The sequence below is a fragment of the Vicugna pacos genome, chromosome 24 (genome assembly GCF_048564905.1).
Source record: "Vicugna pacos chromosome 24, VicPac4, whole genome shotgun sequence".
Lineage (NCBI taxonomy): Eukaryota > Metazoa > Chordata > Mammalia > Artiodactyla > Camelidae > Vicugna > Vicugna pacos.
In genome coordinates, this window is record NC_133010.1 from 19040907 (window position 1) to 19104801 (window position 63895).

A 63895-nucleotide genomic window follows, 5' to 3' on the forward strand; every position below is an offset into this window, starting at 1 on the left:
TATATTTTAACCAACTTGCAATGGTACTAAAACCATGTAAGTCTTTAAGTCAGTAAATAATGGAATATAACTTTTTAAATTAGAAGATATTCTCTTAAAGTTTAAGATCAATGAAAGAATCAATCAACAAAAATCAGCTTATTTTAATCAGTATCACAAGCAAAGCCAATAACGAGCAACCCACAGAGCCCCCAGACAGGCCTACACTCTGACTAGCCATGTAACCATCCTGCAAACTAATTTTGGGATAAAAAATTAGAAAGCTCTGTCTATACTGCTAAAACATCCAGACAGAAACATTTTAGAGGCTAATAAGCAGTACCAATTTCCTCACTGGCTTTCCTTTCTTCAGCAAAGTTGTACACATACACATTTTCTTTCATGGGAGTTTTATAAAGATACGTTCATTTTGAAGAGGAAAATAATATGGCCTGAAATGCTTTATTTTTTTCCCAACCGAAAAATGGTTACCCATCATGAGGTATGAATCAAAACAGTATAATTGGTACTGATAACAAAGTTCCAAAAGACAAAATGGGGTGAAATCACAAACTTAATGTTTTTCACTAAAGCATGTTGTGTTTGGCCTATTTGTTGGATCGTTTTCAGTGGATAATGTTCTTGATCAATATTAGGGCCATAAAAATGAATCTAGGAGCTTTAAGAATATTTAACAGAGGGCTTATTAACTGTAGGTGAGAGGTCTGTAGCTTAGAAGGATCACCTTTGGTCCAGATGAGAAAAGATGACGATGTTATCCACGGCAGGGAAGATGATTATATTAATTACTCACCAAAGACTGAACAAAAGGTCTTTTATTTAAAGTTAAATTATATTTATTTTGCACACAGGTAGATGGTTATTTTCTGTTAATCTAATTTACAATTCAGTGAGCTCTGCATCTTAACTTAGAAGTAGCAATTCCTATGCAAATTATTTGCCAAAAGTTTTTCATTACATCCATTTGTTTGATGACAAATTCCATGTTATAATTCAAAATAAAGTTGATATACTACTTTATTTGCCTTTGTTGCTTTTTCCTGTTTGTTTTTAGTCTAAAGTTATTTCTATGTGATTTTTAATAGCATGGAATTTTAGAGTGTATAATTCAGCTCTGTTAATAAAATATATTGATGTTTGGAATCCTGAATAGGATTTTTAAGCTTTATGGACCTGTGACTTCATTTTTTCTACTGTGGAGAACTTTTGTAATGATCCCAAAAGGTTTTTTATTCAAACAAAAATTCCTGGGAGTAGTCATGAAACGTACTGAAAATAGAAACTCATTTATATGTCGTCATGATTTGATATTCGTAGACATTGTGGAAGGATTCCCCTCATCTATTTGATTTGTATTATCTATGATGCTCCTGGCTCTTCAGTCCTTTGCAGTGGTTTTATCTTTTAAAACAACTGATGTTTTTGCACAACTTCTTATTTAGGAAACAAGTATTTGCGATGGTAATCTCCGGAATCCGGTAATCTCAGAACTCCATGGCCATTCTGGGGTCCTCCCCTGCTCCAGCCAAACACTGCTGGTTCAGTTGCAACACTTTGAGTACGTCTGCATGAAGCTGACTACTTTATCATCAGCGAGAGCACCAGGAGCCTGAGAGCAAGCAGATACATGAGGGCCAGGAGGTCTTCATGAAAGATCTAGGACCAAAAGTCCAGAGGAAATCTATAGTTTCAGCACCCAGCCAGTCAGGTGGACATTTCAGGGCTGAGGAGGTGGGGAGGCAAGATAGTAACTGAATCGGTGGCTTTGTAGAGTAGGAATGGGAATGTCACCTGCATCATGGTCCTACCTCCACTGGGTATTATAGTTACTGCAGATGGATATTTAGTCTTTTCATTGTAATTGGCTTCCGCTGTGGGGAGAAGAGATCTATTAACCTCCGTTTCCTTAACTTCCAAGTGGAAATGACTGATGCTTTTGAGTGTTCTTAACTGAAATCTGAGGGGAAATTGTTGTGGGACACAAGTGGCCGCCTGTGACATGGTGATGCGCTGGCTGGTAAAAGAATTTACCAGAATAAATTATGGGACTAGAAAGGAGTTTATTAGGGTACACTGTCATAAACAACAGCGGGCCACGCATGTGAGGGGTGCCTGCATGAGCACAAAGGGCGGGTTGTTGGGGTCTTTTATAAGGTTGGGTCACAAGGTTCCTAATCGGCTTGTGCACAAGTCTCTGGTTGTAGGTGAGGTAAGAGGTTTAGGGTCCGTGAAAGGCCAGGGGTTTGACTCTGATAAGGTAGGTTGAAACAAGCCCGCCTGAGCATTACCTAGGGCTATTAGTTTGTTAGGGCAAACCCGCCCAGTACAGAATGTCAGACATCTGCGAGCCCAGGAATGGGGGTCGTTGATCTTTGAAAGACTTCAGTTGGCCCAACAGAAATGTTACCAGAAATGCATATAATAAAAATGTGTAAGACCAAAAAAAGATTATAGTAAGTGTAAGTCTCAAAAACAGACACTTTTTCCTTGTGTTACTTCATTTCACCTAGAACTTAATGGACTCTGGTCCCACCTCTGGGTCAAACTTCCGGGGGTGGGGTGGGGGGCTCTTCTCCCGCCCGCGGGTTCCCTGCCACGCTTGGCTCCGCCAGCAGATGGTGCGGTTCTAGCACTTTTCCAAAAGTGGGCTGAGCGGACAGAAAACAGAGATTGGGTGGCTCAGAAGCTTGGCCCACAGCCACCCTCCGCCCCTCGCGCTCTCGGATCACAACACTGTCAGGCCACTGCGTGGCACCGCCTCCTGCTTTGCTAGAAGTGCCCTGGCGCGGATTCCTTTCGGGTGACTGGGTTTGGGAGGAGAACTTGCTCGGGTGCTAATTGGGGCCGAAATAAACACTGAGGAACAGGGTCTTAATTGGGATAACAGTCCCCAAGCACTGTCATTTGCGAAACCTCCTCGCCGACGGTCTCCAACCGAGGAAAGACAAAAAGGGGAAAAAGGAGTTAAAGCATCAAAACCACACACCGTTGGGACAACTCCAGAAATACCCTCCCCAGGCCGGATTCCAAAGGTTCAGCGGCCCCCGTCTGGGAGTCCCTGGCCCCATGCCGCGCCCCTAGTCGCCGCAGGGCGAGGAAGTGCGGAGCTGGGACTCAGGGAGGTCTCTGTGGCATCACTTGGCCGAGGCCCGTCTAGCCCCGCCCCTCGTCCCGCCCTCCCCGGACGGCCCCGCCCCAGAACCGGTCCGGGGCGTCCCGGCAGCGGCTCCACCCAGGAGGGGGAGGAACCTACGCGGCCTCCTTCCTTCCTGAGCTGCGCGCGCAGCCGGCCGGAGCCGGCTTCTGTTCCCTCCCTTCGGCGGCGCGGGAGCCTGAGACAGCCCGGGACGCCAAGCCCAGTCCCGTGAGCCGAGCCCCGCAGACGTCCGCAGCCCGGCGCCACGGCAGCATGAGCGCGCGCGTCCCCGCCCTCGGCCTCCTCCTGCTGCTGCTCTTCCCGGCGCAGGTGAGCGGCCGCCGGCGACCCGGGCGGGCTGTGGGGGACGTGGTGGGGCCGCGAGTCGGGGAGCGGGGCGGGCTGTGCAGGGGCTCACGTGCCCCCCGGCCGCCGAGGGGACCAGCCGCGGGTCCCGGGGAAGTTGGTCTAGCGATGGAGCCCCGGGAGGGCCCCCCACCCCTCCGGTGCCTTTCTCCAGCCACACACTTTTCCCTGTGGCCTGGAAGAGGGTGGCAGCTGGGGGCTGGTGGTTTGACCTGTTTTGAGCCTATTTCACCTGTGGTCACCTAATTTCTCGGCTTAGGATGTGGAAGCAGGAGGAGGAAGTTGAGTGTAGAGAGATCTTACTTATTTCACCTGCCTTCGTTGTTTTTTTTTTTAATTCTGCCACATGCACACGATTCTTTATAAATTTGTTTAGAAGATCTGACCACTTTATTTCTCCTTCTCCTCCCCTGAAGATGAATGTGTGTGGGGCGGGGGAGGTAAATAAAAGAAACAATCCATCAGGCACCAAATTGGAACAGACCTGAGAACTTTACATAAGGCAGCTTAGTCTTCTAAAGAGTGCAGGTTGCTTCTTCCCCCTTTACATCTGTGGAAACTGAGGCCCATAGGTGCAGCAGTTAATTGAATTTCTCCTTGTCAGAGAACTGGAGAGTATGGGGCCTGGAACTCAGAGTCCTGACTCCAGGTCGGCTTTCCCTTGGTTTAGTCGCCTTGGGCATGAGTGCCTCACTCTTATTTCTGTGTCTACAGTTTTCTCTTTTAAAACTGGGGGTCAGGGGGAACATCTGAGGATATAGTGCTGCAGATGCAGATGCAGATGAAAGTGTGAACTTCTGGGAATCCCGTGCCCTCGTGCCTACTCATAGGCGTCTCAGTGACGAGGGGATAGTGAGTCACACAGGAAGGCAGATTAAGGGTTTCCTGCACTAGAAAAACCTCTCCTTAGACTTCTGCAGGGGACAGATGATGCTGACCCAGGAAGGGCCTCCTGTATGTGCATATGGAGGAGCCCCAGCAGCGTGGGCTTGTGGAGGCGCACACATCTGCTGCTTGGTTGGGAGGGGAGGCAGAGAAAAGCAGGTTTCAGGAGGTGGTTTGGAGTGGGGTCAGCCGGTAGACCACCTGCTAGCTCTGTGGCTTTGGGCACATTGCTCTTTCAAGCCTGATTTATTCTGAAGATAAACAATACCTCTTACAATTATTGGCGTTATTAAGTAACATGATGTGCAGAGAGACCTCATCACCATAGTGAAAACTCAAGAAATAGTAGCATGATTTGCTTTGAAAATACAGCTGTTCAGTTTCTCTAGAGTTTTAGGTCAGGATCTAATAGGCAGGCCTCACATTGTTAAGTAGCTTTAACTTATCTCTGAAATCCTTTTACTTGAAGGTAGTAGCCAAGGCTGGTGGCCAATGAGTGCCTCTCCTCCTGGGACTTCTGTGATAGGTCTTAGGTTACAAGTTTCTTGCAAAACACCTGGAAGCCTCAAGAAGTTCTGTAAATCTGAACTGGAAGCACGTCTGTTGTTATGAAGTTTAACTCCCTCATGTCTACAAAGGCTTTCAGTACACCTCAACAGATGGGGGGCGGGGGTCCTGCTTTTAGAATTCTCACCAGTGGTGGCCGCTCAGCTGGGTTCAGTCTGAGCACTGATATAGTTCTCTCACAGAATTACTGACTAACTTCTTCATGAGGCCTGAAATACATTTGGGGGAGATTTTGCTTTCCTTAATTTTTCATTTTTACAGATGATAAAATAACATCACTAGACTGCGTGGTTTTTAAATCTCGTGGTTATCCAAATAATGTGTGTGGTTTTGAGAAGTAGTACACATCTCTCTTGACTAATTTTTATAAGCTTTTTCTTGAGGAACTTGGATCATAATGAAGCCTGGGTAGGAATTAACGCCATTAAAACGGCTTTTGCTGAGGAGATCGAGATTGGGATAATCTGTCAGCCTGAGAGCACTGAGGTATAACCCTCTGAAATTGGAGTGAATGTGGGTAATCTTTCCCAGTCTCTCCCATTTCTTGATTGATGCCGTGATCAGTTAGTTATCTTACTAACACAGTAATCAAGGGAAACGGTTTTTTTTATTATTAGCAAGTGGCAGAAAGAAAACGACTTGCTGAATAGGTCTTTGTGTTCCTCCAGTGTTTGTCACATTACCCAGAACAAAGAGTCCCTCTGGCCAGGAAGACAGTAAGATCTCTCTTTTCCGGGGTAACCCTTCCTCTCCCTCCACTCTTCCTAAAAGGGATGCTTTTCATGGTGTTTGACGGATGCCACATTACCTGTGCGGAAGTCTGGAGTGGGCCATCTCTGATCCGATCTCCGGCACCTTGTCTGTGTTTCATCCACAGCACTGTGAAGGGCACCTGCTCTCCAGCCACATAAACAACTTGCTATCAAAACCCTGCCCATCTTCCAAGGTCCAATTCAAATGATTCACTGTCCATGACATTGTTATCTTGTTCCCTCAACTAGAATGTCTTCCTTCTCAAGTTCCAAATCTCTGAGCTGCAGCAGCAGCAGCATTTACTGCCTGGCAAAAGACTTTGAGTTAAAAGACCTGGTGTGGGTCTCAACACTTCCTCGTACCTGGGGTGATCTTGGGCGAGCCAGGCTCCTCCTCTATAAAATAGGGTTAACAACACTGCCTACCTCTCAGGGTGCTTGCGGAAAGGCAAAGAAATATTGTTTGACTTGAACTACTAGGTTGCAGGCTCCTTGAGGGCAAGAACTATATTTTACCATCTCCAACATAGCCTGAACTCTTCACTTTTACTCTTCTGAGTCACCAGATCATTGGGCCTTCGTGGATTTGGGTGAGGGGGAAAGATCGGGAAGGGATTCGGAGGCTAGTGGAGATCAGAGCTGGATTTGCGCTTGGTGTCTGGGTGACTGCAAAGATCAACTGTGGCTCCAAAAGTTTTCCTTTGCTTGGACTATGCTTGTTATTTTCGGTCTTTAGAATATTTGCTTTAGCAAGACAACCTTAAAAAAAAAAAAAGCTCTCTCTGATGCAAGTGTGCTTTTGGGGGATTTGAGAGGGAATCTTTAGAATTGGGTTCAGAAGAGCTCAAATTACTGCCATTCACTAATTTCATAAATAGGAAGAGAGTGCAGTGTAGGATACAAAAGTAGATCAGAAGACTCACCTATCCAGAAAGTGGTCTGTCTATAAACTGTAAAGTGCCATGTAAATGTTAGGAATCACTATCCCTGTCTTATCCATAGTTGCTGAGAGGGAAAGTGGATACATGAAAAAATTACAGTGCAAAGAAAAATGTGCTCTATTAAAAGGACAGAATGTTACTGGGGAGTCCATTTTTGAACTTAGCTTTGGATGGTGAATGAATGCTTCCCGGGCGGACAAGAGGAAAGCTGGAGATAATAGGGGGGAAAGTTACCCAATTGTTACTGAAAACCATTGCAGCATACACTTAAAAACGGTGAATTTTATGGTATGTAAACTATCTCAATAATGTTATTTTAAAATGGCCTTCTAAATTACAAGAAGCTAAAGGAAAAAGAATTACGTAATTTTTGCTCCGAGTAGCAAACTCCATTGTGGCAATACATCTGGTCTTGTTTTAACCTCCCAGGACCCCTTTAAATAGATGTGACGCTGTTCTTACTGTTTTACAGATGTAAATGTTAAGGCTCAAATCTGTCCCAAGCTCACATAGTTAGTAAATGGCAGAGAGGGGGCTTGGGCCACCGTCTTCTGACTTCTGTGGTCTATTGAAATCCAAAATAATGCTACCAGATTATTCATATTAGCAAGCTCAGCTGAGTGGGTGTGCAGCAGGTGTGCACCTAGCCAATAAGGCATCTCATGCAAGGCATGTTCCTGGCTCCCCTGTGGCTTCTCCAAAAGCCAGGGACGGGTCAGGGTGGGTTTAGCCTGCTGGCCTGACCCTTGGTTCGGTTGTCACATTGTGTGAACATTCCAGAGGGGAAAACCGGACAGTGAACACCCCCATCTGCTTTCATGGTTTTGTTTTAGCCTTGTGGCGATTGGATTGTTTTTCAAACTTGTGGATGCTGGAGCTCAGATATGTAATGTCTAAGACTGACTAGTACTCCCTTGGGCAAGTCACTTAAACTGCAAGTCGGTGGGGTTATCTGTGAAGTGAAGACTGGCTGAGCCCAGAACCCATCTAACTCTAAAAATGTAACTTAAATACCCATCTAAAGGCGTGCCTAGTGCTCACACAAATTATCCTTTGTTATGCGGATATGATCACCCCAGGTTGGCTATAAAACAGAGTTCCAGAAATATCCATCATTAAAAGTCAGGCCAGACCAGCCTCCACCCCAAATGTCCTGCCCTATTTGTTTGATCTGCCTACCTGACTCCCAGTGACACAGAAGGCAGCTTAATCACCGGACTGGATTCTCCAGACCACTCCCTCCACCCCCTCCTGGGTTATCCCTGGAGCTTGAGCCAGGCCTGGGGCGGGCCTCCAGTTTTTGTTGGGAGCTTTTCCCATCCAGGACAGCAGAGGTGAGGGGACTGGCCCTGAACTTCACCTGCCGGGGACGACCACATGCAGGCCTGGAGCTGAGGATAGTCATTGGTCCAGAGGAAGTGAGTCAGGACTTGACAGCTGCCTAGAGATGTACTTACAGAGACATAAATGGTGGTCATTGTTCCTATAAGTGAACAAGTCTGTGTAGAAAGAGGGACCCTTGTGCAGGATGACTGATAGTGGGTGGGAAAGCCCATCTCTGGCGCATTGTCACAATCTGAGGGTGCATCCGTGTACAGACTGAGCTGGAGTTTGGACAGTGCGGCAGCTGTAGGGGCGGGAGGATAGGAGGGAGAATGCTTATCTTGGCATTCAAAATCTTGGTTCTCATGACTGGCTTTGTCACGTATGAGCCACTTGGCCTCGGAGAATCCTTTCTGAGCTGTAGTTTCCTTACCTGTAGAATTCTGAGATTCTCTCCATGGGGTGTCTGAGAAATAAACGAGGCAATGAGGGAGAAATCACTTTATGCCTGGCACTGGGTTGATGTTCGTTAAGCATTTGAATATGAGTTAACACTTCAGGATTTGCTAGAGTATAGAATTCTGTCGCTGACGTTCTGAGTCTCTCTGTATGGTTAAGATGTGCTTTCCCTGAGCTCCCTTCGCGCCGGAGTCTGTTTAGCAATTGCTATAGTTGCTGACACACAGCAGAAGGGGCTTTTTAAGCTCTCCAGTCATACGCTCAACAGTTAAACTCTGGCGCATGTTGTGAAATATCCATATGGCTTGATCTTTAAAAGTAGAGAAGGTCTAGCCTTGTAACTACTAAACTCTGGGTTGAAGCCAGAACAATCTCTTACATAATCCAGTCAAGTTCCTTCAACTAGTCATGTGTTTTGAAGGTTTCTGAGTCAGTGAAGACTGGATAAGATTCTATAGGGAATTTCAAAGGAAGTGTAACACCTGGGCTCTGTTCTGTAGGGTTTTATGATCTTACAGGGGAGATGTGAGACAAAAGCAAGAAAATACTCTTGCAGCCTCGCTCCACATACACAGCTTTATGTTTCTCATAAATTCTGCTTCATCCTAGGGCAGGAGCCAGCAAATTATGGCCTGGCCTCCATAGTTGTTTTGAATGCAGTGTTCTTGGGTCACGTCCAGGCCCATCATTTACCTGTTGTGTGTGGTTGTTTCTGAGCTACAACAGACAAGGTTGGGTATTTACTGCAGAGACCTTAAGGCCTTCAAGCCTGCAGTATTTACTCTTTGGCCCTCTAAGGAAAGGTTTATCCATCCCCATCCGGATGGATCCACATGGGAGCATGTGGAGTGTAAGTGACAGATCGCTCTCCAGAGCTCTGGACGCAGGAGACCTGCTGACTTGGGCACTTAGGATGGATGCTCATGCCGCTAGCCAGGTGCTGCCTGGGGCTGACCTGCCTCTGCCCCAGGACAGCTCTCCTGACGGGGAAGCTCCAGGACCAGGACCAAGTGAAAGGAGTCAGAGTTAAATCTAGTGGAGGCAGTGAGTCTTGGGAGAGGCTTGTAAGAAGGGAGGCTGTTCCAAGATGGGTAGGACTGAAACCTGTGGAGAAAACAAGGCACTGCAGACAAGGGCTGGGGCCCAGCTTTGGGGGACCCGGTAAACACAGTGAAGGACAGTTCAGGTAGAGCCAACAGCCAGTCGCAGAGGGTAGTAGAGATGTGTTTGTGAAAAAGCTGTTTCTGAGTCACTGCACTTGTATGTGTTTGCCCAGGGAGGAAATTGAAAGCCTAAAGACCTAGATCTAAATGAGCACTGGTTAAATCTGAGGAATGGGGTGAGGGTGGAGAGGTGAAGGGGGAGCTCCCGGTGTTGTTTCATATGCACCTGTGATGTTTGAGTATTTGTAATGGGTGGGTATTGATTCTGTAGTTAAAGGGAATAAAATCTACGGTCATTTATTTTTAGCATTTTAGGAGTCGGTTAGATTTTTAAATGCTTGAATAAGATAGTTCTTGTGATGGTGAATAGCTCTAAGACTGGTCAGTGCCCACGAGGTGATCTGTGAGGAATGATCGTTCTTTAGACTCGCCCACCCACCCCGCCATACACACACGTCGGTGGAACTTTGACGGCACCAGTTATTAGACACTAGGTGTGTCGAGTGACACTCAGACCCATAATGTTTGAACTGACAGTCACCCTCCTGTTTAATCTCAGTATATCTAAGAACATGCTCTCTACGGTTAAATTGACCATTTTAAGTTTTAAGTTCAAGCTCTAGGACACGAAGTTCATCACATGTTGTATGACCACCACCACCATCCATCTCAGTCTCAGAGCTGAGCTCACGTTCGGTCAGGGGCACTTTAGCCTCTGGCAGACCTCAGACCCTGATGGGTTTATTTCACTATCAGGCCTCATATTTCCTTCCCCAAGTGAGCATCACTGGTGTGAAATCAACATGTGTCCTTGTGTCATAGTAAAGGCAGCTTTCAGCCAGACACCTTGCTTTTGGAAGTCAGGTGCTTCCCTTGGAAAGGAAGCGCGTGGCCTGTACGTGAACCCGTGATTGTCCGAAGCACGCTTGGTCTTGTGTCCGCTTGCGCTGCCCTCGCATTCCAGGGATCTGCCAGGGACCTTCAGGTACGCCTGTTGTCTTTGTTGATAAAGTTCTGACTGACCGCTATGCTGTGGCGATTTGGAGACTGGAAACCCCAGTTGTTGAGACACGAGCTAGGGTCTTTATGGGCTGCAGAGGGGAGCATGGCCCAGTCACTGGTCCACTGAGGAGTGACCCTCATGCAGTGTAAGGAGTAAGAGCTCCAGCTTCTGCACCAGCCAGGCCTCAGGTAGGGTCTGGCTCTGCCATTTCTTAGATGTGGCCTTACCTGTGTAACCCTCCGTTTCCTCATCTGTGAAATGGTGTTATTTTACTACCAGCCTCACAGATCCATTCTGGGATTACATGAGATGGAGGGGCACTTAGCCGATGCCCAGCTACTGGAGGTGGAGGTGGAGGTGGATCCTCCTGGGAGCAGGCCCTGTGATGGGAGTCATGAGGCAGTCAGAGAGTGACTGGCTTGGGAGGGAATGGGTGAGGGTAACCATGCTGGTTCCTGGAGGGCAGGTGGGAAAGGTGCCCGGGACTTTAAACCCTGATGAAGAGGGCCTGGCGATGGAGGAAGGATTGGGGCAGGCAGTTGGAAGAGCAGCTGGAGAGGAGCTGGAGGTTTGAGAGGGAGGATGGAGGTGGAGCAGGCTTTATGGGCAGGAGCAGATGAAGGGACCAGAAGAGAGACAAGGTTGAGCATGTGGACAAGGAAGCGGGCCGGTGGCGGAGGTCCCCAGGGAGGCTCAGGGATATACACCAGCTGGGCTGCGGCTGAGGAAGGCTCTTGGTTTTCAGCTGTGGGTGAGATGAGGGGAGGTGAGGAGAGAGCTGTGAGGTGTGAGGGGCCCCTGCTGGTGTAGCCGGTGAGTGAATGTGCAAGTGTGAGTCCTGCACAAGGAGGGGATGATGCTCGAGTGAGGACCTTTCTTATGGGATTGATTCCATTTTATTGAGAGTCTGTTTCTGGAACTAGAATGTTCTAGTTTGAATCCTGGCTCTGCCACCCTTGGGCAAGTTATTTAGCCTCCCTGCGCCTCTGTTTCCTCATCTGTAAAATGGGCATAATAGTAGCACCTCCCTCAGCCACTCACGAGGACTGGTTGTGTTAGTGCATGAGCACAGTTAAACAGGGCCTGGCACGCAGCTAGCGGCCCGAGTACCCTTGGGCCCCACAGGCTCATGCTGCTTTGGGCCGAGGACTTGGGGAAGCAAACCTATGAGCCATGAGTCAAGCCCCATTTTTTTCCTGGGCCCCAGAGAAACCTCAGATGTTTCATTTTCTTCAGGTCTTTGGAACCTCTTTGCTGAGGTCCCAAACAGGACATTAAGAATAATTCCTTACGCTTGATAGTGCTTCCTGGTTTCCTGAGCCCTTCCTCGCATGTCCCCCCGCATTTGGTCTTCACACCAAAACGGTGATGTGGGCGGAGGTTCTGAGTGCAATTCACAGGAAGGGGACTCCCGCTAGCACGACCAGGGTTCCTGCTCCAGCTGCCACCCTGCTCAGTGCATTGAGAGTCTCATGACTTCTGAGGACCAGAACCATGTCTCCTGACTCCCTGCCTCTTGCCCCCTCCCCTGCCCCCGTCTCTTCTACCAGGAGGGTAGAAGCAACTTTGCTTAGAAGCAAATGGTGTAGATTCTAAAGGATGATCTTGCAAGTAGGAAGCAAGCGGCTCTGGGTTGTCTTTGTTTCCTACACAGCGCTGAGGGCTGAGGAAGGGGAACTTAGACTCCAGACGCCCATCCTGCTCGTCGGGCCACAGTCATGGCTTGTTGACTGGTCTTCTGCCTGGAGAATTCTGTGATGGGGATTTCAAGGGAAGGGTCCCATGTATTTAAAATAAGGTCACTGTCAGCAGTTGTCACCCCTCCTTAGCTGATTTGCCTTTTCAAACTTCAAGGGGTGGGTAATGACCTTTTAGTGGGAAACTCTTTGGAAGATCAATACTTCCCCTAGAATCACCAGATTTATGGAAATAATTGTGATTCTTTTTATATAAAAACGGTAGAATTTTGCAAATTCTCTCTGAAGGTTTGAGATGTGGCATTGTTGCCTCCTTGTCGTTTCCTCATTCGTGTCAGATTTCTCTCTCTTGTGGCCTGAACATATGACTTTCAGTGAGTCAAGATAGAGGTAAGTCATAACTTCTGTTTTAAAATATCTGAAGAATGAATTCAGAGACAAGTCATATGGACCTTTAAGTTTCCCCTTCACTCCACGGCCCCCAGCCTCTGCCTGCTTTTCCTTTCCTGTTTTCAGGGCTTTGGGGCCTGTTGTGGGATTTGTGCTTTGATGCCGGGGACCAGCACAGCCTGGCTGCACTCCTCAGCTGTGTGGGTCCTGTGCTGCTGCCCCAGAGACAATTCACTCTCCTGCTTCTATTCCACTCTTTTCTTTAATGGCCTCCTCACTAGGTACCTTGGGAGCCAAGGTTGCTTCTCGTCAGCCCCTGTTTCCCTCCAGGACAGCTGATTGCAAGGTCATGCCGGCCATGACCCTGGCCAGCTTGGCAGAGCTTGGTGGCCCTGCTGGCAGGCTGAGTCACTCTGCGCCCTTCCCCCTTTCTGAATTTTCTGACAGCCCTGTGACTCTCTCGTGGGGAATAGGAGTGGCTCTTGAGAAATCTTTACACAAGAAGTTTTACATTTTCCTTTTGAGATTCTGAGATGATTTTTCCTTAAAGTGAGCACATTTCTTGCTTTTTACTTAAATCTAGAGGATGAGGTATTCATTCTTGCTCTTCTTCCTTGCAGTTTTTCCTTCATGTTGTGTGCATGGTGTATTGATACTAATTGACCTAAATAGATACGGAAATGTTCTTTCATTCTTTAGACCCGACACAGTTCCTTATGCAGATGTGCAAAAATAGTGCCTTAGTCATCACTGACTCTCATACTATCTTGCTTTCTTTCATCTGCACTGATTCCTGTGGGTTCTTACGTGGAACTGCAGCGTCCTCTTAATTAACAGATAAACTAGCAGGAAGTGGAAGTCACGTAAATAAGAAATTTCTCTTATCTCCTTTACTGACTGACTTGACGAGTCCATTTTGGGCTCTGCTTTAATTAATATTTTTCAAAATATTAAACCAGTGCCCCTTGCTGTTACTCTGCTTTGCAGGTAACATTGAAAACTTCTGTTAAGAGGTGCTCGAGTGGGTGCCTTTTGCTGTTGAAGTTCGTTTTACCCTGGAAGCCCTAATGAACTGAGTTTTGTGTTGACTTTTGTAGGTATTTGCACAGTCCTGCGTTTGGTATGGAGAGTGTGGAATTGCATCTGGAGATAAGAGATACAATTGCAGATACTCTGGGCCACCAAAACCGCTGCCAGAGGACGGGTATGACCTCGTGCAGGTGAGTTCGTTGTCTTGGGTGTTGGAAACACAAAATGCTCATCAGAGATTCTGCAATTATACCTTAAATATTACCGTGGGCTGGGCGTAGAGCTGGCACGAATAGGCCCCTCTCATCCCAGACTCGCGTCTATAGCACGCCGTGGCAGGGAAGGTCGCATAACTCCAGAGAGTTCATTTTCCTGGGGCTACCCCTGGCTCATAAAGCTTCCCACTGGCAGGTTCCTCTTTAGGGACGAATCTTGGTACCTCAGATGTTGCTCATTGCAGCTTCTTCCAAATACATTCAAAGTTAGCTTTTTTGTGTCCCTAGATTTCAGAACTTGAAAGGACTTGGCAGCTAAGTGGCTGTGACTCCCGTCCTCTGTTCACTTTAGTGACTCCTCCATTTTCCACCGAGAGCCTGTGAACTTTGGCTGCTGCCAGGAATGTGTTTCCTGTTGTCTCTTTTACCATCCCCAATACACAGGGATATTAGAAAAGGACTGGAAAAATCCAAGTGAAAAGACTGGTTTTAAAGGCTGAAATAATTAAAATTCAGGTGACACAGTACCAGGACTCCTAGACTTACTTGCTCCTTTCATCGGAGTTATGAAGGGCATTTGACTTTCCCTGGACTAATAGAGTAAATCGCATTCTGGTTAAACGTAACCAAACAAACTTAAAAAGAGGTAAAAAGATTGAGCTTCCCAGTTAGGGAAAAAAAAGAGAGAAATGTCTCTACTGCTTCTACTTTTGTGAATCCCTAGTTTATAGTGAATTTGATCGCCTTTTGAAAGCATTCTGCAAGAACTTGGCAAGTTCGTGTCTCACCCTTGTGTACCTCCAGAGGGTTCTGTGCATAAGATGGTCTTCTCTCATGGAGGGATGTTTGTCCTTATTTAACTGTGCTGCCCTGATGTCCATGCTTTCTCACCCAAAAGGAGCTCTGCCCAGGCTTCTTCTTCGGCAACGTCAGCCTTTGTTGTGATGTCCAGCAGCTTCAGACTCTGAAAGACAACCTGCAGCTGCCTCTGCAGTTTCTGTCCAGGTAGGTTGACTGCCAGGCAAACAGAAGAACAAAAATGGGCTTAAAAAGTTAGTTTTTGCTTTATTTTAAGGAAGCAGTCTTACGACCTTCCAGAAATAAAGAAGACCTTCTGACAGAGTAATAATGATCAGACTCCGTTCCCTGTCTACTTACGTTCAGAGACGCTACTTGGCTTTCCTCTGAGGTGTCTTCAGCACAAAGGGTATCTGCACTGTGACTGGGTCCTTTCAGACGTGAGCCTCTTCGCACTGTGGGGAGGAGAGATTCCTGGTGGTCCTGCCCAGCTAGACCCTCATCCAGGCTGTTGTCTGTGTCGCCTCCCTCCCCTCTTCTCCCCTGATTTGCACATGGTTCTCTCCTCCTGTGGCGCCCTGATGAGCTGGAGTCCCAGGCCTCAGTAGAGCTGGCTTTTGGTCACTGCTCACAAGCTTGTTCTGGCATAGTCAGCTGGTTTTGTCAAAGTCAGTTTGCTGTCCAGTCTGTTCTCTGTGACAGGGGTGGTGTAATAGATATTCTCCAAGCTTACCCAGCAGTTCTCAAACGTGCAAGAGAACAAGCTGGTCTTTGGAACAAAATGTTGTGATGTCTTCCTAAATTTCTCACACTCAAGCACCCGATAAAGGCGGGTGGGCAGGCATGGGCTCTCTGTGCAGGTGTTGCTGCAGGTGACAGGGCACGAAGTCCACATCCGCTGAGAAACCTTGCTTCTTCCCAGGAGTTTCAGTTGGCAACACAGAGTGGAAAACCATCTCTAAATTGTTTTTTCAGGACAACATACAATAGAGCCATAGATCAAAAAGTTGAGGCTGTAATCAGGCCAGTGTATCTTGTGGAAGCCTAGCAGATGTTGCTGGAGCCAGTTTGGTGCTGTCATTCAGCCCAGATTGATTTACCACCTGCTCTGTGTGAGGCATTATGGGCATAAACATAAACATCAAAAGATCACCAAGATTTCCCCTGTGTTGTCAGAGATACCAAAGCTTTATGATAGCAAACAATGGGATGCTAATAAGGAATATTATACAGCTGTCAAAATTGATGGCTGTGGAGTAACATGGAAAGAGGTTTGTTATTTATGGCAAGTGGTAGAAAACTGCACCCCAATAGTGATTTCTGTTCAAATGGTGTAATTGTCATTCCTTTTTGTCACAGTAAAACACAGGACTCCTGAAAGAGAGTCAGGTGTGCATGTCTGCTCAGTCACTAGATCAGAGGCTTGGAAGGCCGGGACCACACCTTTCTCTTTCTGTGCCTGGATGAGATCAGAGTAGAGAGTAATCTTGATCGGTGGTGTTGTGAGAATGCAGGTCTGTTGAAGCAATGGCTTCTGCAGATAATGGTGAACCAAAGAGGAGAGGTCTTCTGCCACATAACTGGTCAACATTAGGAGCCTAAACTTTGGACCCCAGGGACAGCAGGCAGCTTGCGGGTCTCAGAAAACCCATGTGCTTCTGAAATGCTTGCAGCTAGAGCACACCTTTGCTGTTCTTTGTATCTTCTCAAGTCATGGGGAAATCCTCTTGTGTTTAAAGAAGGCTAAGGATTATGTGGGACTCGGAAGAGAGCTAGGTTATAAGATGAAAATTCTAATGTGTAAATCTCACTTTTCTCCCTTTTTTTCTTCTTAATGAGAATTATCACCATGCTGTTCCTTAAGTCCTTTTAGCTTCAAGACAAAGGAAATATCTCTGAATTATAAAGTGCAGAATCAGAGAGCATTTGTCTCATTCTAAAATTACATCTGGGCAGCATAAATGTAGTATTTAGGGTAGGTTTTAAAGAGGTGTCTTTATTTTAACATGGGGTTTAATGTTTAGAATTTCTGGGTTTAATATATCCTCGTGGTAATCCATTTACCACTTTACAATAAATTTCAAATATTCTTTGTCTATTTTAAATCATCTTTTTGCTGGCCCTGTTATCTGTGATGTCATACAAAATAGTTTACTGTTTCTTTAGGTGTCCATCCTGTTTTTATAACCTAATGAACCTGTTTTGTGAGCTGACATGTAGCCCTCGACAAAGTCAGTTTCTGAATGTCACAGCAACTGAAGATTACGTTGATCCTGTTACAAACCAGACAAAAACAAATGTGAAAGAATTACAATACTATGTTGGAGAGAGTTTTGCCAATGGTAAGTAAACTTTTTAATTACTCCTCTTGTACATTTGGTATCAGGACAGTAGATTAAATTGTTCCTTTATGTTGTCCAGTCAACTCTGAAAATGACAGTTTTTAGTTCCATTGGCCATGAAATGCGAATTGTTGCTTTACTTGTGTTCTGGGACGTGAGCTACAACCTATAAAACAATCTCCTTTAAGTATTTACTTTAATGCCTTCCTAACTCTAGGTTCCCACACGGACGTTGTTAGTACGTGCAGGTTTTCTTCTGAGCCGTTGATAGTGGGAAGTTTGTACTTGGGTGGAAGCAGGGGTTGCTTATATGGGAATTCTGTGCTTTCTGCTCAGTTTTACTGTGAACTTAAAACTGCCCTAAAAAATAAAGGTCATTTAAAAAAAAAAAGAGAGACATAATGCTAATTGAGAAGAGAATGGATACGTACGTTGGAGCGTGGTCATAGTCTATAATGGAATACGTGAAACTCTTAAAATGTGTGAATTAGAGTTATGTCATCCATGTGAATGACTCTTAAATACTGACTGAAAAGAAGTTACAGAATACATGTAGTATGTTTATATTAAACAGTGCTTCATATTTATGGATACAATATATCATAAATGCACACAAACGTGTGGGAAAAATAAACATTAGATTCAGGGTTGTAATTACTTTAAGGACGGGGTGGTTAGGAGGCTGCAGCTCTATCTGTAGTGTATTTTTTTTAAAGTCGAGGCAAATGTTGTAAAATAGTGAGATTGACAGAGCTGGGTGGTGAGTAAGGGAGAATCGTATTTTCTATATGCTTGAAATATTTAATTAAAACCTGAAAACCGAATGGTGAGCTGAGGGGTGTGAGGGAATTACTCAGAAAACAGGATAGAGCTATAAAGTTCTGAAAATTATCAAAAGAAATGACACGTGGGATAAAGTGTGGAGCTCCAGAAAGAGACTTGGGGAGAGGCAGTAAGCATGTCTATGTGATATAACTTATATGTGGAATCTAAAAATAACACAAATGAGTCTATATGCAAAACAGAAACAGACCCACAGACGCAGAAAGCAAACTTACGGTTACCGAAGGGGAAAGGGAGGGAGGGAGGGAAGAATTAGGAGTCTGGGGTTAACAGATACAAACTACTATACAGAAAATAGATAAGCAACAAGGATTTACTGTATAGCACAGAGAATCTTGTAGTAACCTATAGTGGAATATAATCTGGAAAAAAAATGAATCAGTTTGTTGTACACCTGAAACTAACACAATATTGTAAATCAACTGTACTTCAAAACAAAAAAAAAAAAGGATGAAGTTCAGATACCTGTTACAGCACGGATGGACCTTGAAAACATTATGCTAAGTGATAGAAGCCAGTCGCAAAAGACTGCTTATTACATGATTCCATTTATACAAAATGTCCAAAATTGGCAAATCTACAGAGACAGAAGTAGATGAATGATTGCTTAGGGTTTGGGGAGGATGGAGGAGACAAGGGAGCCTTGGACATACAGGGTTTCTTATTTCAAGGTGATGAAAATGTTTTAAAGTTGACCATGGCGGTGGTTGCAACGTATCCATGAACATGCCAGAATCCGTTAAATTGTACCTTTATTTTTTATTTACTTATTTTTTTAACGTTACACCAAGACTTTACTTACTTTGAAAAAAAATGTTTTGTTATGGTGATAGCTTCAGGTCTCGTATCACTAAATTGTGACTCTAAATAGGCAAGTTGTGTGATACATGAATTATCTCAAGCTAGTTAAAAAAAGAAAAAAGAAAAGGAAATCCATACCTAAATATAGCTCAGGAAAACTATAAAACTCCAAAGACAGATCTCTTGAAAGCAAGTGGAGAAAAGATACAAATCACTTCAAAAGAGTGACAGTTGGGGAAGTCATTCCTTTCTAATCAGTGACAGAGGCCTGAAGACGATGGAGTCATCACAGTTCTAGAGAAGACAGCTGTTGCTCTAGCGAAACTGTCTTTCAAGAGTGAGGGTAAAACACGTTGAATTTGTAAGTACCTCCTTAAAGTTTAGGGAAAGCAAATTCTGGGAGGTTTCTAACAAGCAGGGACTAGTAATTGAATATTGATGTAAGAGCCATTCCTACTACTTCCTTAAATGCCTAATGTCATCGACGTTATTCTTATTTCATGTGTTGTCTTCAATTGCAGTAAAATAAAACCAAAAAAGAGAGTTGTATTAGGTTCATTCACACGTGAGCTCGGTCCTAAAACCAGTTTTCACCCTGGAAGTCCCACAATTCCCCAGCTGTGGAGTTTCCTGCCAAAACCAGCTTCATTCAATGCAGAGGCGTTGAGGTCCTTCGCCTCCCCTTTCTTAGCCTTTAGTGTGCTCTTCTGTGCGGTGGGGGTCATACTTCTCCACCGTGGGCCCCCGGAATGACGTAAGCCTTTCCTATCTTTTACTTTTAAGTTGCTTGGCACCTGGCCCAGCATAGTTCTTGCAGGATGATAAGCAGGTTTCAGAGGTGATTCCTGCCGTTAGTGCTTGCTGCCCTGAGTTCCAGCCCATGGCCCCTGATTGCAGTGTGTCTGGATTTCCAAGTTCACATTCAAGAGGCCTGTAAGATCGCGCCGGGTGAATGAAGGCGGCACAGCGTTTCAGTCTCTCTCCCTTGCTCTCCTGCCAGCGATGTACAATGCCTGCAGGGACGTGGAGGCCCCCTCGAGTAACGACAAGGCCCTGGGCCTGCTGTGCGGGAGGGAGGCCGAAGCCTGCAACGCCACCAACTGGATCGAGTACATGTTCAACAAGGACAACGGCCAGGCTCCTTTCACCATCACACCCATCTTTTCAGGTGGGGATCAAGACTCCCAGTTTGGTGCATTTATAATTTTCTTTAAACCCAGGAACTGTAAACTGCAGTAGGAAGGTAAATTCAGCTAACTAGGTCCTAGAGTTCCCTCCAAAGAGAGAGGAAGCTAGAGCATTTATCCTGCCCCTGGTTAACATAGGGACTGGGCACGGGGTTGAGGAGGAGGAAGAATTGTCCTCAGGTACTGAATACGTAATTGGAAGAAATAAGCTGTTAAGGAAAAAAAAAGTGGTGGGGGGAGCCTCTCAGAAGCTCTGCGGTAGTATTAGACTAGCTCCTCAGTGGAGATAAGACTCAACTGAAGATTTACCTTGGACTGTGATGTATTTGGATCCTGGTGATGAACCCTGTGCCCAAAGTTATTGAGGTGACTTAAAATTTTACGGGATCAAGCAGCAAAACATAATGTGATCACCCAGAAACCTCCAGTCCTTTTTATTCTTCCAGTTGTGTTATTTATTTTTAAAATTTATTTTCTAGAGGGAGGTAATTAGGTTTACTTATTCATTTACATTTTTGATGGTGGTACTGGGGATTGAACCCAGGACCCCATGCATGCAAAGCATGCACTCTACCGCTGAGCTACACCCTGCCCGCCGTGTTACTTATTTCTGTGTGCTTATCATTGGCTTTAGATATAGTTTAACACAAACTTTTTAGTGGTTTTTTTTCTTTTTAATGGAGACATCCACTCAACGCAATCCTTCCCACAGATCTTCCAACACAGGGGATGGAGCCCATGAACAATGCCACCAAGGGCTGTGACGAGTCTGTGGATGAGGTCACGGGGCCATGCAGCTGCCAGGACTGCTTGCTGGTGTGTGGCCCCAAGCCCCAGCCCCCGCCCTCTCCTGCTCCCTGGAGAATCCTGGGCCTGGACGCCATGTACGTCATCATGTGGAGCACCTACATGGCCTTCTTGGTTGTGTTTTTTGGAGCATTTTTTGCCGTGTGGTGCTACAGGTAACCTGTTTTGTTTTTCTTCCAGGGCAAGAAGAGTGAAATTACCCAAGTGGCACTTGTAGCTTTCACTTGGCAGACTTTGGTTTATTAGAACAGGAAACACCTGCATTAATACCATTCCATGAGTTGCTCGTGTCCTACAACCAGTCCACAATCAAAAGCCTTTTTAGACATTGAAACATTTCAAGTCAGTTTGGCTGATTTATTCAAAACAGCATGTGATTTAAAGCACCCGTTCTTTAACAGAAATTCTCGTGAGCTGAATCTAAATGCAATGCTCTAGTCCTTTTAGATATTTGCATCTTGATTTAGGACAGCATGTTTTTTAAAAAAGTTTTTACTTTGAAATAATGTTACCAAAAAGGTACAAAAACTGTAGAATTTATATATATCCTCTACCAGCTTCCCCTAATGTTACAGCTCACTCCACCCATAGTATGTAATTTAATCAGATCTATGCAGATAACACTGGTGTACGATCATTGGCTAAACCACAGTCTTTATTCAAGTCTCACCAGTTTTTCTAATGCACTTTTTCTGTTTCAGGACCCTGTGTCACAGTCAGTTTTTGTTCTGTTTGTCTCCTCCAACCTGTGACAGTTTCCCATCTTTCCTTTTCTTTTCTGGCCTTGACACTTTTGATGAGTCAGTGATTTTGTAGACTGTGCCCTGATTTGGCTTTATCTGACATTCTCTCACGATTAGATTGAGGTTATATGTTTTTGATAATGTCACGGAAGTGGTGTGTCTTCTCAGTGTGTCATGTCAGGGGCTTATGATGTCAGTATGTCTCATCGCTGATGACATTAGCCTTGATCACTTGGTTAAGGAGGTGCCTGCTGGGTCTCTCCACTGTGAAGTTACTGTTTCTCCCTTTGGGATTGATAAATATATTAGGGGAGATACGTTGAGACTATGGCAACGCTTCGTTTCTCCTCAGACTGTCACCGCTGGGCTTAGCATCCTTCAGTGATGTTGTCTGCAGTCCTTGCTGCTGTGGTGTTTGCCTAATGGTGACTTTGTGTTTCTCGTTCCTTCTCCATTTTCCAGTTGGACTTACTTTGTGCAGAGAGTTAATCCTTCTCCCCTACTTAATGTATTTATTCAGTTATATTTACATCATGGGACTTTTTTTTTAATTCTGTGGGCACAGTACCATCATTTATTTTGTTGCTTGGATTTTTCTCAATTTTAACCACTGGGATCACCTTCTGGGGACTCCTTTGTTTTCGTAACATGCCCCTGCCTTCCTCAAGCTGGTACTTATTTTCTGGAATCACAAGATGTTCCAGGCTCATCTTCTGTTTTTCCTGCCCCAGCCCTAGAAGCAAGCTCTTCTGCAAGGAGTGCTGGTTCCTTTCACTGCAGAATGGTGTTTAGAAACCAAAATCTGGGCACTGGGTGTGCTCATTGCTCCTGCAATATCATGTCTACTATCATGTTTTTAAAGGACCTAAAACTTTTAAATATAAATGAGGGCTACAAGGTGAAATTATCCTCTATTCATTTGTTTTTTTTATACCCTATTAAATTTTCTCCTGAGACTGGTGAGCAGGGAGACCCAGAGCAAGGGAACTTAGGAGAAGGAACGCAACAACTAGGGAGGAAGCAAACAAGATGAGAAAGTAAGCTTGTAACAGGGTTATGGGAACGTCAGAACAGCCTCATTGTGCTGAAGTCCACTAACACGACACATGCTTTTATTTTTCAGGAAACGGTATTTTGTCTCCGAGTACACCCCCATTGATGGCAATATAGCTTTCTCTGTAAATGCCAGTGACAGAGGTAGGCACGTTTGTACTTAAACAAAAGAGTTAGGGCTATGTTTGCATGTTTACGTGCCTGTTCTGGGAGAGGCAATGAGCTCGTCCCGAGGACAGGGCTGTGATGGAGGCAGGGTCCTTGCCTTTGTGGCGCTGACAGTCCAGTGGGGGTGGCAGATCAGAACCAGGTAACCAGTAGTATCAGTGGAACAGCATGGCCTGGGATCAGAGCTGTGCACGCGCTAACGTAGCAGGAAAGGTTGGTGGGAGCTGCTCTGGAGAGGGTGCTGGGAGCACCCTGCTTTCCGAGGCTTGTGTGAGCAGTTGTTGCTCCAATCGGTGGGCGTGGCGGTCGTTGTGGGCCGGCAGGGACGGCAGGTTGCGGGGCTGGTGCGTCCCGGGCGTGGGCGCGGTTCCCGCCCCGAGCAAGCAGCCAGAGCTGATGTTCTCCCTGTTCCGACTTTCAGGAATAGCTTGGCTCTTAACCTCCACCCTCCCTTCCTCTCCCGCTCTTGCAGGGGAGGCGTCCTGCTGCGACCCTCTGGGGGCCGCGTTTGAGGGCTGCCTGAGGCGGCTCTTCGCGCAGTGGGGCTCCTTCTGCGTCCGCCACCCCGGCTGGGTCGTGTTCCTGTCGCTGGTCTTCATCAACGCCTGTTCGTCGGGCCTGGCGTTCGTGCGGGTCACCACCGACCCGGTGGACCTGTGGTCAGCCCCCGGCAGCCAGGCGCGCCGGGAGAAGGAGTACTTCGACGCGCACTTCGGGCCTTTCTTCCGCACAGAGCAGCTCATCATCCAGGCCCCGCACAGCCACCCGCACACCTACGAGCCTTACCCCTCGGGGTCCGACGTGCCCTTTGGGCCCCCGCTTGCCGTAGACATTTTACACCAGGTAATCTGCTCTTTGCAGAAATCGGTTGGGGCGGGGTGGCGGCGGGGAGCTGTGCTTTGCCAGCTTTTGACCAGTTCATTTGATGAGGGTTTGGAGCTGAACGTGGTGGTTTATCTTGAAAACCTTAACAATAAAAGTAAAGGTGCTTTTCACTTACTTTCCAAGACAGTGATAGGAGTTGAACTTAATGAAAAATTTAGACCGCCTTTATATTTATTTCATACAATATGTCTTGCTTGAAATTGAGATGTGAGTTTCTCTATCGAGACAGAATGTATTTATAATTCACCTCAGGAACTTAGGATTTGTCTTCCCTTGGTAATTGAAAAGGGGACCTTGGTAATTTTCCTGGGGACCAAGGCAGGAGCTGCTGGATCATGGCTGGTCCTGCCTGCAGGAGTGAACTTACCATGGCCTGCATGTGGCACCCCCCCCCCCCGCATTTGGGGAGAGGTGCATTTGGAATGAGATCTGTTCTCACAAAGGCCTTTACATCTGCCTGTTCACTTATCTCACTTGCCCTCGAGAGCTGCGTCTGGGAATAAACTGCATCCCACTTATTTTTTCTTTAAACGTTGCTGTTGCCCACAGAAAGTCTGATATCTTGAAAACATCAAAATGGTCCCAAGACTTTAATAGAATCTCTTCTCTACGCAATGACTGTTGCCTTTTCACAACTTGTTGCAAAAGATGCAAATGTAATCATTTACCTCCTGGTGTGTATTTCCTATCTGAAAATACAGGAATATATATAAATAATCATGGCATGGAGCAAGGTGGTGTTTGTTGGTGAGGGGAGTGTCGGGAAGACCAGGCCAATTGCCCCGCCTTCCCCTGTGGCCTTTTTGGTCACTGCTGGGAGAGGTTCATGTGCCTGGCGATGAGACCTGGCCTGTTGTGGTGTCCCCTCCCAGAGACACTGGCTACCTCTCAGCTGGATCTCCGTCCCAGTGTGCTGTTCCTCAGATACTTTACTGTAGTGGGTCTTAGCCCTCTCCCCTGTCTTAGGAGGGATTTCCCCAAATACTCTTTATCTTTTGACCCCTCAGGTCAATAATAGTGGAAATCAGAGAGAAATCTGGTGTATTTCTGGGTTTGTTTATTTTAAAAATCACCTTTCAGGTTCTTGACTTACAAACAGCCATCGAAAACATTACTGCATCTTACAACAACGAGACTGTGACGTTTCAGGACATCTGCGTGGCCCCCCTCTCGCCATATAACAAGAACTGCACCATTCTTAGTGTGTTAAATTACTTCCAGAACAGCCACTCTGTGCTGGACCACGAAGTAGGGGACGACTTCTTCGTGTACGCGGATTACCACACGCACTTCCTGTACTGTGTCCGGTACGTGGCAGGGGACAGTCCATCCTTTGTTCCACCAGCATTTGAGCACTTGCTGTTGTAGTACTAGAGCCCCAGCAGTGAGCAAACAGCCAATAGCAGGACCCTTCCGGCAAAGCCTACGTTCCAGTGGAGGGAGACAGACGATGAACAGTAGATGCTTACCCTGACACCAGGTCGACATGATGCCCAGGGGGGAGAAGAAAGCCAGGTCGGGGTGGAGAGTGCAGGGAGGCAGCTGCTCTCCATGGACCTGCTCAAAGGGAGGGGAATGGAGGGAGCCTGTGAAAGTTGGAGGGAAGTGTCCCAGGTAGACGGGCAGCAAGTCCAAAGGCCCTGGGGTAGGGCGTTCGTGGTGTGTAACTGAGGCGCGGCAGGTACTGCTCAGTACCACGCCACCCTCAGCGATTCTGAGCTGGTTTCATAGTATAAAAATAAAAGTCTATAGTGCCTTTTTCTTGTCTTTCAAATGCAAATTGATACCACGATATTGAGTTTTTAAAATGTGCAGCCTCCCCTCCAAGTTGGGGCTGGATTGGAGGGCACTCCTCTTGCTCCACTCACTCGCTCCTTTCACATGCCTGTTCCCTCCTGTACTTTCTTTTCTTCCCTCCATCGCTGTTGCATAGAGCACCTGCACTTCCTTCTTCCCACATGAGTCTTCCCTCGGCCTAAAGACCTGCTTCTGTACAGCTCTCCTCTTTATGGTGCCAGTTTTCCCCCGTGTTAGTGGCTCCTCTCCGAGCACCCAGCACCAGGCAGTATCGACCCATCACACTGCTTTTGCCTGCATCTTACCTAGTGATTCTGAGCTCCCAAAAGCAAGTACTGAACTGCGTTATTCACCTAGGGAACCTCAGGCCCACGTTGTGCTTGGAATATAATCAGCCACGTGACTGTTTGTCGTATAAGCTTTCAGGTCTCTGTGATGTCTTGAGGTTCTAATTGGGAAATGTTTTCTAAATTCTTGGCAGGGCTCCTGCCTCTCTGAATGACACAAGTTTGCTGCACGATCCTTGCCTGGGGACGTTTGGTGGGCCGGTGTACCCGTGGCTCGTGTTAGGAGGCTATGATGGTGAGTGAGATGCTTTTACTTTTTCTGTTAGAGGAAGTAGCTGTGGTTCTGTCAAGTGGTAATTATGAAGATTTCGTAAATCGGGTGATGTACTTAATTCCCTATCTCTTAAATCCCAAAGACAGCATCTCCTTTGGCTTTGGATTTGAATTTTATTCTTGATTTGAAAGAAGTGGAATGCGTTAGCCATTTTTAGGTCACACTTTGGGAAGCTGTGGACAGCCGAGGATATTCCCTAGAATAATGCCGTCGTGCGCGCCCACAGAATGTGTTGCTCAGTTTCAAGGACTTGATGGAGCCCTTGAAACTCACCAGTAGAACCCCTCGGGAATCCGTGGAGCTCAGGTTTAGAACATCTGTAATGAGGAAGAGATGTGTGAGACACTGGAGACAAAAAACGAAGTTGATGGATTTCTTTTTCTTCTAAACCAGTTGGTTAAGAGTTCAAAGCCTTTTATAGTAGGAGGAGCAGTTGGTTTGCTCTTTGCTGGTTCCTGCACACCTTGGAACAGATTGTACTGGGTACGGTGGGGTAATGGTTCGTGTGACAACATTGGCATCTGAAGCCTGATCACAGGCGGCTCAGCAGGTTTTTCTCCAGTCCCGTGTTCTTCTCATCCGGTGGGAAGGGAGAAGTTGTGGCCTGTCTTTAAATTTTACTCTGCCTCATAGAATCCAGTGTCATTTCTAATCAGTGGCTAGCCACAGCCATCAAAATGAAATTTGGTCTGTACCTTACTCCTTCCACTAAAGTAAATGCAGATAGATCAAAGATTGAAATAGAAGAAGTGAAACTATTAAAGATCTAGAAGAAAATGCAGGAGGAATTTTTAAAAATAATTTCTAAATGGAGAAGGCATTTCTAAACAAGACACAAAATGCAGAAGCCACAAAAGGAAACACTGATGAATCTGACTATGTGAGAATTTAAAACACCTGTGTGGAGAAAACAGCAAACTGGAGGGAAAAAAAATTAGTATATATAACAGACAGCATTTCCTTAATACATAAAGAGCTCTTGCGGGGGGGAGAAAGGTCAGCAACCCAGAAGAAAAAGGGACAGAGCCATACGAATGTTAACAAAAGGAGAAATACAAATGGCTTTTTATTCCGTGGGGCAGTGCCGAACCTCACTCCGAATTAGTGAAATGCACCTCATTTCAGTTCTGCATAACAGATTAGCAGAGATCTACCTGTTCGGTAAAACCCTGTGTAGGGGAGAGTGTGGGGAAACTGCACTGTTGGTGAAAGATAAATGGTTACTAGGACATAAGCTCCAGGAAGGCAGAGGTCTCTGTCTCCTTTGCTCGCTGATGAATCCATCGACATTAGGGCTCAGGAAATATTCTGTTGGCTAAAGAAATGAGAAACAAGATAGCCTCTTTAGAGGGCAGCGTGGGACAGTATATCAAAATTTAAAAAGCACGTATTTTTGATTCAGCCATTGTTCCTGTAAAATTGATTCTCCAAATAAGTATTTTACAGATTAAAAATAATCAGGTTATTCTTTGTAGTTAATTCTGTTTATAATACTGGAAAAAATTGTAAAGATATCCAGTGACTGAATGTTGATTAAATTATACTAGAAAATATTACACAGTAGGAAAAAGAATAAAGAAGTGCTTTATGTACTAAAATGGAGCCATCTCAAGGCCCGAATTCAAAAGCAGAATTTGCAGAAGAACGTGTTACTATTTGTGCAAAGAAGAAAGAAAGGGGAAGACTGTGCCTGTGCGTGTGGAGCGTGGCTGGAGAGAGTTGCAGGCTGTCAGAGATGGGGAGGAGAATGAGGAAGGAGAGAGACTTTGCCCTGAACACCTTTCCACTCTGTTTGAAAATGTTACCATGCACGCGCTGTGTAGCAGTGATATGATACGAATGACAGCTGTGCATGCTTCTGCCGGAGAGTCCTTTCTCTTCTCTAGCTGGACCATGTGGATGCTAGCTCAGCGACTTCCTGTTTTGTTCTTTGAGTGCAGGCTTCAGCCCCAGCAGGAAACCAGTCACCCAGCTGCCTTGTGGTTTTTCCCCTTGTATTCTGTATGTAGTTTTCTGCACGCTTGTAACCTGCTTCTTGATGTCACCTTTTTCCTTTCTAGATCAAAACTACAATAACGCCACAGCCCTTGTGATTACCTTTCCTGTCAATAATTACTATAATGATACAGAGAAGCTGCAGAGGGCGCAGGCCTGGGAAACAGCGTGAGTTGCTCACAGGGTCTAAACAACCCGGTCTTTTTGTGGGAAGCGGGTCACTAGCAGGAGGCACTTAACACTTCGTTCAGCTCAATTAACCAACAGATCTAAGCTGCGTCCTTTTTTTAACTTGGTACTAGTGATGCGGCAAAAAAGTCTGTAAGTGAATTTACCTGTAAACTTTATGTAAATGCACATCCCTGCAACCGGAATGTAAAAGTATCTGTGCAGAAACATGCCTTGTTCATTTTCTAACAGCAAAAACTGGGAGCATGCAGAGTGTGTATTAGGAAGGAGAAGTACCGTAGAATATTAGGCTGTCATTAAAGGTGGTGAGGTAAATAAATGGATCAAGACGTATTAAATAAAAACTGCCATCAGCACGTTTAGGTAAATCGATGCTGTGCATGTCGTCCGTGCAGTGACCCAGAAACCGGCTAGCTGTGTCATAACTGCTCGAAAACAGGAATTGGGGACTGAGCGGGGCAGGGACTTCGACTCATTGCTTTAGACCCTCTGGTATTTTCTTTCTTAAACAGCATTGTCGGGACATAATTCATATACCATACAATTCACCCATTTAAAGTGCACAAATCAGTAGCTTTTAGTATATTCACAGATACTTATGTGCTAACATCGCCACAGTCATTTTAGAGCATCTTCTCTACCACAGAGAGAAACCCCACCTCCTTGAGCGAGCACCCTCGTATCTGCTCACCCTCCCACATCGCAGCTCTGCACAACCACCAGTCTGCTTCTGTCTCCACATATTCTTCTGTTCCAGGCTTTTAAGTTTGGAATCATACACGTGGACTGTTGTGTCTGGCTTCTTTCACTTAGAATAACGTTTTCAGGGTTCATCCAAGTCAGCTCATATTAGTACCTCATTCCTCTTCATGGCTGAAGAATACTCCATCCTATGGATGGACCACCGTTCATTTCTTCATTCTTCAGTTGATGAACATTTGAGTTGTTTCTTCCTTTTGACTATAATGAGTAATGCTGTAAACATTCGTATACAGGTTTTTGTGTGACATCTGTTTTCATTTCTCTTGCATGGCAGATACCTAGGAGTAGAAATGCTGGGTCATATGGTAACTCTTTGGGGAACTTCCAGACTTTTTCCCAAAGTGGCCGCACCATTTTACACTCCCACCAGTGGTGTATGAAGGTTTCAAATTCTCCACATCCTCACCAACACTTGTTACTACCTGACTTTTTTATTCTGGCTCTCCTAGTGTGTATGAAGTGGTATCTCATTGCAGTGTTGATGTGTTCTAAATGACAGAAGACTCAGCATGTCTGGAGCTTTATAATTTAGAGGTGTCTTACCGTCTCCCCTCCAGGGTAGAAGACTCTGCTGAGGGCTGAGGGTTGAGGGTGGCTTTTGCATCATAGAAGTTAGCAGGGAGTTCCTTACTCTGCTGTCACTCAAGCTTTAACTAAAAATACAAAATTTTGCTTACCCTTTTAGGTTTATTAACTTTGTGAAAAACTACAAGAATCCAAATCTGACCATTTCTTTTAAGGCTGAGCGAAGTATTGAAGATGAGCTAAATCGTGAAAGTAACGGTGACATCGTCACTATTCTAATCAGCTATGCCGTCATGTTTTTATATATTTCCATAGCCTTGGGGCATATCAAAAGCTGGCGCAGGCTTCTGGTAAGTGGGTGTGTGTGTGTGTGTGTGTGTGAAATGGCAATGCACAGAGTGATGTCATGTTTCTGTCTCTACTTAATCCTAATTCATCATGTTCAAAACTGTCTTAAATGGTCCTGGGTTTCGATTGTATGTAACATTTTTCTGCTTCCCGCATGTGTTTCCTTCAGTTCCAGCTTTTTTGTTTATCTTTAAAATTTATTTCACATAATGCAGTTTTTTCTAATTTGTCCACCCCATCGCCTAAGAATGTAGGCTCATAAAATATGTTGCTAGGGAAGACCAGGACAATTTTTCGTATCTTCTTTTATCCTGGGAATTGTACTTTTAAATCTAGATGGGCTCTACACGTAAAGAGGTGAAAATAAGGACCTTTTAGGAATAGGACCACAAATACCCACAGCGACGATCTGTGTCTTTGCCACATCTCCCAGGTGGACTCTAAAATCTCGCTGGGCGTCGCGGGCGTCCTGATGGTGCTGAGCTCGGTGGTGTGCTCCTTGGGCATCTTCAGCTACGCTGGGGTCCCCCTGACCCTCATTGTGATAGAGGTCATCCCGTTCTTGGTGCTGGCCGTTGGGGTGGACAACATCTTCATTCTGGTCCAGACCTACCAGGTACGTCTCAGTCTAACCAGTCCTGGCATCTGACCGGGTACAGGCTCCACAGGTGACTGTTCAGCTCCAGGCAGAGTATTTGTGGGTGTGACGCTGGAGGCTTTGTGTCCATTCCCTGCCGTGGTTAATTGTTCTGGACAGTTTGAGAGCAGGAAGTTCACCCTTCTCTCTGGTTGGTGGACTAGATATAAAGTGAGAACGTGGTTTCGAATATGTGCAAGACGTGTGCAAAAGGGGCTAATAACATGCTATGGAAAATATTTTGGGTATGACTGCTATTAAAATGATTCTCAACAAAATGTAGAAGAATGAGAGATTTGTCAGAGGTACCACTGGAAGGAAGAAGGTCACAACAGGACCTGCTGATGTGAAAATGACCTCCATCAGGGAGCCTTGTTCTGTAGCCTTTACCTGTGGGGAGACCCAGTGGCATGTCGGAGTGTCATTTAAAGGTCCAGCCACCTGCAGCCTGTGTTGCGTGTATTTTCCGAAGAACATGATTCATCCCTCCCCTGAGCGTCTAAGCTGTTCCCTATTTCCGGGATTCAGAAATGCCCCAAGTGAATCAATGTGAGAAGTTTCGGGTCCTGGCTCTGTTGTATAAAGTTTATACCCAATAAGTCGATGCTACTGGTCATTTCCCTTTTCCGTTGAGTTAACACAAGGCAGCAGAGAGGCGGCATTTTAATTGAGAAATTTTAATGCCACACGTTTACCCTTTTTTTTTCTTTTAAGAGAGATGAACGTCTTCAAGGGGAAACCCTGGACCAACAGCTGGGCAGGGTCCTTGGGGAAGTGGCTCCGAGTATGTTCCTGTCGTCCTTCTCAGAGACGGTAGCGTTTTTCTTAGGTAATTGCTCTGAGTTCTCCCAGTCCTGCAGCTTGCTGCGCCTGGGTGTCTGCATATACCCCTTTGTGTTCTTCCTGTTTTAAGCTTTATTCTGTAGTTGGGAAGTATGGGAGTGGACCCCAAGAAAGACAGGTGGCAGTGTCTTGGGAGTCGTGAGCAAGTGCCTTCTTTCTCACGTTGTTTCAGGACTGCCTGGGTGCTGGGGTCCAGATACCTAGGACCCCTCTGCCCCTTCCCCTTTTGGGCACCCCCGGCAAATGTGGGTGTCCTGTAGAGCCACCGAATCCTTCCTACTGCAATGTGGAGCCGCGGTTCCAGAGTCACAGGCATTAGGTCGCACGGCGTTTGCCGCCGTTCTCCTCGGAACGCACGGTTCATTGGGGAGCAGCCTCGTAAATGACAGAGGTTCTCGGACCTTCTCTCAGTCCAAGGAGCCAGAGTAAGGACAGAACCCAGCACGTGGAGAAATCACCTAGCCTTCCCAGCAGGACCCCCGGCTCCATCTCTGGTGGGTAGTAGGAGGAAACTGACCACATCCTCTGAGGAGGGTGCTGATTAGACTCACCCAGGGAAGGCCCACGACCCATGGGTCACAGAAGGAGATGGCTGCAGGGCCACCAGGCCATCTTACCAGGGGCCGCAGGAGGGTGGTGCTCTTCCTGCACAGATGCAGTTAGCACGTGTCGTTCTCCGTTTCCACAAAGCAATGCGCTTTGGAACTCATGGGCGTTGTGGTTCCTTTTGATGGATACAGGTGCACAAAAGTCACTTCCTCTTTTCACTTCTATTGTTAGAAAGCCAGTGCAAGTGAGCTGGCGACAGCAGCTGACACTCAAGTTGAAGTGACTGGGGGCACATGAGGACTAGGGGGACCCGTGGCGCCCAGAGTCTCAGGTCCTGTCTAAAAAGGCATTAGCCCAGTGCTGCCCAGTTTTTTTTCCTCAAGCAACACTGTGAATCTATATTTTTTTTGTCAAATATCATTGTTAAATATTGGCTCCTTATTTTCCTGTTCATGTTTTTTAATCCTGAAGTGGGCTGACATACATCTGGCCCGTGGGCTGCCAGTTTCCAGTGTAAGCCTCAGCCTGGAGGATGCTTAGCGCACCCTCATCTGATTGTAGCTACACTGAGAGACTGCAGTGATGATGCCGTGGTACCTGGGAAGTACCACCCCACTTGTGGGGGGAGCGTGGAAGGTGCTATAGGAAATGGCTGATGTGAACCGTTCTCAAATGTTAATACACATAAATTTGCTTGGAGAGCTTCTTAAATTACAGTGTTGGGGTCATCGAATTCTGAACAGGAGAACTGGGGTTGAGTTCCCGTTGTCTTGGTAAAGGAGGATGGGGCCGGGTCCTGGGAACCTACATTTTTAGCTCCCCAGGTGGTTCTGGTGCCGAAGGCATCTTGGGAGCACAGGGCTCACAGGCTGCCCTCCAGTCCTGTGACACCCACAGACTTGGCGGTCTGCCTTTGGGGGGCGGCGGAGGCTCCTCGCGGCTTTGGCGTGTTCTGGTGCCTCGTGTTCCCAGGCACAAGCGCGTGGAAGCCCCACCGAGCCCCCTGCCGTGGAGTGACGTGTGTGTCCCTGCAGGGGGCCTGTCCACGATGCCGGCCGTGCACACCTTCTCCCTGTTCGCGGGGATGGCGGTTTTCATCGACTTCCTCCTGCAGATGACCTGTTTTGTGAGTCTCTTGGGGTTGGACATTAAGCGTCAGGAGGTAAGTTGTCATCAGGATCGCAGTCTGGCTTATTTGAGTCCAGATTCTTGAAGCAGCCGGAGGGTGACGTCTGTTCCCCTTGGTCCCTCAGAAGAACCGGCTGGACGTCCTGTGCTGTGTGGGAGGGCCCGCGGACGGGGGCAGCGTCCAGGCCTCGGAGAGCTGCCTGTTCCGCTTCTTCAGAGACTCCTATTCTCCACTTCTGCTCAAGGACTGGATGCGGCCGATTGTGGTATGAGCCGATCTGTGGCTTTTCTTGTTTTCCTCCCCAAGCAGATTTGTCACATGCCTTCTACAAAATCAGACAGCTGGGGAAGGATCCTGACAGCTGTTAGGTATATACACAAGAGTGCAAAAGCAAGTACGTACCAATATATAAAATATTTTTAGCAGTCCATGTAAGCAAGAGTTTCTGTTTTAAGTTTTTTGGTTTTTGTTTTTCTAAGTAATTACAGATTCATAGAAAGTTGCAGGCATAGCACAGAGAGGACCCAGCTGCCCTTCACCCACGTTTCTCCCAGTCTCGTTAATTGTACTTCAGTATCAAGACCAGGAGTCTGACATTAGCACCACGTATACATCAAGTTCTGTGTTGTTTTATCACGTGTGCGGACTCGTGTAGCCACCACCGCCATCAAGATAGAGATCTGTCCTGTCACCACAACACTCACCCTTGTGCCACACCTTCAGTGTCACCCGCCTCTCTCCCCTGCACTGTCCCTCGTCCCCAGCAGCCACGCAAGAGCTTTTTACAGTCTACACAAGGAACGTGGTCAACAGTGATGCTCTACTGCGTCTCTACTAAACGTAAATTCATTCCAGTGATAGTACCACCTAACGTTTGTTGATCACTTCCTGTCTGGTATTGTGCTCAGTACTGGGTTCGAGGCTAAATTCTGGGTCATCCCTAGAATTTTCTCATTTAATCCACAAAACTATCTGATGTTACAAGTCTTACTTTTCCTGTTTTATTGAGGAGGAAAAAGAGGCTAAGAGAGGCTAAGTGACTCCCCCAGGGCCACTCAGCTTCTGAGTGGTGCAGCCAGGATGCGAACCCAGGTAGTTTGGAGACTGTGATCTCAGCCACTACCACATACTCCTTGTTTTCTTAGCTTATCATTTAAAGTTGCTTTTCAGTTCAGAAAAGTCCTGTTTTTTGTTTTCAGGGCTTTTTCTTTTTTAATTTCCATTCTTAACTTCATGATAACTCTAAGCGGTCGCAGCCCCATGACTCACTTCTCATTGCAGATAGCAATATTCGTGGGTGTCCTGTCATTCAGTATCGCGGTCCTGAACAAAGTGGAAATCGGATTGGATCAGGCTCTTTCAATGCCAGATGTAAGATGCTCTCTTTTATTCTAACTCATGTAGCCCACGGTGAATACACCTTTCAATACACGCATGTGGGTGTTTTCAGCCGGTGCCTGCCTCTAAACGCAGGTGCTGGCAGGCTGTCCCACATTACAAGCATTGCCCCAGGGCTCTGGGCATCCTGAACTCTCAGGCCTCTGGAGCACGTGCCAGCAGCTGGTCTTGTCCCTGGGGAGGTGCCTCGTAACGGTGGGACCAGGTGACCCTGGGCTGGGCGGGGGCGTTGGGCACTGGCTGTGGAGGGAATCGTGCACCTGGGCTGCAGGTGGCTCGGCCAGGAGCCTCCCAGGGCCCTCCTGGTTCTTAGTGGTCCTCACCTGCTTGGCCTCTGGCACACCCTTCACACTGCGTCCTGTCATGTGCTTGCTCTGTCAGGACTCCTACGTGATGGATTATTTCCAGTCCCTCAGTCAGTACCTGCACGCCGGCCCGCCCGTGTACTTTGTCCTGGAGGAAGGGCACGACTACACGTCTCTGCGCGGGCAGAACATGGTGTGCGGGGGCACCGGCTGCGACAACGACTCCCTGGTGCAGCAGATCTTCACTGCCGCTCAGCTGGACAACTAGTTAGTACCGCCAGCTGGTCCCCTGGGCCTGAGAGCTCTCACTGAACACAGCTTTTCTTGGAAAACCTGTCTATCAGAATGTAGGCTGAATCCAGCTTTACCTGAGCTGAACCTTTTAAAGGACTGATTTACCACCTCATTCTTAGAAAGGTTTTCCATGAAGTGCTAATGTGGTTTGTCTTTTGACCGGGTAGCATTAGAAGGTCTAGAAAAAGAAGTCTTGGGTTTCAAGCAGAAGGACTGAAAGTGAAGACTTCCTCCTTGCGCCGGTCGTGGGTAACCCTCTCTCCTTGTCTCTAGTACCCGAATAGGCTTTGCGCCCTCGTCCTGGATCGACGACTACTTTGACTGGATTAAGCCCCAGTCGTCTTGCTGTAGAGTCTACAACAGCACGGATCAGTTCTGCAACGCGTCAGGTACTTTACCCTGTTCCAGATCTTTCCCTTTTTTTCTGGAAAACCTTAACATAATTTAAAAATAATTTGCATTTCACTTCCACGCATTTATCTGCCCCGGCCGGGTCTCATTCCATTTGTCTTCATCCCCTTCCTCGTTGTCCTCTCTGAGATGCTGCATTGTCCCTCAGCGGGCTGCGGGCCGAACGAGGCCCAGGTCATGGGACCCTGGTTTTCAGGTTTCTCATCTCTTTCCAGTGATGCCAGTGGCCTCTCTTGATTGGCGTCTGGACGTAGCTTGTCAGGGGTCTGCTTTCCTCTGTTTCTCGCTGTGGCCCTGTGGTTGTATAAGTGTTGAGGCTGTGCTAGAATTTTCTTGATAAAAACATGGAGACCCTGGGCTCTGGTTATCGCAACTTGAGGTTGTCTTTAAAGCAGGAAAGCTGCTTTGGGGAAGGAGATATGTACAGCCTGTGTTAGATGAAGACGGCCCTGGAGTTTGTTAGACTAGGAAACTCACGTGTTTGGAGCTCTTCGACAAGCAGGAAGATTCCGGAAAAGAATCCCCCTTGTTTCTTTATCATTATTTTACAATGCTCTAACCTGGAGACCTGTTCGTGTCTCTCCCCGCGCCCCTCCCTGTGTTTGCACTAGTGGTTGACCCTGCCTGCGTCCGCTGCCGGCCTCTGACTCCGGAGGGCAAACAGAGGCCTCAGGGCGGAGACTTCATGCGATTCCTGCCCATGTTCCTTTCTGATAACCCGAACCCCAAGTGCGGCAAAGGGTGAGTGACGCTGGGCCATTCAGACCCTGCCCACATCTCGTTTACCTTGCACTGGATAGCTCAGGTTGTGGGGAGGGAGGACGGGTGGGAACAGCGTGTGGGCGGGGCCTCTTCTCTGCCCACTCCCCGCCCTGTCCCTCCACTCCTGGGAAGGCAGAAGAACTCAAACACCTTTCAGGAAAACTCCTCCTCACCCTTCATTGCTGCCACCCTGGCTCCACACTCATGTCTCCTGCTCCTCCTGTGTCCTGGCCCCCCGCCCTCCCGGGCCGTGCGGAGGAGGCGGAGTCCGGGCAGGGTACCAGCCGGGGGCGGCGTGGGAAGAGGGGCGGGGCATCCCAGAATGTGAAGTGGTCCGTTCAGTTGCGTCGAAGGCATACAAGATAGCCCCTCTGCTTTGTCATCTCGTCCGAGATGAAGTTTAGATTCTCTGAGCCCCGCTGTGTTCCTGGCCAGCCTGTCCGCACACGAGGTTATGGGCTCTCACTCCCTTATCCAGCCAGGCAGCCAGTGACCCAGGGAAACAGGATCTCTGGCTGAAATTAGCAAAGACAGCCGATGTCTGGAGTGGGAGGGGATTCGGACGCATTGGTAGGAAGGTGTGTCCCCGTGTACATTAGGCAAACCCTAGACATCCCTGTCTTTCATAAGAATGCATAATTTGACCAGAGTCCCGTCAGTCATACATATTGTGTCTGTGCTTTGAAATCTATCCAAGGTACCATGGGAAGACTGCCCCTAAAAATAAGGTAGAAATGAACCTGGCAGCTTGGTCTCCTTGCGGACGAAATGCTCGGCCCACATAAAACAAGTCAGAGTGGATTCACCTTGTAGGAAGGCAGCGGCCACCACTCACGGGGAGCCTCCTCCTTGCCAGGGTCGTGCCCAGCACCTCGCCGACACCGTCTCACCGCCTCACTGCCCGGCCCTGTGAGGAGGTGCTGGTGTGCCTGTTGGCAGAAGGGGACACTGCAGCCCAAGTCCTGTACCTCTGCCCAGGCCCCCCAGGGCTGAGGCCGATCTCACGACTGTCTGACTCCAGGGCTCTCGTCCCTTCCTGCCTCCTGTTTCACAGCATTGCTGAGCAAACTTTGAAACACACTTGACTGTGAGCAGAACCAGTTGTAGAAACAACAGCAGCTGTGTGCCAGGGAAGCCACGGCAGCATGGAAAAGCCAGTGTGGGGAAGAGTAAGCTAAGCCTTGCTCGGCCCCTGCGGGGGCCTCCCTAGCCCTGAAATGTACAGCGGCCCCGAGCCCAGGGTCAGATGACACCACTCAGCCTCGAGTGCTCAGATTCTGTGGGTGTGGCATGGGGCGTGGCCCCTGACAGCACTGTTTTCTCACAGGGGACACGCCGCCTACAGCACAGCTGTTAACCTCCTCGGCAACGGCACGGGCGTCGGAGCCACCTACTTCATGACCTACCACACAGTGCTGCAGACCTCCGCCGACTTCATCGACGCCATGAAGAAAGCCCGCCTCATCGCCAGCAACATCACCAGGACCATGGGCCTCGAAGGAAGTGGTCATCATGTGTTCCCTTACAGGTACCGTGTGTTCCCTCACAGGTGCCCTGTGCGTTTTGTAAATGGAGCATCCTGGGAAGGGCCTAGACCCCGGGGCTCCCGCCATGGGAGGCTGACACTTGGCTTTCCTTCTGACACCGGCTTGTCCTGAGCTCCGGTGAATCTGTCCAGGGAAACGGTGTCTGGGTGAGGACGGCCAGAATCTGGGGCAGCTGCCAAGGTCTCAGTGCAGAGGGCACACAGCTTGCGCTTGGGGCTGGAGCTCAGACCCTGAGGGATGCACAGAATAGTGCGGGGGCTGGAGACGGTGGCACCTGGAGAGCCAGCTTCACCGAGGGCCCGCCTGACAGTCCTGCTTAGTAACGGACGGATGTCCTGACTGCTGAGTGCCTTTGTGGAGATTTTTCTTTATCCTTTATTGGGGACTTTTTTCCCCTTAAAAAGAAAGTATTTTGATACACTGAATTTGGAAAATAAAAAGAAGTAGAAAAAACAAGTGATTACCCCCCCAGCCCCTGTGATCTCACTTAAGGGAGGCTTGACGTGTTCCCAGCAGGAGGATGGCCTGTTCTGTGTAAGGACCTCTTAGAGTGGGTGTCCTGAGTCCTGGGAAGAGCTGGTTAACTTTGCCAAAAAAAGTGTTTTCTCAGGCCCTGCATAGGCCCCACTTGACCTGGGGTAATCCTTAGAAGAGACCAAGTCTTGTTTTTCCAAAATGCCATGGAATATTCTTTGTAAATAAATGCCATAAAGCAGTACAGATCCGGCATATGAACAAAACCTTTATATAAAATGCACATCTTGGAGGCCCTTCTTCAGGTGTCGGTGCTGAATTGCCGTAGGTGAGTCTTGGAAAAAATAGGGAGGATTTATGCGCCGGATGTCCCTCAAGGCAGTTTCAGTTTCGCAGCAGCAGGCTGAGGAACACAGCTGCCAGAGGTGAGAACCAGCTGTAACAGAACCTCCTCCCTCTGTCCAGTGTGTTCTACGTCTTCTATGAACAGTACCTGACGGTGGTCGATGACACGGTCTTTAACCTCGGCGTGTCCCTGGGAGCCATCTTTCTGGTGACCGTGGTTCTCCTGGGCTTTGAGCTGTGGTCGGCGGTGATCGTGTGCGTCACCATCGCCATGATCCTGGTCAACATGTTTGGCGTCATGTGGCTGTGGGGCATCAGTCTGAACGCGGTTTCTTTGGTCAACTTGGTTATGGTGAGTCCTGGTCCTCCCAGTCTGTCCCTAACTCCTGGGTCACTTCAGTGAATTGTTTCTTGGGGTGAAAGGCCAAGACCGGCTCTTGCCCCGGCGCACGTGGGCGGGTGGGCTGAGCGGTGGCCGGAGCTGGCCGTGGGCCGTGCGTGGAACAGTGAAAATGTGACCTCACAATCCAGCGTAGGTGTCCTGCCTTTAATGTGTTATTCTCAAGGGTTTGTAAAAATACGCAGCCTAATGCCAGCAAGTGTTAGCTTTTCTGTTAGAAGAATTGCCCCTTCCCGATGGAATTTTCTGACCAGTACCTTTTGCCTCCCATGTAGCTGCCAGGTGCTTTTTAATAGTTAAGTCTTGAAAATGTGCGCATTTGAGAAAATAGAAACCTCTGGTATGAATGTGGCTTCGGGTGGGGTGGCAGTGAGGCCCAACTAAAGAAAGGAGGCCAGCCTGCTGGCTCGGTGGAGGACGGGGTGGCCTCGAGAGCGCTCAGCAGCTCCCCTCAGACACACACCTGCCGGAGGAAGCGAGTGCTTCCCAGGCCAGGTTAAGCTGGGGTGACGGGAGCTTTGTCTGACAGCTTAGAGGGGCTGCTCAGACTCCTTACCCTCCGGGGGGCTGGTAAGCACAGGTCCTGGGAGCGGGGTGGCCGCTTTCACGGGTTTTAGCGGAGAAGCGCAGTTGTGACGGGAGCCCTGTGTTGCAGAGCTGCGGCATCTCCGTGGAGTTCTGCAGCCACATCACCAGAGCATTCACAGTCAGCACCAAGGGCAGCCGCGTGGAGCGGGCGGAGGCGGCGCTCTCCCACATGGGCAGCTCGGTGAGTCCTCCCGGCTCGGCACACGGGTGTCCCCGGGAGAAGGAACTTGAGGATTCAGTTTCACTGAGCAGCAGCACCTAACTAAGGATTACAGGTTCTCAGGCAGCTCGTGAACTGGCTGTATCTCACGTGTGGCCGTGTCCTGATGGTCTTTAGAACCGTTCTGCTGGGGGCTCCCTCTTAGGCAGCGCTATGGCTGAAGCAGGAAATTTGGAGAAGTTTGATTTGAGAGCCTGAACCCTCTTGCATTTAAAACCCAGGCCGGCCATCTGTTGAAAACAGGGGAGCTGCGGTCTGTGGTTCACGTCTGGGGAATCTTCTCAGGTTCAGCCAGGACACAGGGTTGAACTATCAACCAGGGACTCTGCTACCACAGAAAATATCGTTACAGAGTAACAGCGAAACTGAAACTCTGTCATACAATTCTAGATACTTCAGATAATTTCTATCTGAGCATAGAAAGAAATATATTATCTTAGGTTAGAGACACAACTCAGGCACGCCCCTGACACTGCCAGATGGGCTGCAGACACTGCAGTGAAGCACGTATCACCGTGAGCCACACGAGTGTTTTGGTCTCCTAGTACATGTGCAAGTTCTGTTTATACTGTAGTCTATTAAGTGTGTGACAGCATTGTCAAAAAAAAAAAAAAAAAGTAGCTGCCTTAGTTTGAAAATGGTCCTGTTGGGGAAGCAGTGCTGACAGACGTGCATGGCTGCCGTGGGGTCTGTGCAGACTTCACAGCTTGCACCCTGTAAAGCCCATTTTTGGTTTCCAGATTCGTAAGCGGCAAAGAAAACAATTTTAGGCAGAGCACAGTGCTACTTAGTAGAAACTGAAAGCTGGGGTTCAGTCCCCCATTACTTTGGACCTTGACTAGTAAATCCATACATGAGGAAGTGTTCGATTACAGCAGGTTGTTGAAAGCGGCTTCTAACCCCATCTCCCCTCTTTCAGGTATTCAGCGGGATCACACTAACAAAATTTGGAGGCATTGTGGTGTTGGCCTTCGCCAAATCTCAAATTTTCCAGATATTTTACTTCAGGATGTATTTAGCTATGGTCTTACTGGGAGCCACTCACGGGTTAATATTCCTCCCTGTCTTACTCAGTTACATAGGTAAGAGTTCTTATTTTTAAATTAGTGGGATGGGGGAGGTGTGATCCTAGACGAAAACCACCTTGACACTTTCTTTTAGATCTTCAGTCTGATTCTCTCCCAACTGAGCTGTTTTGGCTGGGCGCTTGGCGCTTTCTTTTGAAGTGTTTGAATGTACTTACAGTGATGGGCATTTAATGAGTAACACTGAATTTAAAAAAAATACTAATTCTAAGAGAAGATCTCCTACCCAGGGGCTTCATGATTGTCCAAACGCCTTCATTAGAAAACTGCTAACACGTTTTCTGGAGGCCCGACGTCACCATCATACTGGGAGTGAGTTTGAGGGTCGGTGGCCCAGTGGCACCTCCCTGCTAAGGGGTGAAGGACAAGGGTCAGCCCACAGCCCCGCCGTTTGTCTCCAACTTGGAGCTCTCCTTAGGCCCTTCTTCTAGGGCCACTTCAGCTTCTGTAAGTGACCTGTGGTTGAAAGGACAGTACCAGCTTGCTTGATTTATAGCTTTGTGACAAAACTGAAGCATTGAAATAGATGGAGAAAATGAGGGGTTTGAGGTTTTGGGGGTTTTTTTGTTTTGTTTTGTTTTGTTTTTATTTTTCTAAATCTCTGGGGAATAGGAAGTTCTGTTACAGTAGAAACTGTCTTCCTTCTCCTAAAGAAATGATCCAAAAATTAATTCTTCTTATCCCTTCCAGGACCATCAGTAAACAGAGCCAAAAGTTTAGCGACGCAAGAGCGATACAAAGGCACAGAGCGAGAGCAGCTCCTCAACTTCTAGCTCCCCACCCACCCCCGGGGCTCGGGAGACTGTGTCTGCGGGGCGGTCGGTCACCCCCGGACTGTGGCTGTGTCGTCAAGGCCCGGTTGAACCCTGGATGTGACCAGACATCAGGCTAGTTAACAGTAGCTTCGGCCATAGCGCTTTTAAACTCAGGAATGCAGACTCGGACTGGGGAAGCAGTATTACTGGACCTGAAGGCAGCCCGGGACCCGGGTGCGTCTTCGGTTCTCGGGCACACGGACCAGGCGCTGAGGGAGGCTGGCATCTGCTCACTGACACTTTCTAAAGGCCAATCAATGCAACGTTTCTCCTTTTCTAGGAGCAAGCCATCACCCAAGTTCTATACCACATTTTTAGTAACATTGGAAGATTGTCATAGATATTCTTTATTACAACATTTTGTAGTTTAAAGAGCTTTATTAATGCAATAAATTAACTTTATACATGTTTTTATATATATATATATAAAAAAAACTAGCAAGTGACCTCAGAACGTTGCAGGCCTCATGAGAGCTTGGTCTCCAAAAACTTGTTTGAAAAAAGCAACATGTTCTTCACAGTGTTCTCCTGTAAAGGGAGTGAGAGAATGAACACGCTGCAGCGCGCTGCAGTGTACAGTGGGTTTTAACTTATTTTTCTTTCATAAAATACTTTGTTTCCCTAAGCTTTTGAGTTGTCGTTTCTGTTTGCAAAACTGGTCAGGTACCTTTGCAGCCCCCAGCAAGTTGCCACCTGCTCAGAGACAGAGAGGCCCGCCTGTCAGGGGGGGAACCACCACCCCATGCTGATACCCGAGCTCGAGGAAGCTGGGGGCCTGAGCAGTTATGCTCCTTTCCCGTCCTAAGAAAGAGGGTGCCTTGGAATTTCATAACTTTGGAGATAAAAGTGGTTAGCCAATGATTCCTGCCTAAAACAAACATTAACAAGCCCCAGGCCATTTAAAACCCTCAGCTGCCATCTCCTGTCTTGTTCCTGATTCTTCAGAAATGGACATTCCAGGACCAGCTGTCACCCAGACTCCCCTCCACCGCAGTTCAGAGCAGAATTCAGGTTCCATCAGCACACTGAATCCACTCTTACTGCAAACTATGTAGGCTGGTACGAAATTTTGTTTTTCAAAACCTAACTCGGGAGTTCTCCGTACCACACGGCTTCTCTCCCCGGCTTCTCATGCTCTCTTGCTACTGAGTCTGCGGCTGCCCCAGGCCTTTCCCTGCAGCTGTATCCTCACCTGGTGTGAAACTAGGGTTCCCTCGTAAACGCTGGTTTCGCTGTTCAAAAAACCGGAATATAGTGTAGAAAAGCATGTGGTCGTCCGTCTGTTTTGCGGCATCTAAAAATTTTCGTGCAGAAATGTTGTCGTGACCACCAATGCCCCGGATAAACCTTAAGGCAGCCAACACCTGGTGTTTGGAAAGAAGAACTTCCACTATCTCATCATTGGCTGTGGAAAGTCGCTAGAAGTACGGGAGAAAGAGAAACCCAGGTCAGTGCAAGCCACAGGAAGCACCTTCAGTGCCGTTTAAAACTGATGTTCAGTGTTACCTTCAACATGTCCAGAGATAGCTGATGAGCAGGAGGATAAAAACTTTCCAGAGATAACAGCAGACAAGCCTGAAAGACACACTTTCAGATTAGCTTCACCATAATCCGTTGGATGGTCGAATTTTAAGTTGCCAGAGTGAAAACCCAGTGACCCTTACCAGAGGCTTGGAGTCGCTGAGGACGTGGTACTGCAGGAACTGGTGCAGCATGTAGAAGAGGTTGTGCTGGACCAGCGTCTTGATGACGAGTTCGTGTAAGTAATGCTGAGACGGAGACAGAGGGAGAGACAGTTTCCACATCGCTCAACCACGACGGACTAGAGGCTCGGTTTGCTCTAACTGAAGGGTGAAAGTTTCCGTGACTATAAGAGAAGTGGGTTCACCGTGCAGGTGAAAAGAACCCAGCCTGGTGTGACGCTGATCGTCCTACTGAGAACTCTGGTCACGTCAGGAATGCCACTCAGGTCCGAGCCAGGTGTGCGGCCCCTGGTGGCGTGTGAGGCGATTGTCCCAGTTACCATACTGACTGTGTTTTTGCTTAAATACCCCCGCGCCCCTCTAACGTGGGGCGACATGCTGACTCAGAGGTACCTGTACTGCAATCTGGAACTGGTTCAGAGAGCGGATGTACTCCATCAGCACGGCGATCACAAATTTATGAGGTGTCTCCTACAGAGGGGAGAAATGGGGAGACGTCAGGGCTGCAAAGGAGATGCCGTGTGACTCCTCGTTTACCCATCCCCCTGCCCCATGGTTCTTCCACGTGGCTGGTTTTGCACAAATCCCTCCAGAATCCGCCCCCCCCCCACAGTGATCACTTTTAGGCCTGAGTGTCAGAAGCCAAACTGTTAGCATTTGGTCCTCACCCAAGATAACCCCCGTCACTCTAATCACATTCTGAGTTCTGCTCGTCTTCCTCTATGCCCTTCAGATAAGATCTTTGTTTCGAAACTCTTCAGTCCAGAAAGGGCGGGTGAGCCCCCTACCTTCTTTTCTGTGAAGGCCGATAGGACGTGGGTGTACATGTCCGACTGGTCGACCACTGCCTGGGTCCGCACTGGCCTCCTGAGGAGCGGGCTGCTCCGGCTCTGCCCGGCCTCCATTGCCTGCAAGGCAAACCATAAAGGTGATCTTAGTCCACGTGTGGCTAATGACGTGTCTGCAGTGAAACCAAAAGGGCTGACTTCCGAGATGCTGTGAGCCTAAGACGTGAGCAGATGACACTTATTCCATGACTCGGACAAGGCTCTTTCCTGTGCTGGCTGGGGCAGAGTTCAGGAATCATCCTAAAAATACAGCAGTGTTCACAGATGGAACTAAAAAAGCACATGCTGTTTTCTCAAGACTTTTTTTTAAACCTCTTAACATAACTCCCTGATTTTCTTAATCACAGACTACCTGGCATTTGTTCTCTAATAACAATGACGTGGTTTACTGCATCTTCGTTTTATGAAGCCCTGGTCCTACGAGTGGATACCTCTCGTAGTCGTAAGTGTCAGCAGGTTTTAAAGGGCAAGCACAGCTCCCCAGACGTTACTGGGGAGGAACACTCACTGTGTTGCTTTAGCAGCAACCTCCTTAGCTTTAGTGAGCCTGTCTCTGCTCTTACTTCTGGGCAGGAAAATTGCCAGCTTCCATAACCACGATGTCACTTCCAACCAGCCGAGAGGCCAGGCCTTTCTGTTACTTCCTCTGACCTTTAAGTCTTTGTTCTCTAATCTGAGCTTCCTGCTCACATGGAGGCCGGGTTCTCCTGTAACCAGAGAGTCCCTGGGACCATAATTTGAACTATAATTACCAGAGGATTTTTGAGAAGTGTGGCATACTTTGAAGCCGCTTTTGGGAGAAAGTCTTGACTGCTTCACCTAGCTTTGGGACACAGGTTGTGCAGGCACCTGGGGTGGGGTGTGGAGAGCCTGCACTTCCAGGTGCTCCGGGTGTGCTGGTGGTGCTGGGGGAGGACCACACTCTGGACCAGCTGGGTTTACAAAGCCTGAGAGCTGCAGGGCAGGGATGCTCAGAAACTGCCACTGGGATCAGGCCTCTGCTGCCCCCAGCCCAGAACACTGGCGGGAGGACGTGTCCGATAAGACAGGGACACACGTGCTCCCAGGTCACCGGCCTGCAAGCAGCCTGCCTCAGCCCTGTTATCCTCGAGTAGCTACAGGAAAGAGGGGTTCTTTTAAAACCACTAACATTTTTCACCTTCGGAAGATCAGGTCCTCGAAGTGGACTAATTCATTCCACTTGCCCTGAATTTTTCTCCTCTAGCTGCTTTGAAGCTCGAGAAGCAACAGCACAGCAGAACCTGACAGGCCAGGGTACCTTTTCCCAGCCCCTCACCACAAACATCTGCGCCTGCTACACAGGAAAGCAGCGTCCTAACGTCCCATCACCACTCTCAAGACAGGACCCTGCCTGGCGGCCAGGGTGAGTCTTTCTGTTATAGCTATTACATCCTAAAAGGAGAGGAACAAGGAGTGACAAGACGGCTGTACTTCTCATTTACTAACTCCAGGCTCTGGATGGACAGAAAGCTAGGAATCTACTGCTCCCCCACCGTGGGCACCTTGCCTCTGGCACACAGCCAGCCTCAGTGGTGTTACTCCACCTGAATCTTGCGTTACAACGACGCTGGAAACACACCCGGGTGGGAGGAGCCCCTCCGGGTAATACATACAACTTACCATCGTGTAGTTCTGCTCAGCGTCCAGGTACTTCTTATACTCCTGATTGAGTTTGTCAAAAACAGTGGCTATCACCGGCAGCGTTGCTCTGTCTGACTCGGTCAGCACTGGAAGGGGTCAAGTTCACGCAGGTCAGCCGACTCCGCGTCAACTCCAGAACTTCAACACGCAGCAACGTGAGAAAGGCTATGAGAGAAATGACTCATCTCCAAGGATTACCAGGTATTCAGAGAAATGGTACAGTTTAGAGACTAGAAGCCTGGAAGCCACTCACCAGCCCTTGCTGGTTCCTAAAGCAGCTACGGAGGGTATGAGAAGACTCTCAGAGTTTAACTGTAAATGCAGTGAGTGACTTGGATTCTGAAAACGTTTGTTTGCAAGCTGGGAAGGGGAGCCTCCACCCTCGTGCGTGCTCATGTGTGGGTCTGCTTTATTTAGTCTTTTCTACCCGAGTCTCTGCAAGTCGTTATGTTCAGCACACTCTCCAGGCGCTTAAATAATCCACCTTCAAGTGAAGAAGGAGGCTGTAGGCTGCAGCAAGGCATAAACACCGGACCCATCTCCCAGTAAAAGGTCTCGGGCAGCACAGGCCTAACGGGAATCAGACAGGGGGGAGGGACCCAGCCACTTACTCTGCGAGCAGACAGACAGGATGACCATCTTGCATTCCTTTCTCTGGAGGAGAAAGTCCATGAGTCTTCCTTTATCTGGCAAGAGGTTTACTATGGGCTGAAGTTTCACTTGGAGGTTCCAGAGGTAACCTGGATTGAGAGGCAGTGAATTTAACTGATGCAAACGAGAAAAGCCTTAACAGTGGTTCCCCTAAACACTGGGGGACCTGCCGCCAAGCAGTCTGTGGCTGCTTCTCACTAACCGAAGCACAGGCGGCCACACCCAGGGCCTGCCCGACTGCAACGGGGTCGGCGACTGGACGACCTGTGTGTGCAGGCCGAGCCCCCAGAGTAACCCTGCATGTTCACTGGCAGCCATGTGAATGGAGCAGCTACCAAACTTGGGCGACAAGTCTTAAATCAACGCGGGGTGACTCCTTCCCTGCACCTGGCCCCCTTGAACCTTGAAGGGAGACGTCAGTGTGTGTGCTGACGGTCCTGTGCTCTGCTTTCTCCTGGACCAGCTCCCTGGTCGACAGCTAAAACCAGAGGCTCCCAGAGGAATTCCTTATCTCATCCACTCACCAGTCCGGGAATTTCCTGACACCCACGCTGCCTGCCGGCTAGGCAGGCAGAACCTTCGTCAACTGGGGTCCCCGGGAGAACTAAAGGTTTGGTCAGAAATGACCTGAGCGGTCCCTTTCTCAGCTCTCCCTGGGCTGGGACGCCCCCACCTCCAACCCACCTTGGCTCGCACTGATGATGATGTCAGGTTGAAAGACGATCCAGGACGAAGAATCTGCATGTTATAGGAAATTCTGAACCAGGAAGACATGAAAACAAAAGGCAAACCACCCCCAGGTGTCCGGCCCGTGATGGGAAGGAAACCCCACGGGCGCTTCCCATGATGTTCATGCCTGACGGGGGGTCTCAGACCACCCTTAGACCCAGTGTGAGGAGGGTGACGGCTCTCCTCCGTGCACGGCCAGCGCTCAGAAAGGATACAGAGTTTACACGGGACGGGGGACTGGCTGGTCACGGGAGCAGGACCTATGAACGGAGAAGACACGTGTGCGAGGGCTGGCAAGACAACTGCAAAGCGCTGCCAACACAGGCACGTGAATCTGAATCTAACACTTAGCTCAACACTGAGCCTTCTGAAGCCTCCAGTGAACGTTTATTCAGCCGTAGCTGAACAAGGAAGAAGTGAACAGTCGAGTCCCACTGATAACACACATGAGGAGGAAGGAGGACGCTGAGAACAATCCACGAAGAGGTCTTGCCACGAGGGGGAAAGCAGGTCAAAACTCCATTCACAGCATTTTCTTTCTAATAACCAAAGACGATTCCTCATCCACAGGTGTGCGTTAAAGGACTGAGAAATTCACCTGGGTGGCTCAGAACCAAATACCCAGATAACTCACTATCCTGGGAAAAGAAAGAAGCTGGAAAGAACACAGAACCTGAAGACTACAGCTGACCCTCGAACCAGGCGGGTTTGGACTGCGCGGGTCCACTTATACACGGCTGTTCTGTGACAGTGGAAACTGCAGGACCACATGGTCCGTGGCTGGCTGAATCCTTGGCTGCAGAACCTGGGAACGGAGGGCCAACCGGACGGCACACAAGCATCAACCCCGCTGTTCCTGGTCCGCAGTAGCGTGTTTTCCCCCAGAAAGACGGGGGGCAGGCGAGAGGCAGCACTCCTCTCCTGCCATCGGCCCGAGCCTGACCTGCTCTGTGACCCGAGTGAGGACACCGGAGCTGCAGGCGAGGCCGACCCCCCGTGCTCCCTGGCACGGCTCCCAAGTTCCAGATGTGCACCTGCTGACTACGGTCTGCACATGCAACTTCAACTAGCTTACTCTGGGCTCCAACCTCCTTTAAAAAGAACACTGTTGAGTTCTACTTTGAAACGGATTACACTGGGAAAAGGCAAAAGGACCCAATCGGTTTCTTTTCCCTTCCCTGAAATACTGACCGTGTCTCCTCCCTGACTTCCTATTGCTGCCCCTTCAGGTCTGAGCACTGGTTCAGAACAACCTCAGGAGCACAGCCGTAAGCACTGACTGTGACCTCAGCCAGGGGAGAACGCGGTATTTGTTGTAATAAGGACTCAGTACGGGAGGTAGATAAGGAGAAGTGATCCTGGGCTAAAACCGCTGTAAGCAGCCGCGTCTAACCCCGGGGTTACAGAGCACAGGAAACAAAACGCCGCCGCCGGCTTCTTCAACATGAAAACAATCCTCCCAGTTGGATGGGTAATCACGACTGCCCACCTCAGAGATCACAGAAGAGAATCATTCTGTTTTCCTCAAAGGAAGATTCATTTTTCTTACAAAGTGCTTTTCACAAGAACACAGTTTTAACTTATAGAATTGGTACGAGTTTCACTTAAAAAAAAAAAGCAGAATCACCCGTCACAAGGGCAAACAGATCTGGGACGCGCGGACCCGCTCCTCCTTCCATCCCTCTTACCTGCCGCGGGGATCTGATAGGGGTGAATCGATCGGGCGGGAAGCACCGGGTGATGGAGGGTGACGGTGCCATCGAACTCTCCCCTTAGCCTGATGTCAAATATCACCGACGTCTAAGGCGGAAGGACAAGGTGGTGACACCAAAATGAGTCACGGCTCAACCCGCCCCACCTGACGCCTCACGTCTGCTGTCTCAGCCCCGCTGACGAGTCTGTGTCTGCACCCACCCCTGCGCCAGCTCCCACGGGAGCAGGAACCTGCTGTGACATCGCAGCCCTCTCTCTCTGTTTTATCAGCTCTCAAGTATTCCCACCTCCTATGACATGCCTCATCTAAGAGCTCCGGCAATTTAAACAGATCTTTTTCACTGTAAGTGGCAGCATCTTCATCAGTAAGTGACTGGGCGTCACCAGCCTCTAGAAGGGAGGGAGGGAAGTGGCCTGTCTACCAGCAGACACCCAGCTAACACTGCAGAAAAAGCAGGACCCATCCTAGCTCTTTCTCTTGGGCCACACAGCCTCAAAACCATCATCACGGACCCTCAGAAGGGAACTACTGAGCCGTGTGCTCACACAACACGGTGGATCTGTGGTGGATTCCCAGCTAAGCTGATTCAACCAAATAACTGTTCTAAAGTCCAATCTCCTCCCGTGTGATTTTCTGAAAACAGTTTCCAATTATCCTATCAACTTACAGGGCATCACTGTTTTCCCTAAACCATCTGGAATATGAAACCCCCTTCCACCTGGAAGACCAAAACTTGCAACATAAAAAGCACTTCCTTGTCTTTGCCCAGAATGTTGGGTTAACTTTCCCAACTGGAAGCCAGGCAAGCGGCCCGGACACCCCTACGCGCTCATACCTCTGTGTCCTGGTGATGCACGACCACCAGGTTGTCCACCACGTTGAGGGCGAACTTCCCCGTCCGGCTTAACTTCAGTATGTGCATCTTTTTGCAGGCACCTTCTCTGCAGGACAACAGAAAGGTCAAAAACTAGATCGACAAGCCTCAGTGCATGCCTTAAAACTGGAGAAAGAGGGGAGCGTGCACGAAGTGTACCGTGGCAGGTGGTAGAGGACAACTTCCGCTCCCGTGCTGTTGGACGTCCGCGAGTGGTGCCTCAGGAAGAGCACGTACAGCTGCCCGTATCTGCCAACAACAGAGACAAAAGCCCCGCCGCCGCCTGAACCCCCTCTGCTCTAACTGCTGAGTGGTAAGGCCATGTTTAAGTGGATTACGAGATACTCACTCAATGGGATCTTTTGCAACCAAAATATTTACAAAGAAAGCGCAAGTTAGCTTAAAAAAAAAAGCCTGTTACAAGTTAAGTGAAAAGGGAAGATACAAACCTAAATATCGCTTTATCATACTATTTCAAAAGAAAAACACAAGCTTATACAGAATATCCCAAACTACTGGAAATACGTATTGTTAATAGCTGTCAGTGAGTCATATGCTAAGTCCATTTTCTTTTTAACGTTCTGTAATTTCCAAGTTTTGTATAACGAGTATATCCCTTAATCACAGGAAAATATAACCACTCCTCATTTTTAAGCTCCTCTGATAAATGCTGCTGTGACCAGTTCCTGCAGGCTTGTTTTTACTCCACACTGTGCCGGGCCTACTTCAGGGACAAGGAGGAGACCAAGGGGAGGGCGCAGGTCTCCACCTCCACTTTGGCAAGGACTGTTCTCATTTTATCTTTTTCTAAACCAGGATGCTTCAGATTTCTTGGGGGAAAAAAAAAGGCATTCTAAGTGCTAAAAAATTCTACAGTTTGGAAACCACCATTTTAGGCTATAGAAGAATCAGAAGAAATTTAGGAGCAAAATATTGGTATTTGCTGAACAGGGTTATGGGAATTAGGGGGCTCTTTGTATCAGTTTCTATTTTTGTGTGTTTGATATTTTCATAGTAAAGTTTTACAATTGAGATATCTGCATTTCCAAATGAAAATACATCCTCTTACGTGCGTAATTCAGATCTATGTTAGATTAAAAATATACACTAGTTCTTTAGAGCAAGTATGATATAGTTTAGCTAAAAAATAATCCTTGATAAGCTTCAACTCACAGAATGAAGAAAAAATTCTAAAACTAAGAAACAAATTGGTTCAAATTCTTATTTTATCCGACTAGAATGGTGGAAAAAAAACTTCCCCAAGATCACAAAGCTAGTAAAGTTACAAAAGAATGTCAAGATGACAGGCTTTCTATAATCATAAGATCCCGGTACTAAGAGGGGAAGGGGAAGTCCTGATGGAGGCTACCTAGGCCAAGGGTGGCCCTAGGGTGCTTACAACACGCCTCTTCTCTTACTGACATCCCTGAAAGCTATTATGAGAAGGACTTCTCTCAAAGGACAGACATACATTGTCGCCATGGCAATGTCTCTCTCGGAAAGGTTCAGTTTAGTGGACTTCGGTGCAGCTGGTAATTCGATCTCAAACTTGGGCAGCTTCGACATAGTGCCAGCCTGTTTGGGGGAGAAAAAAGTCTTAGGAAAAGCTTATTAAACCTCTTTGATGTTTTAGCACTGCCTATGTCAGGTCATTGAGGCTATACACACATGCAATGTCTTTCCATCCTTTCCAGGGTCCGGGGTGCCTGTCCCCAGAATGACTCCCTCTTGGTGGGGATGGGATGGTACGGGGTGCCCTCTAGTGGCCAGAAGTGGTGAGGCTCTTGTTGGAGGACCCTTCCCCTTGGAAGATATTGCACCAGTGAGGATGTCAGAGGAACAAGGCAGGAGGGGGAAAACGGGCATCTTTTTTTGTTTTTAAAGCAAGGCTGACTCTGACCCGGAAATAGAAGGGCTGCAGCACATTCCCGAGCACCGTGGTAGACAGCAGGACGACGGCGCTCTCAGGACAGTACAGGTACCAGTTCACGTTGATGTTCTGGCTCTTTAGGAGTTTCAGGCTCCGCTTCTCTGGTAAGACCTGAAACAAAGTTCAAGAAACAGAATCTTCACTTAAAACCAGCACGATGTCCAGAGACTGACGAGGAAAATAATAAAAAGCATGCCACTTTGGTTATGTGAGTAAGGATTGTCTGGCAGATTCTAAAAGTTCTCTTGACCTCCGGCTAACTTTGAGATGCTTCAGAGGAATCCTGAGGCATCTCAGAGAGAAAGAGAAATATTAAATTAACTAGGATTATTTGATGTGTTAAAGTAAATGTTATCAGCCATAATTCTAGTTATTGTAACCAGTTTCTTAATGGATTACTTCGTAATCCGGTGTTCATCCATACATTTTTAAGTCTCTGTCATTTATAGACAGTAATTGTTGGACTTTGATGCTTTGGAAGAAGTGCTTCATCTTCAAAAAGATTCACAGGAAAGATTTTTTGACAAGTACTGGTTTCTGACACATTTCAGACTGCACCAGTGAACTGGGGAAATTTTAAAATCCTAATGGAAAATCTGACAGCTTCATGAAACTGTTAACAAAAAGGATTAGTTACTGAGTGAAACGGTGAATGCTTATGGTTTCTGTCTGGACTATTACTGGTTTTGATCCGTGCTTTCCAGATATACGGAGGCTCTCCCCCACAAGTTACTCATGGCTCACAGCAATTTGGTAAAAATTACACCTCTGTAGGTAGAATTGAAATATTTTTCAATTCTCTCTGCCTGGTCCCTCCAGAAACTGGAGACTTGGGTTCCGAGCAGCCTTACCAGGTGAATGGGAAAGACTGTCTCCTGCCATGTACAGGAATTTGGATGTTTTGGGGATCTCTAGAAGAGGGAAAGCCGCGGAGGCGGAATCCGATGGCAGGCCTCTGGCATGGTTTTCCTGGCCCTGAGAGGCCTTTTGGGGATTCAGCCTGAGATTCCTTAGGAATTCTACCACAGTCAGTTTGGAGGAGCCTATGTGGTCAATTGACCTGACTTACTTTTGCAAACAAATTAGTCTTGATTTGGTTGTGTCTGGTGGCAATGAGGGTAATTTCAGAGAGAAAAATATGATGCTTCAGTGGATATTAAGCTCTAGTTTCTTAATTAGGTCTGTATTTATGGAAGTCACTGTGTTAGTCACACTTCTGCCCTGCTGCCCAAGAGGACAAGAGAATTATCTCAGAGGGTTATCACAGGGCGTAACTGCTCATGACGTGTCACTGCTCGCTTTAAGTCTCATAAAGGCTCACATACAAAGCTTGTGTAAGTGTACAGTACCTGGTAAAATTCAATTCCTTGATCTGTTATGAAGACAATTTCAGTAGAACTGGTCCAGCAGAATCCTAGTATGTTAGCATTTTTGGTCTGAAAAGAATTATAGAAAGATTTTTTTTATTAATTAAAAAAAAGTTTAATTTTCTTCAAAAGCTTGAAATATCCTGATGTTTTTAACCACTCTTTAATGTTACTCATATTTGATTACTTATGAACAAATGCGTGTTCCCAGATTTTCACCTGTAGCACCTCACTGAGCACCTGAATCTGAAGCCCTTCTCGTCAGCAGCACAGAAGGAAAAGCCTGAGTTCTGCAGAAAGGGAACCGCCCAGCAGTTATCATCCTCTGCCTCTAGGAATCAGAGGACGCTAGCACTCTCTGAGTCAAACATAACAGAGGAGCTGGCGTTGTAAGTACAAAGATTCTCCATGAGTGTTGCCCAAGTGGGCTGGGGGCCCAGACCAACACCCCGTGTTTTGGGTGAACAGCAGAGCTGGGAGCCTGGGGGCAGCTGGGCCACGAGGAGCACCTGGAGGTCCACCAGGGACACAGGTGTCTGGCGGACGGGCCTCTCCTTGTCATGGGGCCCACATGGAGCCCCAAGCAGCAAAACCATCGCAGATGGAAAAGGCCCTACCCCACTGGGGCCAGCTGCTACTTGTTTCCCGGTGCCACGATGCCGCTCTGAGCCGAGCCCCCCAGCCTCATTCATCAGGCCTGGCAAATCTAACTAAAGTGGATTAGAACCTACACTGCGGGAAAGAAGGGAAGAGAGAAACAGAGACGGAAGGAAAGGAACGAGCAGCACAAGTCAAGGAAAGAAAACGTTATCAGGAAACAGAAAAATCTCTTCCAAAACCTCCGAAGAGGCTGCTGTGAAGGGAACCCAGGGTCTGACCCAGACTCGCCAGCCCCGCGGGAGGGGCAGGGGTGACCGGAAGACAACAGCCACCACGTGCTGACATGGCTCAGGGCCCGGCGTTTAACCTTCCTCATCCATTTAATCCTTCCAGCTCCACCTTACAGATAGAGAAACAGGCCTTCACAACTGTGAGACGTGTCCCAGTCCCAGCCACAGCGAGGCCGATCCCGGCACTCAGACACAACCTGCTTCTAGCTCGTGCTTTCAGTTACCAGCTCCCCTGTGCCTGGACGTCACCCACGTGGGTAACACGGCCCCGCTGGGGAAGGATGGGGCCCATACCTTGCACTCCTGCGTGTACTCCAGCTGAGAGCTATCTGGGATGAAATTAGAAAAATCCTGAAAGAAAAACACACACACAAGGAGAAATTAGGATTGGGCAGCACCCTGCCAACCTCCTTCGGTACACAATGAGACCAAAAAAAAAAATTTAAAAAGTGATCATCCTCAGTATCTCCTCTGAAAATAAACCTAATTACCTCCCCCAGCCAAAAAAAAAAATTATTTTTTTTAAAAAGTGATCAAAAAAGCCCCAACCTGACAAAAACCAAAGACAGGAAAAATAAAAACATTAATTTGGACAATCTGCCCCTCTAACAGCAACAGGTTGACAATTCAATTTTTTAAAATAAGTTAATCCAAATACTGTTAGGGTTTAGAAAAGTCATTCCTCCAACAGCTGATTTCAGAGAAATGGGTTGCTATATGTTACAAGAGGCTTTCCAAACATTTTAGCAATTAACACTGACAGGAGGAGATAGGATTCTGCCTTCTTCCCAACAGCTTTTTCTCTACTTTACAAATGGTGAATAATTATGAAGGCTAAAACGCCAACGAGCTGCTCCAGCCTGGAATATCTGCTCCTATTAGGTCAAGAACTGAAAGGTGAGAGAAGAGAACAGACCGAGTTACTGGGGCAAGGGGAGTTCACAAAGTCGCCAAAAATACGCTTCACATAATCTCTGGTCCTAGCTACCGATCAATACAAAAGATGCCTGAGGTGCCAAATTAACTTAAGAAGTTTCTGAAGTCAAACATGACAAACTAAGCCTGTAATTATTTATCCATTCGAATGTCTTTCTCATCTTCAAGAATCCAAAGGCTCAAACACAGTGCAACATAGCCACAGCTTCCAGGACATTAAATTAACAAATGGTTCCTTTAAGACTGGAATTCTGCAATGCGTTCTCTTCCAAAAGTACTTCTAATGTCCCTTTCTTCACACTGTACTTAAAGATAAGTCTTACCACGGTCTTTGAGGTCCTCTGAACAGCCAGGATCTTATTTTCTAAGGAAAACTTAATGCACTTCACTTCTCCTTTGTCCTCCATCCTTTAACAAGAAAGAGCAGGTTATGAGTTACACTTCATAACTGAATTCCAGCTTCTATCATTTCGGGAGAAGGAAAAAAACAAGTTAAATATTCAGGAAGCAGCAGAAAATCTTAGTTTACAATTAAGTTTCTGATGCTATTAGTAGGACCTCTTTTCAAACAACGAAGTCCAACTGGCAACAGGTAGCTGGAGAGATCGATGGTACTGCAGGTAACAAGTGACGAGAAGCTGAGAACACTGCGCGCTCAGCCGAGACTCCTTTTAGACAAAAATAAGCCGGAACCCACACAGTAACCTTCTCCACACACTCCACCTTCTCTCTCCATCGCCCTCACAGCAGTGCTTTTGAAAGAGGCACCCACTTTTCCCTACTCACTAGGCCCGGGACAGCTCGACCTGGTGCCTTACAACTGCCTCGAGCAGCCGTCACGCACGAGGGAGTCAGGGGATGATCACAGAGGAGACTCTTGGGGGGATGGGAGTGTTCATTACCTTGACTGCAGTGTTTTCATGGTTATACACATAAGTCAGATATATGCAGTTAATAATAATTAAACCACATTAAGCTATTAAAAACAGATATTTCAAAGATGGTAAATTCAGCATCTCCCCCCTCAAGCCTTCCTGAGCCCCCCAATCTGAATCATTACGGCCTCACTCACTTTCCACACCCAAGAGACCAAGGAGTCTTACCCCCAGATATTTCTAAGCACCCGAGTGCCTATTTGATGCCAGTCTACACTGCCTTCGGGCTGGTCTGCACTGCGCCTGCTCAGACTACAGCAATCGGCTCTTAATTGGCTGACTCTGATCCGCTCCCAACTAATTAAGCTTCAAATCTGCAACAACGTGCTCTTTCCAAACGCTGATCTCATCATGCCACACCCCACCTTTATCTTCAGTAATGAGGTAAGGCCCTAATTCCACAGCTGAATATATAGGGTTCAAGTCAAAAGCTGCCAATGGCCACACCACCCGCTTCCCCACAGGAAACCTGATCTTCAGTTACGCAGACTGGGAGTCCCCTGGCACCAAGCTCTTTAGCCTTCTTACTCGTCCGCTCCATCAGGAAGCCTCTTCTCTTCTCCACCTGGAATCCTCCCTTTCATGTCTTGCTCAAAGACTTGAAAAAACCTCCCAGGCAGTGGTCTTCCCCAGCCCATCCCAAGATAAATGCCACATCTCTTCTGCGTGGCCACATTCTGAACACTCCGAAGAGCGAGATTCCGGCACCAACCACAGTAACTGTATGTGTCCACCCACCTCTCCCCTACACTGAACATAGTTTTCCAAAAGGGGGCCAGGCTAACTCAAAGCCCTCACATGCCTGGTGCCCAGCACAGAGGCTGCAGTCAGTGTTTACCAAACAAATGACGATCTAAGAAATAGAGACACATTCATTTTCTACTTCAAAAATTGTTTCCTATTCACACAGGCCAACTGTCAAATGTTCCTAAAGTCACCACTGAATTGAGGGCCCACACTGTACTTTCCCTTTCTGTAATCACAAATCTAGATATTTCTGAAAGTGAAAGGGTCTGCTATTCAGAACTACAATGGTTCAACATGCATAATCGGGGACATCCAGTCCCCTTAAGTACAGTGGAAGCTGGGATTTTAATATACATTATTACAAGGGAAACACTGACCTAGGAATCGCATCCACCTTTGGATAACTCTGAAAAGACCCTGGGCCAAATGAGGAAATGAAGGCCCTCCTCTGTCAAGAAACCGTAAATAGGCACGTCAACGCACGAGCTCATTTCAAGTACCAGGAAGTAGGTGCCCTACTTTGGAGTATTTGGATCCTAAAACCACAGGGAACTCCACGTATTCACTCTTAAAGGAAATAGTAGACGGTGCCACCAAGACAACACCTCTTCCTCCAGACAGGGATGTTACCCGCCCCGCCCTCCAACACACTTAGAAGACATTTAAGACATTCTTCTGAATGAGAAACTAAAAAACACCATTTTGTCTACATAGTGAAGTGTTCTGAAAACGGCAATAGTTACCTAAATGAGATGGGATTCCTGTCATCTGGGCCTTTAACGACCACCCCAGTAGCTCCGCCAGATCGAACAGCAAACACCTGCGAGGGGAAAGCAGCAACTTTGAAAAGCTCTGGGCACATAGTCCAACCTGCAATGAAGATTTTTGTAACACCCCACCCACCCTTGGTTTATCTAAACTAACGTGGCACATATTACTCTGCAGATGCTTGGTGTCCGCGTGAATTTTAAGAAACAAGAGGGTAGAGACCAAAAAATGCTACCGTTCCAAGCGCTACCCGCTGGGCAAGACCGGGTCAGGTCCCGGAGGCTCCAAGTTTTAAACCGTTTCGGCAAAGGCGCCGCTGATCCAGTTACGCACACCCTGCTACTCCGCCACGCTGCTTCTCCCCCACCCCTTTTACAATATTCCGAGAATAATGAAAACCTCGGTGTTTAAACCCTTGACTGCAAGGGTAACTGATGACAAATACAGACAACAAAAGGCGCCGGGGAAAGACCGGCGTGCTAACAGCTGTGCACCCCGGCCAAGAGGCGCAGGGTCGGTGCGCGGGCTGGGGTCCGCCCCAGCTGTCACTTCGGGGTAGAAAGCCCTTGCCCGGAGCCTGGTCCCTGGGCCACCGCACAGGAAGGGGCCGGCGTGGGCCCCGCGTGTGCACCGCAGGGGAGGCCCAGGCCTGGTCCCCCGGCTCCTGGCCCCGGGGCGCGGGACACCCGGGAGTGCCGGGCTGGGCGCGCCGGGCCGCGCGGGGGAGGAGGACGCAGGCCAGCCCGGACCTGCTTGTTGGCCTCATCGAAGAAGACGCAGTTGACCGGGTTCGCCTTCTCGAAGTGCACCGGCCGCTCGCACAGCTCCAGGTAGTAGTCCTCCTCGCCCATAGCTGGCGCCGCGGCGGCGGCGGCGGCGGCAGCGGGAGGCCCAGGGGCGGCCGCCAGTGTGGAGCGGGGCGAGCGGCGCCGGGCGCGGATAGTCCGGCCGTGCGGCGGCGGCGGCGGCGGCGGCGGCGGCGGCGATCTCGCGGACGCGGAGGCCGCTTCCTGGTGCCACGCCCCCAGCCCTTCCGCACGTGACCCGCTGCTCTCCGCGCTTAAACGGGCCACGCCTGGCCCGCCCGCCGCGGTGGGGCCCACCGGCCGAGGCCACGCCCCGCTCTGCACCGGAGGCTCCTCCCTTTTCTGGCAGGGCAGGGTCCCAGGGCCGCGCACCCGGCGGAGGGCTGCGTGATGCGGCAGGCCATGAAGTGCCGAGTGTGGGCATCAGTGCGGCGGATTCCCGCCGCGTCCTCCCCGGCGTGTGCAGGCCTGGCTCCCACTCTGTCCCGGGAGGTTTGCGCAGGGCCTCTTGCTCGGGTTGGCAGGGCTGTCCCCAGGTCTAGGGAAAGCTCATCCTTTCTCTCGGGAGGGCTTCTTCAGTCTGCCTCTGAGAGAACAGTGCTGTTTTCAGCACATGGATGCTGTGAGCATGTAATGGGGAAAAAACTAGTTTACATTGCAGGCCAGAAAGTCTTATTTGCCACCTTTGATATCTGAGGGGGGCAGGTAGGTGGAGGACTTTCCTTATTCAAGGGAAAGAAGAGAGAGACGGGAGGAGGAAAGGGAGGATCACGGATAACCCCTAGGGGTCCATTCTCAACAACCAGATGATTTTGGCACCATTCTCTTATAGAGGCTTGAAAAGTTTGGCAGTGAACGGGGTTGGGGAGGCTGGAAATCAAGAGCTGGGTTTGGGACATGTGACACCCAGGAGAAATGACAGCTAGATAGATGTATATATAGGTCTGAAGCTCATCAGAAGAGTGACGAAACTGGAGATAGAAGTTGGGAGATTGCGATATAGATGTTATTTGAAGCCATGGGATTGGATGAGATCACCTAAGACAGAGTCATAAAGAAACACACACACACACACACACATACACACACACACACACATGACTAACCTTTAGAGGCCAGTAACAGGTAATGGAGACGGAGCAGAGCCTGCCACAGAAGTAGACAGAAAACCAGGAAGGGGGTTGTCTCTGGAGCGGAGTAGAGACTGTTTCAGGAAGGGAGTGCAGTCGCTTTGACAGAGGCTGCTGAGATGTCAGCCAAGGAGGTCACTGAAAAGTGTCCTCCGTTTTTTCCCAGGAAGACACAGGTGTTTCCGTGGGAAGACCATCGCTGCAGGGGTGGGAGGCAGAAGTGAGGATGCGAAGTGAGAAAGGGGTGATAGCCAGCGAAAAATCCATAGTGACTGTTCAGGAGACTCTTGTCTCAGAGGGTAGAGGGATAGAGATGGTGGTGACTGAGGGTGGAAGGATGTAGGAATGAGTTAGGTTTTTTAAATGAAAGCAGGAGCAAGGCTGCTCCAACATAACTTCATGTAAGAACCATGCAAGTCTGGTGTGGTGCCCTACAGAGGAGAGGAGATATCTAAGTGAGCGGACATGGGGTGGGACCCAGAGGACACATGGAGGGATTGGTCTTTTCTGTAACTGAGGGGAAAAAGGAAGCTGGGAGGTTTACAGGTGGAAGATGAGGGCACTCCTCTCCCTTTTCTAGTAAAAACTAAATTAATAATAATGATAATAATGATGATGATGATGATAATGATGATAATAATAATAATAATAATAATAATAATAATAATAATAGACGTGGGCAAGAGGCCCAGAACACCGTGAGCTTGACAGTGACTGTGGCCTGAGAAGTGCTGAGCACCTGGGCAGCTGCTGCAGGCAGGGAGAATCCAGGAGATCCAGAGCTGCCTTGGGCAAACCAAGTCTGTGCCTCTTCAGCTCTTTCAGTCACAAATTTATTTTTTTTCTGTATGGTTCAGCATTAAAGATAATTTGGGGTGGAGGGTGGGAAGGGATAGACTGGGATTTCAAAACTGTAGAATAGATAAACAAGATTACACTGTATAGCACAGGGAAATATACACAAAATGTTATGATAACTCACAGAGAAAAAAATGTGACAATGAGTGTGTATATGTCCATGAATGACTGAAAAATTGTGCTGAACACTGGAATTTGACACAACATTGTAAAGTGATTATAAATCAATAAAAAATGTTAAAAAAAAAGATAATTTGAATATTTGCCCCATGCCCATATAGGATTCCCTATTCTTCCCGAATTTAAAAAAAAAACAAACTTCCATTGGGAAACATCAACACTCTGATAGTAGTCTCTAAAAACGGACCAACAGACATTTCTGGAATTTTGAGGTTCCAGGTGTTACCAGGACTCAAATTTGTAAGTGCCTGATATCACCTTGGAAATCGTTATAAATGACAGCCCAGAATTAGAATTAGGTGAGAATTATCTTTGTGTTGTATCCCCCCGGCCTGACAATTACTTGTTATCAGAAGGTTCTGTGAATTCCCTCTGTTACTTAGTAGTGTTTTCTTCCTCCTTTAGTTATTTATGTAACAGTTCATTTTCTGCTGTTTCTTTAAAGATTAAATTGAAGAACTGATGCAAAGCGCTCCCTGTGTTTGTGTCTTTTGATTGCTGCCAAACTTGTTCTCTGCTCTTGATTTGATTTTCAGAGAAAAATAAAAGTTCATTATACAAATCAGAATAATCTAATATTTAAAATCCAATTTTATAGGGAATAAAAAGTTGCTTTTAAAAAAATGTTTGTTGAGGGGGAGGTAATTAGGTTTGTTTGTCTGTTTATGTAATTGAGGTACTGGGGATTGAACCCAGGACCTCGTGCATGCTAAGTATGTGCTCTAGCACTGAACTAGACCCTCCCCCTAAAAAGTTGCAGTTTTAAATGATTCATTAAATAATTTCAAAACATTGTTCTTTTAACTGTGTTTAGTTGTTTCAGAAGATAAAATTTGGGCAAAAATTTTCTAAAACCTTGTTTTTACATTGAAACCCATGGGAGGACAGTAAACATCTTGCCCACCCCTGCGGCAGCTCTACCAGAGTAAAAGCTCACAGGAGTGTTTACGCTCAAAGACATTTCCCAAGACTGTCTAGTTCAATGGCTCCACAAGCTAGTTGGTTGTCAAGAGCTTTAAAAATAAACCAAACATGCTTGTTGTAATTATGAAAGAAATGCATGCATGGGGGTTAAAATAACTCAACAGTATGGAAGACATCAAGTAAAAAAAAAAAAACCAAAAAACACTCCTGTCTTATTCCTCTTCTCCAGCAATCCTCAAGGCCACAACCCAGAGGAAGCCACTCTTACCAGATTCTCTTTTTAATTCTGATGATAACACCGTAACTCTCGTATACTTACCTTGTTTTATCAGCTTCCTGAAGGAAATGTTACTTTCTGCTCTGAGAAAGATGAGGAATTCAGCACATTGGTCTGCCTCTCACATTCCTTTCCCCAATGCTTCTCAATTTTTGTTATTTATATTATTTTTAGTTCTAGTATTAACTTGCATAACATTATATAATATACCTAGACCTCCATTCTTGATCCATCAACATCAGGAAGTTTTAGTGACTCCACACTGTATCAGTGGGGGAGATCAGCATGTCTAAACCAAGCCCCTTCTCTCCTTCCTCTCCCCTACTCCAAACATACATTGTCAACGTTTAGGGCATTTACAGTCTATAAATACAAATTCAGTGCCTTGTCTAAATTTTAAAAAGTAACAGTGTTTACAATACTATGATTATTTTAAACAATATTATGAACATTCAGTATAGAACCTTGTGGAATGATTGAGTCCATAGGAAAGGAAATGAGATTTTTGGTCACTAAACTTGACCACTTGAAAAAAAGGATGTCCCAAATATCAAGGTCAAAATTCTCCACCAAAAATCATGGCATATTTTTGTCTGCTTCAGCTAAAAGATGACTTTGTTATATAGTTTTTTGTTTTTCTGGAGTTTTTCATTGCTTTTCTTTTTTGTTGTTGTTTTTGTTGACAGAAGAAACTATGTGTCATATCTTTCAGCTCTTCCAAGTTTTTGTTAATTATACATTTGTGAATGGATTCTACAGTGTTCTTGCAGATGTTCTACATACAGCCCTCTCATTTCTTCGATGTTTTTATTGTCCAGCTTTTGTGTCAGTTAAAATTGCATTTGGCTGCGAGTAACAGGAAACCCAAAGTACAATAAAGCTTAAATAGGGCTTTAATTTTTCTCAGGGAACAAGAAATATGGAAGTAAGCCACCCAGGACTGGGACTGAGGTTCCATGATGCTTCAGAGATCCATAGCCCTTCTTTCTCTCCACTTGGTCATCCATCCTCCATGTGTGGCTTTCATCCTCACACTCATCACCTGACAGCTTACTTCTAATATGGGGTCTGCAGTCCCCAGGCAGGAAAAAGGGGAAAGGTGAAAGGAAAAAGGGGAAGGGTGAAAGGAAAAAGGCTCCTGCTGGCTGCATTTGATTTTAAGAGCTTTCCCGACCTCTGCTTACATCTAATTGGTCAAAATTATGTCTAATGAGTCTGCACTATAAAAGTGGGGGAGATGAGCATGCTATGAGTGTACACTAGCTACGACAGTGTCTAGGGAATGTAGCTTGTCACTAGGCACATTATGCACTGTAGAAAATTGGAGTTTTTAGTGGGAAAGAAGGTAGAAATGGATATTAGGTTAGCAACTAACAATGGGCTTTTTAAAATGGCATTTCAGGATTAGGTGGGCTGTTTCTTAAAATTCAGATTCCCAGGTCCTATTCCTGCCCCCTTGCTTGGGGGTCTGTTATTTTTAGTAAACCCTCCTCAAGTGATCATTTTGCAACCAGATTGTCACCTGTTCACAGATAAGCAAATGGGGGCCACAAGTTATTTCGTTGCGTAAGTCAAACCTGAATATGAACTTTTCTTTTCATATTTCTAAAGCTCCTACTTTCCATCAGCATTTTCTTAAGTTCTTTGGAGAACGTGGACGTATAAAGTATTCATTACCCTGGCTCCAAAAAGTGTATCCTAACGCAGTATACATTACACACACAAATCCAAGGAATATAATATTGTAATGGAGCCAGGAAGGCCTACAGGGGTTATTGACCTATCCCTGCTTTGAAGATCAATGTGGTCAAACAAAAGGACTACTTGGAGGATGCAGAGGCTGAAGGGCTTGGACAGGTGAAGAAGAAGGCAGTTTATTTCAGGAAGAACATGTAATAGGCACACCATAAACATTACGGAAAGTAAATAAGGAGAAAGTAGACTTACACTATATGAAGTATTTTATGGTAATATGATGCAGTTTATAGTTAATGGGAAAAGACTGCTAAGTCATTGCCATTTCAAAACTATTTTATTGTGAATTAAAGGCTTTGCATAAAACAATTATCTTTCTCATCAGAGCTGCTATTTAAGTTGAAATGCCTTTATATTAAAATTGCTATGAACATTTAATAGTATTTAAAAAATAAAATACCGAGAGCAAGATGTGCCCTAGAATTAAATTAGTTTTAAATTGTGTTTGGGTAAAATAATGCCTTTGTGTTTATTTTTCTTATTAATATGACATGTTGTGTGGTAGCTGGGCCTAGCAGCTGCCTCAGTTCTCAGTCACATTTATATTAGATCAAAATTTAAAAAAGAAAACTCTGCAGATCCCAGGGGGACAGGGAGCCTTTCTTGACCATTTTCTGCA

General features: G+C 47.4%; 2 protein-coding genes and 1 non-coding gene across 4 annotated transcripts; 1 reads left to right on the forward strand and 2 right to left on the reverse strand.

The window, feature by feature from the left end:
- Window positions 1-3281: 3281 nt before the first annotated feature.
- NPC1 (NPC intracellular cholesterol transporter 1) lies at window positions 3282-42217 on the forward strand. 2 transcript variants are annotated; one of them, XM_006205105.4, is made up of 25 exons: window positions 3282-3466; window positions 13780-13902; window positions 14825-14931; window positions 16891-17066; window positions 19711-19878; window positions 20610-20859; window positions 22571-22644; window positions 23141-23511; window positions 24634-24860; window positions 25832-25932; window positions 28032-28134; window positions 29603-29792; window positions 30224-30406; window positions 31142-31256; window positions 32854-32981; window positions 33073-33213; window positions 34230-34319; window positions 34728-34918; window positions 35219-35334; window positions 35968-36097; window positions 37446-37646; window positions 38605-38836; window positions 39540-39653; window positions 40612-40774; window positions 41468-42217. In XM_006205105.4, the coding sequence occupies exons 1-25, from the start codon at window positions 3410-3412 to the stop codon at window positions 41548-41550; spliced, it is 3834 nt and encodes a 1277-aa protein (XP_006205167.2). In that variant the 5' UTR covers window positions 3282-3409; the 3' UTR covers window positions 41551-42217. The 2 variants fall into 2 exon arrangements, with proteins under 2 accessions (XP_006205167.2, XP_072805207.1); XM_072949106.1 differs by lacking the exon at window positions 3282-3466 and adding an exon at window positions 7959-8065.
- On the reverse strand, window positions 20417-20486 carry TRNAA-UGC (transfer RNA alanine (anticodon UGC)). The gene has a single exon. It is a non-coding gene; the product is annotated as a tRNA-Ala (tRNA).
- On the reverse strand, window positions 41951-58380 carry RMC1 (regulator of MON1-CCZ1). Its single transcript, XM_072949107.1, has 20 exons — window positions 58096-58380; window positions 57322-57398; window positions 55220-55304; window positions 54255-54311; window positions 53053-53139; window positions 51674-51814; window positions 51245-51348; window positions 49933-50022; window positions 49735-49840; window positions 48874-48985; window positions 47401-47445; window positions 47141-47194; window positions 46417-46545; window positions 45785-45891; window positions 44084-44203; window positions 43689-43766; window positions 43257-43361; window positions 43099-43167; window positions 42785-43010; window positions 41951-42120 (listed from the first exon to the last, which is right to left on the reverse strand). Exons 1-20 carry the CDS (start codon window positions 58195-58197, stop codon window positions 42041-42043), a joined length of 1974 nt encoding a protein of 657 aa, XP_072805208.1. The 5' UTR covers window positions 58198-58380; the 3' UTR covers window positions 41951-42040.
- Between the last annotated feature and the right edge of the window lie 5515 nt (window positions 58381-63895).

Excerpts from the sequence above, each read along its gene's own strand:
- NPC1 (XM_006205105.4), top strand. The coding sequence starts at position 3,410 with ATGAGCGCGCGCGTCCCCGCCCTCGGCCTCCTCCTGCTGCTGCTCTTC. Across the intron at positions 23,512-24,633 it reads CCGTAGACATTTTACACCAG|GTTCTTGACTTACAAACAGC; the intron begins GTAATCTGCTCT and ends ATCACCTTTCAG. Across the intron at positions 39,654-40,611 it reads TCTCCCACATGGGCAGCTCG|GTATTCAGCGGGATCACACT; the intron begins GTGAGTCCTCCC and ends CCCCTCTTTCAG.
- RMC1 (XM_072949107.1), bottom strand. The coding sequence starts at position 58,197 with ATGGGCGAGGAGGACTACTACCTGGAGCTGTGCGAGCGGCCGGTGCAC. Across the intron at positions 55,305-57,321 it reads AGGAATCCCATCTCATTTAG|GATGGAGGACAAAGGAGAAG; the intron begins GTAACTATTGCC and ends TTCTTGTTAAAG. Across the intron at positions 51,349-51,673 it reads TGCAGCCCTTCTATTTCCGG|GCTGGCACTATGTCGAAGCT; the intron begins GTCAGAGTCAGC and ends TCCCCCAAACAG.